The sequence below is a fragment of the Physeter macrocephalus genome, chromosome 15 (assembly GCF_002837175.3).
Source record: "Physeter macrocephalus isolate SW-GA chromosome 15, ASM283717v5, whole genome shotgun sequence".
Taxonomy (NCBI): Eukaryota; Metazoa; Chordata; class Mammalia; order Artiodactyla; family Physeteridae; genus Physeter; species Physeter macrocephalus.
In genome coordinates this window covers 65,846,882-65,918,970 of record NC_041228.1, presented here as the reverse complement: position 1 = coordinate 65,918,970, position 72,089 = coordinate 65,846,882, and the positions used below count along the sequence as shown (strand labels likewise).

The window sequence follows — 72,089 nt, the reverse complement described above, 5'->3', positions numbered from 1 at the left end:
GTAAGGAAGCAATGAAAACAAATGAATTTTCCAGGTCATGGGAGCTTCCATTATGAGCACTTCCCGTCATTTTAGGTAGAAATCTTCCAATATGTGTGAGCCTCATAACAATGGTTTCCAAGAGAGCCTGGGTCCTTCTTTTAGGAAATCTCATTTCATGACCAGAAAATACATGGCTACTAGTCAGCCCAGTGCTTTGTACTTTCAGGGAAAAAAGAACATGAATGCTCTATTTACTCTACATGCCAAAGATGAGAGTCTTGCAGAATCACCTCCTCGTGCATCCTTGACATGGCTGCCTCTGTTCAGTTACAGTCAGGAAAGGAGCTTCTGGAATCAACATCTCACATTATGATTTTCTAGCTTGGAAGGTTTGTCCTTTTTTCTGCTGTGACTCCTAACAGATGCTATCCACCTTCGCAGCATGTGTCTGTCTGTCCAAGCATCCCCAGGGTGAGGCAGCAATCTTGGTTGGCCAGTTATAATTTCACCCTTTTTCCTCGCACTCAAGAAAGTATATTGGGGGACTTCCCTGGTGATCCAGTGGTTAAGACTTTGCGTTCCCAGTTCAGGGGGCCCAGGTTCGATCCCTGGTCAGGGAACTAGATCCCGCAGGCTGCAACTGAAGATCCCGCAGGCTGCAACTGAAGGTCCCACGTGCTGCAACTAAGACCTGGTGCAGCCAAATAAATATATAAATAAATATTAAAAAAAGAAAGAAAGCATACTGGAAAGCAAGTAAGAGAGATATTATTGTATGGATAATCTCAGATCTGCTCTGATTTTCTTTTTAAGCGAACCAACTTGGGTATGCTTGCAAACTTGGATGTGTTACTGAGAAAACAAATATTTGTGAATTACAACTTAACTAAGACACGGCAGTGTGTGTCCTCAGACTCCTCTTGCCTTGATGGATCTGCAGTGAGGCCACCTTTCCCTTTCTTCCCAGAATAGCCATCCATTATTTGTTTATTCATTTGCTGTTCTTTTATTCTTTCCGCGAACACTTAATGAATGTTTATTGTGCTACATGCTGAAGAAGCAGGATGATTAAGACCAAAAATCCTCTGCTGCCAATGAGCTCATATCTAATGAACGAAGTTAGATATGTCAACAAAAGAAATGGAGATGAAAGTATGGACATGGTTATAGATATAGATACTGTATCTGATGGATGGATAGATGATTGACAGCTGAGGATAACTGCTACATACAGAAACATATGAGAGATCCGAAGGGTCTCTAACTCTCCTGCGGGAGAAAGGTGGTCAAGGGAAGCTGAATCTGGATGAATTGGACCACTTGGCCAGCCAGGTAAAGGCAGGCAGGCCTTCCAGGCAGCGCCATAGACATGCTCTGTAACCAGCATGCAGGCTTGGAGCAGCCGTGTTGGTAAATTAACTTATGCCTCAGTGTAGTCTGAAGATGTCAGAAAGTTGATAAATCTGGCAGGATAAGGGCTATAAACTGGATTTTTTTTTTTTTTTTTTTTTTAAGAGTGAAGCCAGAAGAAAATAGAGACCTGGGAGGATTATGAGGGAAAGTCGGAGGGAGATGAGAGGTCCTCCTCCTCTGAGCCCTCTCTGCCTCACCCCGTGTTCACTTATATACTTTTTCTCCCAGACCCCTCAGCTCCCAGAAGCAACCAGCTTAAATCTTATTAATTTTGATCCAAAAACATGGTGATCTTTTTTTTTTTTTAATTTTTTGGCTGGACCACTCAGCATGCGGGATCTTAGTTCCCCAAACAGGATCGAACCCGGGCCCCTGCAGTGGAAGCGCGGAGTCCTAACCACTGGACCTCCAGGGAAGTCCCAACATGATGATCATTGAATTCCCTAAGATTTCAGGGTTGCAAAAGTACTTCCTTTGCACAAAGGCTTCTATGTGAATGTTCCTACCAGCATTGTTCATAATAACCAAAAACTTAACTGGTGGTATATCCACACAATAGAATATTATCCAGCAGAAAAAGAAACAAACTACTGATACTTGCAACAACATAGATGAACCTCAAAAACGTTACATTCAGGAAAAGAAGCCAGATACATGAAATTTCTAAAAAAGGAAAATCTATAGAGAAAGAAATTGGATCACTGGTCATCTGTGTCTGAGGGTAAGAGTGGGAATTGATTGAAAATGAGTAAGTGGGAACTTTTGGGGTTATGGGAATATTCTAAAACTGAATTGTGGGATTGGTTGTACAAATGTAAATTTATTAGAAATCATTTAACTATGCACTTACCACAGGTAAATTTTATAGTATGTAAATTATACCTCATTTTTAAAATGTAATACCCACTTCCCTATTCTTTTAAGAAAATATATTGAGCATTATTGAGCCCTTGTCTTTAGGGTGTCCACATAAATATATTGTATTATCAGTATAGCGGATTGGTTAGGTGATAAGCTGTTGATCCCTAGCAAGTTACAAAATCTTCAAAGCCCTCAGTTTCCTCATATGTAAAATGAGAATAAAAAAAGTATCCACCACATGAGATTGTTAGAAGAATTAAGAGAAAACCTGTAAAGTACTTAGAACAGAGTTAATAAAAACTCAGCACAGTAGCTGATATGATGCTAATGATTGTCATTCCATGATTAAAATAGCAGATGGGAGAAAAGGGAGGAGGTGGGAAAGGAAAAGTATCCAAGGTGATAAAATCATGGCAGCTTATGTTCCCTCCAATCTTAGTTTCTTTTTTTTTTTTAATTAATTTATTTATTTTTGGCTGCATTGGGTCTTCGTTGCTGTGTGTGGGCTTTCTCTAGTTGTGGCTAGCGGGGCTACTCTTGGTTGCGGTGCGCGGGCTTCTCATTGCGGTGGCTTCTCTTGTTGTGGAGCACGGGCTCTAGGCACGCAGGCTCAGTAGTTGTGGCGCACGGGCTTAGTTGCTCCGCGGCATATGGGATCTTCCCGGACCAGGGATTGAACCCGTGTCCCCTGCATTGGCAGGCAGATTCTTAACCACTGTGCCACCAGGGAAGTCCCTCACTTATTTTTTAAACTAGTTTTTTTTTTAATTATTAAAAAATTCAAGCCATAAAAGTGGGTTTGTGTAAAGAAAAGTAACTTTCTCTCTACCACTCTTAGAATATTTCCCTGCACACCTAGGCATATGTGTGTATGCCTATTCATATATTTACATAAGGTGTACCAGATACGGTTCTGCACCTTCCTTTTCAAATGTAGCAATATTTCTTGGAAATATTTGATATAGCGTACTTTTCCCTTTCAGACAAGCCTAATATTCCTGAGATACCATAAATTATTTAACCCTACAACACATTTTATTTCCCATCTTTTTCAATTACAAGTACACTAGAAATGATTATCCTCTTATATATGCTTGTCTCCATCTGGAATTGAATTTGGGGGTGAGAATGCTAGTTACCTCAACATTATTTAATGACTAAATTGTATTCTACCTCAATGATTTGAAATGTCACCTTTTCTCCTATACTGTTCTAAATTCTCAAATGAATTTTGCTCTATTTCTGTATGCCCTGTTCTGTTCCACTGATCGATATATTCTTGATTCATATATTCACGTGTCAATACTAAATAAACTGCTACACTTACTGTAGTTTTATAAAACATTTTTTTTTTTTTTTGGTATGCGGGCCTCCCTCTGTTGTGGCCTCTCCCGTTGCGGAGCACAGGCTCCGGACGCGCAGGCTCAGCGGCCATGGCTCACGGGCCCAGCCGCTCCGCGGCATGTGGGATCCTCCCAGACCGGGGCGCGAACCCGGTTCCCCTGCATCGGCAGGCGGACGCGCAACCACTGAGCCACCAGGGAAGCCCCTATAAAACATTTTGGTATCTGTTAAGGATAGGATTCCCTTGTTCCTTTTATTTATGTATATTCAGTATTTCCAGAATGAATCTGAGGAAATTCCATTACATTGAATAGATGAATTATTTTAGAGATACATCTCATTCACACTTTAATGAGACAGTAAGTTCTAGAGGGACTCAAGGAATCAGAGATTTGGGGTGAGGGGGTTAGGAAAAAGAGGGAACATTCAGATGTTAATTAGCTCAATGAGCCCACACAGACGCTAGAGGTCCTGAAAGAGGAGAGGGTTTCAAGAGAGAAAGGGGATGACAGGAAAGAGGTTTTCACTCCTTGACCCTGAGATCTGGCTTCTGTGCTCCCCACTCCCCGCCATGCTCTTGACAAAGACACTGGATTTCTGGTTCCTAAATATGATGGGCTCTTCTCTTAGGGTCCTGGGCTAGCCCCCAACATGTAGCAGTGCTTTGCTGATACCCTCATTAAGCTGTAAGATCAGACCCAGTTTGAATGGCTGCAAACCTCAGCTCCTTTTGAGTTTAGTCCATCTCCCCAGGCCAAAAGAGTCCATCCAATCCACATGCAATGATGTCTAGATCACACTCGATAATCTCTGCCTTTGCCTTCAAGCATCCTCCTCTCAATCACATCTTCTCCCTCCTCTCAGCCTCCACCCCTCATTGTCCCTATTCCTTTCCCACTTGAGTTTCAGAATGGTACAGTGAAGTATTGGGGGGAGGGAGGTGTGTGGTGACAGACTGGGGGAGACCCAGGGGTTAGAATTCCCCCCAATCGCCAGCATTTGCCATACAGCATAATTTTCCTGAATAAATAGCTCTCAGCAGTTTGTAAGGTCCATGGTACAGTGTTGAGTACAATGTTTAGAAGCAGAGGTACTCAGTGTCTGTTGAATAATCAACTACTGACGGGTTTGTTGCTTCTAAATCAAAATTGCTGTAGCCGTTAATGACAACTGTAGGTTACCCTAAGGAATTCATTTCTGCAGAACTTGGCAAAGACAAAGTTTGTTATAAATAAGTATAGTTTCATTGACATTTGGTCTAGGGCAGGTAAATTACCCAATGAGGTGATTTATAAATTCATTCAACTTAACTCTGATAGGAAACTGAGCAATGGTGCTCTGGTCATTGGGTCTGATTTACATCAGAAAAGTGTACAAAAGAAAATGGAGGTTCTCTATCTCACTCTTGCTCTCTCCTGGTCTCCTCTTACTATATAACACACATCCTTTTCCTTTAATTACCTTCTTCATGGCTTGAGAGCTTTGATGACTTGATTAAGCCTTGCAGTGCAGTTCCAGTCCCTACCCATCTGATTAATTAGCCCAAACCTTATTAACTTCCTAATTCTGATCAATAAGGCACTGATGCTAAACTATGCAAGGGCAAACTAAGGAGGCAATTTTATTGCAAGACACAAAGTCCCTACTGGTTTTTTTAATCATCTTTTTTTTTTTTTTTGAGCTTACTTTTTAATGCCAACCAGGTTGGAATATGGTAATTCAATAATAGTCCTATGAAGACTACCCACTCTCCAATCATAACTACTTTATTTGCTGCACCAGCACTATTTGATGGCACTATTTGGGGACTTTGCTTTAAAAACACAGGGTCTCCATTATTGAGAATATTGGGTAAGTGTTGCTCACGGCCAGAGAAAGAATATGATGATGATAACAGTGATATAGTTATTCCTTCTCTGCAGGAAAATGACAAAATATGTAGCGGTAAACTCCTCTTCCCCAAACCCAAACTCAGAATGGAGTTCTCTAACAGTGAGGAAGTCTTCCAATATCCTAGACCAGCACTGTTCAATAGAAACATTTTAAATTTTCTAGTAGGCACACTGAAAAACTTAAAAATTAACTAGTGAAATTAACTTTGAGGGAGTTCCCTCACGGTCCGGTGGTTAGAACTCCGTGCTTTCACTGCCGGGGCCCGGGGTTCAATCCCTGGAAATAGGCTTCCACAAGCTGTGTGGTACAGTTTAAAAAAAAAAATTAACTTTGATAGCATATTTTTGTAACCTAATCTATCAAAAATATTATCATTGCAACATGTGACTAATATAAAATTATTAATGAGATTTTGTGCTTTCTTTCCCCCCCAGCTTTTTAAATAATTAATTAATTAAATAATTAATGGCTGCATTGGGTCTTCGTTGCTGCGCACGGGCTTTCTCTAGTTGCGGCGAGGGAGGGCTACACTTCCTTGCCGTGCGAGGGCTTCTCATGGCGGTGGCTTCTCTTGTTGCGGATCTTCCCGGACTAGGGCTTGAACCCGTGTCCCCTGCACTGGCAGGCGGATTCTTTTTTGTTTGTTTGTTTGTTTTTTGTTTTTGCGGTACACGGGCCCCTCACTGCTGTGGCCTCTCCCGCCGCGGAACACAGGCTCCGGACACACAGGCCCAGCGGCCACGGCTCACGGGCCCAGCCGCTCCGCAGCATGTGGGATGGCAGGCGGATTCTTAACCACTGTGCCACCAGGGAAGTCCTCCCCCCCAGCTTTATTGAGATATAATTGACAGATGACATTGTGTAAGTTTAAGGTGTACTGCATGATGATTTGATACATGTATATACTGTGAAATGAAAACCACAATGTGAGTTAACACCATGGTCACTTCACATAATTACCTTTGTGCGTGTGTGTGTGTGTGTGTGTGTGTGTGGTGAGAACAATATTGTGTTTTCTTTTTCCACACTAAACTTTGAAACCAAATGTGTATTTTATATTTATAGCACATCTAAACGCAGACTAGCCACATTTCAAGTGCTCAAGAGCTACTTATGTAACTAATGGCTTTGAGGACCACTGCTCTAGAACTAGGACCGGTTTCAACCCATCTCCTTCAGGTTATAGAAATCTGTGCGGAAGTGACATCACCTGTCACCAAGACAGGCTCATGACTTGGTATCAACTCTATTTCCCTCTGTCACTTTCAGAGCCTGGTCTAGTTTCAACCTTCCAATTGTCCCCCAAATCGCATGAAATTCTGAAGTTTAAAGAATAGACTAGATTTTACTTTGAACTTTGAAGTCATTTCAGCTCTTTGCATGTGCTAAGTTGAACTACTTAGCGCATTCGTGGTCTGTCTCTCCAGGGACTGTTTCCACTTCCAAGGGCAGGGCGACAAGCTACAGAAGCCTCTGAGAAAGGCTTTACTTGCCCAAGACCAGAGCTTCTGGCCTCACTCCCCTGCCCCTATCTCTCCTCTACCATCTCAGGCCACCTTTCCCTTTATTGTCAGCTTAACAAGATCCTCACAAATTAAGTACAGCTTCTTATTTTTGCCTCTCTCCAGTTCTTTTCTTTGTTAAACAAAGTCAATACATAATGCACGCACAAAGGAAACAGCTCAGACATCACAAAAAGGTGGTCAGTGAAAAAGAAAGGCCTCCTTCCCACCTGACTCCTAGCTTTCCCCAATCAGTTGCTCTCCAGGAATTTAACCCACATTAAGAATATTTGGTGTGACTTTTCAGAGATAATCTATCCCTGCTTTTGTATATATGCTTTTATACACACACATATATGTGCATTTGTATTTTTTTCGTTGAAAGACAAAAACAGGCAGCAGTCTGCAACTTCGGCCCTACTTCATCTCTATGATGTAAAACAATCAGAAATGAGTCATATTATTCCAGAACCAGTAAATACTGTACACGACTTCCACAAAGTTGGAACAACAGACTGATCTTTTTTTTTTTTTTTTTTTTTGCGGTACGTGGGTGGGCCTCTAACTGTTGTGGCCTCTCCCGTTGCGAAGCACAGCCTCTGGACACGCAGGCTCAGTGGCCATGGCTCACCGGCCCAGCCACTTCACCGCACGTGGGATCTTCCCAGATCGGGGCACGAACCCGTGTCCCCTGCATCGGCAGGCGGACTCTCAACCACTGCGCCACCAGGGAAGCCCCCAGACTGATCTTTTAATGTTGAAAGGTGGGAAATATAGAAAGGTGACCTGCAGCCAGGGAAAGGTAACCTGAGAATTGAGCAATGTTCAACATTTTCATTCCAGAATGCTTTTTTTTTTTTAAACTCCTCTCTAATACCACCTCCCGCTCCAGAAAACTGTCATTGAGGGTTAAGAAGGCATATAACCACTAAAATAAAATCTGATTTTAAGAATGAGAGAGATTAGTCTTTTAAAAAAGAATATAAGGTTAACAGCAAAGAAGCACTTAGCTATCTTTGAACTGCCAGCAAAGAAACAGGCACAGAATTCTGCGCCATGTTTCCTTCTTAAGACAGATGAATGGATAAAGAAGATGTGTCCCATATATACAGTGGAGTATTATTCAGCCATAAAAAGGAATGAAACTGGGTCGTTTGCAGAGACGTGGATGGACCTAGAGTCTGTCATACAGAGTGAAGTAAGTCAGAAAGAAAAATAAATATCATATATTAACGCATATATGTGGTATCTAGAAAAATGGTACAGATGGACCTATTTGCAGGGCAGGAATAGAGATGCAGACATAGAGGATGGACGTGTGGACAGGGGCGTGGGGGGGGATGAATTGGGAGATAGGGGTTGACGTATGCGTACTGCCACGTGTAAAGCAGATAGCTGGTGGGAACCTGCTGTATAGCGCAGGGAGCTCAGCTTGGTGCTCTGTGGTGACCTAGATGGGAGGAGTGGAAGGGAGGTCCAAGAGGGAGGGGATACATGTATACATACAGCTGATTCACTTCGTTGTACAGCAGAAACTAACACAGCATCGTAAAGCAACTATACCTTAATTAAAAAAAAACCAAACTGTGACTCCTTTAAGATTGTGACTTCTATAGATACCCAAGAAACCGTGTTTCCCTCTAAAGCTCAAAAGTGGGTTCTAAAGCACAGGCCCTTCCTGCATATTCTGAAGACTGCAGAAAGAATGATGTATTTCAAAACATAATCTTCCAACTTTGAAAAGGCAACAGAAAATCTCTTCATAAAAGACCAGTGATGCTGAGACGGGTCATTAGATTTTAATCAACAGCTATGTGTTTCTCTCTCCCAGGTACAAAGCACTGTCCACAACTGCTTCTGGTGAAGATGGCCACTGTTAGAATAACTCATAAATATGATGGGCCCACAAACTTGCACCCTCCCTCCAAATGTTCTCCCCACTTCCCAGCCTTACAGGCACCTCAGTGCCATGGCCACAGGGCCATAGTACAACCTAAAGCACCAATCCGGAGTCATTCTTTAAGACTCTTCGGTGACTTCCTATTCTGGCCTTCACAGATTATAAATCCCCCGCCTAATTTTTGATTTTCATGTCTTTTCCACTCCCGACCTCCCACTTTACCCTCCATCGTTGGCTCAGCTTATACTTCCTTGCCTTTATCAAGGCAATCTCAAATACTGGCTCTGCCATTAGCAACTGTGTGACCTTAGGTAAGTTCCAGAACTCCTCTGGGTCCCTTGGCTGTTAAAATGAGAGTGGCCTCTTTCTCTGTGGCCCCCAGCCAATGGAGATGACGGTTCCCCAGAGTGTGGAAAATTCTGCCTCCCATGGGCCCCTCCTACAGCCAAGTCTTCAAACTGGAGTGCACCTACCCCTGCGGTACACAAATGCTTTCCAGGGATTCTGTGACCTGGGATGGTCTTAAAGGAATTATTTTCCAGATCCTTTACTTCCACCGTTACTCAGCCTCGCAACAGCTTGACAAAAGAAAAGCCCCACTCTCACCCAATCCAAACTGTGGTCATTGCTGCAGGTCTTAAAGCCTTCCTGGGGCCCCAGAAAGAAAGCCTTTTTATAGACTACTCCAGTCACCTATCTTGCATTTCCTTATCTTCTCCTGTCTAATCATACCTCTATTAAAAGAGAAGAAGAGCCTTAGAAATGTGGTGTTTTGGTCCACTTCGGGTATTTTCATTTTAAATCTATGGTAGAGTAAATGGTGGGATAAGAACAATTTTTGTTTGACTTTGCTTCTTCCCCGATCATTTGTCAAAGAATGCTTCATTCCTAATAGACAGTCCAAGAGAGAAAGGAAAGGAAGCATCAGAAGGCATGTGGAATGTTAAAAAAGACTTTCTATCATTTAAATACAAGCAATTCTTTTTCAGTTATTCTCAGTACTCAATCCTGCACTCAACACTGTGGGAAGGGGGTGGAGGTACCTTTCTACAGGCAAAACAATATGGATTAGTAAAACGCATTCCTTTTATTTTTTTTTTTAATTAATTAATTTTTTAAATTTATTTTTGGCTGCGTTGGGTCTTCGTTGCTGTGCACGGGCTTTCTCTAGTTGCGGCGAGCGGGGGCTACTCTTCATTGCGGTGCGCGGGCTTCTCATTGTGGTGTCTTCCCTTGTTGCGGAGCACGGGTTCTAGGCACGAGGGCTTCAGTAGTTGTGGCACGTGGGCTCAGCAGTTGTGGCTCGCCGGTTCTAGAGCACAGGCTCAGTAGTTGTGGCACGTGGGCTTAGTTGCTCCATGGCATGTGGGATCTTCCTGGATCAGGGCTCATACCCGTGTCCCCTGCATTGGCAGGCGGATTCTTAACTACTGTGCCACCAGGGAAATCCCAAGGATTCCTTTTAAATGTGACTGGAATTTTTTTTTTTTTGAAACTACCAAATTATAAAAAAACATGCTGGATGAAACACTCAAATAATACTTTTATGTGATTACTTTCAGTGTTATTCTTAAAGCTAAAAATTACTTTATCAACCGAACATTGTAAATTAACTATCCTTCAATTAAAAAATTACTTTATCAAATCAGATCATAACATTTGTCAATTATAGTCAGTCCCCATCTTATTTAATCTCGTAAAATGTTTAATATCTTCTTCCTCCCATTAACTCAAAATAAAATTTTATGCTAACTGCCAGATCAACTTGTTTTAACATTTTCCAAATGTTCAGAAAGACCTTATTAGTGAATTTTTAAATTGATAATAACAGGTATTGTTATTAATGTATTGAGTTTCCACTTGATACTTTTTAAAGAATGTATAACGCATTTATTTATATTGAGATATACTTGATTTACAATAATATATTAATTTCAAGTGTACAACATAGTGATTCAAAATTTTTATATGTTATACTGTATTTAAAGTTATTATAAAATATTGTGTATATTCCCTGTGCTGTACAATACATCCCTGTAGCTTGTTTATTTTATACATAGTATTTGTATCTCTTAATCCCTGACTCCTATCTTGCCCGCCCCCCCAGTAATAATCACTAGTTTGCTCTCTATATCTGTGAGTTTCTTTCTGGTTCGTTTTGTTATATTCTTTTTTTTTTTAGATTCCACATATAAGGGATAACAGACGGTATTTGTCTTCCTCTGTCTGACTTATTTCACCATGCATAATACCCTCCAGGTCCATCCATTTTGCTGCAAATGGCAGAATTTCATTCTTTTTTATGGCCGAGTAATAGTCCCTTATATATTTCATTCTTTTTTAATATTTCATCATACACACACACACACACACACCATATCTTCTTTTTTTCCCAATTTTTTAACTGAGGTATAGTTGATGTACAATATTATATCTTTCATATGTACAACATACCATATAGTCTTTATCCATTTGTTTGTTGATGGACACTTAGGTTGCTTCCATATCTTGGTTATTTTATTTTCTTTTTAGTTCCCCAACCAGGGATCAAACCCACGCCCCCTGCATTGGAAATGCGGAGTCTTTACCACTGGACCGCCAGGGAAGTCCCAGTTATTTTATTTTTAAAAGTTAATGTTTACAACATGCCAGAAAATTCATCCTCCCTAATTATTTAAACTTACAGTGAACACATTTAGATGTCAAGTTTAAAATGTGGACAGAGTACCCTTGGTTTTCGGAGATTATTTTAGGGAGTGTTTGAGCCAAACTGCCAGAGGAGTGCCCACGTAGGGAGTGTTGGGCCCTCCTGTAGGTGGGTTGAGCTGGGCCCTCACTCCCACAGACCCCTGGAAGTCAGGTTCTGCTCTGAGGGGATTGGGAAGCTACCCAAGGCCAGCTGGGTGCCCTGATTTCTTTGTGATGAGCCCTGTGTATCCAGTGATTCAGCCAAGGCTGAGCATAGCCGGTACCTGGGAGACCTGCAGCCACTTCACCACGGCTGCAGTCACCAGAGTCACAGGGTCCCTGGCAAAGGACATGGAGGCCAGGCTAGCTTGAATAATAATTTAACGTACAAGAAATATCAGTAAATGAAAGCTGTGCCCTGCCTTTCATTTTTTATGAAAATAAGAACAATGCCTGTCACCAAAGCAGGGTATGAGGACCTTCTGAGCTCCTGCAGGGGTTGGTATCTCCTGGAACATGCTCAGTCCAGCCAGGAGTTCCAGCCTGAGGTATCTGCTCCCAGCGAAGGCACAGAGGAAGGAGACATTTGAGCTCTCACCCCACTCCTGCCTCTGGCTAGGATTCCATGGAATAGATAAACTATCAATCCAGAGAACTGATTGTCCAATCCAAAATCAGAGAATCCCGACTCCTTCAAGAAAGACCCAAAGTCTGACAGCCACTGGGCTCCGGGGACATGTCTTTTTTTTTTGCCAAAAGGCCAGAATTTGGGGAAACAAATGAAAAAGACTAAGATCCCATCAGAAGACAGGTCACCATTTCGCCCACATGTCTCCATATAGAATATATTGGGTGCCTGCTGGGTGCCAGGCAGGGCTGGGTGCCCACTCTGTAAATGCTGATGTTCCCTGTGAGCCAGCCTCAATTCTCCCTGACACCTCCTTGGCAACTTCAGGCGTTCTTCTGATTTTAGTTATCACCCATATGCTGAGAGCTCCCAAATCTACAGAGCCAGCCTCAAGGCAGACCCCGATCCCCGCAAAAGCCTGAGAGCACCCCCAACCTGTCCTAACCCCTGCATCCACTTTAAACCATTACCTCCGTACTTTCCACCTCTTCCCAAAGCCCATGCTCCTCCACCTTTTCAGATCTCCCACCACAGCTGCTACAAGCCCTTCTGCCCCCTCTGCCACCTTCCACATTCCTGGCAACAGCGGGCGTCTTGGTTTACCCTGTGTAGGTCCCGCTGAATTATGCCTTCTCCATGCCTATGTAAAGGGAACAATATTAGGGGAGAGCTAACCAGTGTGTGTGTGTGTGTGTGTGTGTGTGTGTGTGTGTGTGTGTGTGTTTAGGGGCAGGGGGAGTGTCAGGAAGCCTTCCTGGAGGAAGAGGCATTTAAACTGAAAACTAAAAATAGTTCACCTGGCAAAGCACGTGGAAGGGAGAGGGAGGAGGAGTTTGTTCAGGGCATGAATGGCACATGAAATGACCAGTGTGCTTGGATCACAAGAAAGGAGAAGAGAGCTCCATTAGAAGCTGGAAGGGCTGTCGGATCAGGCGGGGCTTTGTATGCACTTTAAAGCATTTGGACTTTTCCTGAGGGCAATGCAGCTGAAGGGGGTGTGTGTGTGATACAATTAGGTTTGTGATTTTCAAACGTCAGGCTGCTCTGCAGAGAAGGGAGCACGAACAGATGGGAGGAGGTTACAGATTCAGAAGCTATTCCCACAGCAGGTGAATGATGTTGCATTGTGTGTAGGCAGTACAGGTGGACAGAAGTGGGCAAGTTTAAAGGATATTTAGAAGATAGAACTGAAGGGACTGGACTGTGTGTCCGAGGGAGAGGAAGGTAGGAATAGAGGATGAGTCCTATATTTCTGACTTGGCCTCTGGGTATGTCGGTGCTGTGCCTCGAGGTAGGGGTGACGATTTTTGTGGGTGCTTTTAGCTCGATGTGCCTATGGAACATGCAGATGGAAAGGGCTAGTAGGTAGTCTGGACTGGAAATGGAGGTTTGGGACCCAAAGGCATAAATGTTGTTCCGAGCTAAGGGAGTGAATGAGATCTCTAGAGAGAGTGTGCAGATATATAGAAAGGAGAGTCCAACCCAGAACCATGGGGACCGTTCAACACTGAAAACCCCGGAAATCATCTTGTCAGGAAGCCAAGGGCAGAGAATGTTTCAAGGGACAGGATAGGAAAGTAACCAACCCACAGATAAGGAGTAAAAATAGCCATTGACATGATGGCCAAGGCAATTTACAACACTTTTGAATAGCACAGTGTTTGCATACACTGCATTCAGGTGATTTAACCATCACCAAGAAACTGTCAGGCTCAAAGAATTCAAGCCCCATCATTTGCAGGACTGGAAAGCTACAGCTTTGGAATGAGAATTTTTCCCGCAAGCGCTTTGAGTGACTAAGGGCAATTTTATCTTGTCCTTTGTTTGTCTCCAGCATTACCTACCTGGTTTACAATTGGCATTCGTTAAAAATGTCGGGAGGAAGATGAAAAAATTTTGGAGCAGGATAGTGGTGATGGTTACACAGCAATGTGAATGTACTTAGTGCCACTGAGTCATATACTTAAAAATGGTTAAGAACGACTACAGAGCTTTAGTTTCACTGGATTTGTGTGAATTGTCATTAGAATACCGTGGAAAATCCTTTATATATAATATATCCACAATTATTTAGGGTTGACTTTTTATATTCTCTCTCATAAAAAAGAAAGACATATAAATAATATGGCTTTAAAATATTTCTTCTAACTAAACTGAATACATAAGACTTCAGGGCAAATGTAAAAATATTAATTATCATTAAAAGCATTTTGTCTCTTTACTGGAAATAAAAGTGGTTAAAATGACCCAAAATAATTAAAAACAGGGTCTCAACAAATATTTGTAAACCTAGGTCCACGGCAGAATTATTCACAATAGCCAGAGGTGGAAGCAACACAAGAGCCCATGGATGGATGAACAGATAAGCAAAATGTGGTACCCATGTACAGTGGAATATTATTAAGCCTTAAAAGAAAGGAATTTCTGACATGTGCGATGACAGGGGTGGACCTTGAGGGCATTACACAGAGAGAAATAAGCCGGTTACAAAAAGATAAATATCGTTTGATTCCTTAGAGTACTTAAGAGTTGTCAAATTCATAGAGACAGAAAGTAGAAGAGTGCTTGCTAGGGGCTAGGGGGATGGGAGAAATGCAAAATTATTGTTTAATGTGTACAGAGATTCAGTTTTGCAAGATGAAAAAAGTTCTGGAGATGGATGGTGGTCCTGGTGGCACCACAATGTGAATGTGCTGAGTGCCACTGAATCTGTACACTGAAAAATGATTAGGATACTAGATTTTACGCACATTTTACCACAATTAAATGTGATAATAAAAATGGTTTAAAGAGTAAATTTTATGTTGTGTGTACTTTACCACAATTAAAAAAAAAAAAAAGATAGCATGCTGCTGCAGCGACTGCAAACTATGTAGTTGCTGAATTACAGCCCAAGAGGAAACACTTCTTTGATTAAAAAACAAACAAACCAAAAAAACCCCAAAAAACAAAACTTAAGCACGTGTCTAGATATTTTATTTCATAACGAAAGGAGTATAACTTTTAAACTTAAGTGTGGTTGACCAGTTTTTTAAAATGTCAGGGAAGAAAGATAACAAGCATGAGGGAAGGAAGAAAAGGTACCACTTCCGTCAACTATTAAAATCATCTTAGGATAGATACACACAGGATTTAAGCTCAAGGTATACAGTGCTCCTCCCGACTCTCTTCAAGAAGGACGTTCTCTCAGGCATGTGATCCAGGAAGGGAAGGGAAGCAGAGTTCCCATGACAGGGGGGGGTTGGCTCCATCCTCTGCCACATCTTGTGCTAAGGACGGCTTTTTTTCTGGGTGGTGCACACTGAGCTCTCTGGAACATTTTTGCTCAGAAGTTCGTTGCCCCAAATCATATAATTAATTATATCTGTTTCTAATGTCCACACTCTTAATTACTACTCTTGCTTGTCAGAAAAGAGGAAGTAGGTTCTTCAATTTGTAAAAGCAAGTAGAATTTCAAATTCAACAGCTTAAAAATCTCCAAGCCTAATTACCATGCTGGGCAGCATTGTAAGGCTAATACTCTGCTTACAAAACAATTATGACTAAGTTGGGGTGGGGAGGGATGGGAAGTAAAATAAAAGTGTGGGCTTTGCTTTTCACATAGTGAATGTTGTCTTTAAAAACAGCAGGGCAACTGTAAATAGCAAGGAAAAATTTGACGTGGAAAATAACAGAAAAACTATTAATAACTTAAAGAGAATCTCATCCAGAAAAATACCCTCAAACTTCACAGTAACTCCTAGTAGTGAATGTAAAGCAAAAATGTTGTACTGCTCCCACTTTGATAATCAGGTGCCTCAAGCGGAAAATAGAAAATTCCAACTCTTCTCTTTTAAAATTTGCAACTACAAGAACTCACAAGAATGGTATTAACAGCTTTTTCACTTACAGGATGCTTTTAGCAATAAGGCACTGTCCTCTTTTCTTCTACTACTCTGCAGGATGTACAACCTGAAATTAAAGATTTCACAATGAGAGCTTCCCAAACACTGATTCGGAGCTCTTATTTAGATTATGTTCCTCTTTATCGTTCTACGTGGCCTTGTCAAATAAGCCAAAAAAAACACATGTGACAATATCTGAAAAAAATGCAGTGATTTTTCCCTCTGAAGGACATGCAGCCTTCATCTTATCCAGTTGCTTGGGCTTTCATCTCATTTGGTCTGGCACAGAAATTAACTTCATTTTACAGCTCATCACACTCAGCATATGCTCCAACAAATGGATTCCTGTGTCCGGAGACCAGTAAAATCCCTGTCTCCCTTGGGGATTCTGCTATAGCATTTGTTCGAGGACATTAATGGATGTCCTAACCAGTCCATGTTTTCTAAAGCAATGACAACTCAAGGTCATACTCTCAAAATGAGACATGTTCAATACAATGACTGCAAAAAATTGTATGTGTGCATCAAACAGACATTCTTGGTGATGTCAATCATACATACTGCTTCTTTTTCCAATACAAAATTTAATGGGGATTCCTATTCTAAGAGGCATTTTAAAAATCAACAAATCAATCTCGAGTAAGAAGCCTTTTGCATGTGTACCCAATGTTTGCTCAGAGGCACTGCAGGAAACCTAACTAGAAATGTGTACCAGATGACTGATGACAAAAATGGTCAAGATGATAAACTCTCTCAGAACTTATGCTCCAAGACCCCAAAAAGGTTTCACTATAATCTCCACCAGATTACTTCAAATGAAAGTTCAGCAACTCTCTGTCTTTTAGGCAAAATATTTTCAATAATCTGGAGTTTCTTGTCCCATAAACTAAATTGCTCAGTAAGACAGAAGAATGTATGTATTTCAGTATAGGGGTTGCGATTTTTAAAAGAAAAAAGGAAAATGTCTAGAATGAAGGGACGTTTCCCAAAACCAATGGGAAAGAAAAATACAATTTGGAATTTGAGAGAATGCTGCTTGGCAAATCACAGAAAGTTTTTCAAGGACATATCATAAAACCAGAACACTAAACTCCTCTTGGGGAAAGGCAGGCCAGTGGATTAAGGCGATGCTGAGTATGAAAGCTACACTAACAGAAATATTGATAGATCAGTTATCAGCTCTTTTACTAATACAGTAAAAATAAATACCCATCTGACTGAATTGGAAGGATGTAGATTATTTTTCCCTATTTGTAGTCTGAGCTAATAGATATGAATATAATTTTTTTACCCAGTTTATAGACAGGTTTCTAATCAACTTAATTATCATTGTCTAGATATCATTCATTGTCCATATTGTATATTATAAAACCATAAAAGGGGCACCTGAGTGTGGGCTTTTCATGTACGATTTTCACTTGCAGCAAATCAAACCAGCATGGGATTCAAAACTAAAAATAGTAACAAACATGTAAAAGTGAGCTTATCAAAACCAGAATTGCTCAGTCCAGTTAAACTGTCCTAGAGTTCTGAGGGTCTAAGCTCTCCCCTCCTCCTGAACAACATCAGCACCAATGCACTGCCCTGCCTCTCAGACCCCTCACTGCCCCTCCCTTGGAGATGGAAGTTCCTAGTAAAATCCAGAACAGAGCTATCTTTTTTTTTTTTCCCCCGCACCCTGGGCTTGCAGGATCTTAGTGTCCTGAACAGGGATCAAACCCGGGCCCCCTGCAGTGGAAGTGCAGAGTCCTAACCACTGGACAGCCAAGGCATTCCCCTGGAACAGAGCTATCTGAACAGAAGGGGGAGGGAAGTATATATATATTATATATATATATATGTATATATATATTATATATATATACACACACACACAAACAATTTGAAAAATACAGAAATGGCAGAAATCATTATCAGACTCATGTTTTCTGTCTCTCATTAAAAGTGTAATAAAAGACAAAAGCAAAGTAATAAAAGACAAAAAAAGAAAGGAAGAATGGAAAAAAATAGATCTATCAGGTAGATGCTAATAAAAAGAAAGTAGACATAGTAATAATACTATCAGACAAATTTGGAATCAAGGCTAAAAGTATTAAAAGGGACAAGAGGAATATTTTATAGTCATAAAAGGTATGATCCACCAAGAATATGTAACAGGAAACTTTATGTACCAAATAACACAGATTCAAAATATATAAAGTAAAACCTGATAACAAGACAAACAAGTTATTGACAAACCCACAATACAGTGGGAGATTTTAACCTATCACTCAAAAATCAACAGATCAAATATATACAAAAAATATAGATGCAGATGATTAAATAACACAATTTAATTAACAAACTTGAATTCATAGACATAGATTTTCTTACCCAGCAAAAAAATACACATCCTTTTCAGACACTCATGGAATTTTTGCAAACATTAGCCATATATTAATTAGGCCAGTAAAAAAGTTCAATGAATTCCTCAAATTAGAAGTTTACACAGGCCACATTCATTGGCTATAATGTACTGAAATTAGAAGTTAACCGAAAGGAGCACCCGTTCCAAAAATCTCTTCTACAATGTCTCTGGAGGTCTGAGATTTTTTTCAGTTTTCTCCTGCTCCACACATTGTCTCTGTTTCCTCCCAGTTCTTTTTTTTCCTATTTTCTTATTTTGATCTCTGTTTGGCACATTGAAGGCTTTTTCCATGTCAATGATCCTTGTTCAGAATGTAGATGTTCAGTGTGGCATTTTCTGTCCACCTGAGGGTGGGCCTGGATGCATAGGCTGGGGGGTGAGATCTGAGGATCTGTTTCTTATAAACCTGTAACAAATTCTCCTAACTTCATCCCCATCCCGTACTCCCATTTGCAGAAGAACTTGATGTCTCTCTGAGCCATCCTGGGGCCTGTGGTGGGAATCATCTTGATTCTTGACAGATTCTTCTCTGCCTCTAGGGAGTCAGCTCTCTCAGGTCGGCTAAAACAGTTAATACCTGACCATCTGCTTTCCAGCTTCTAAAATTCTGTCACAATATCTTGTGCACCATGATTTCTTTTCCCTTTGTCCTTATAGTTTTCTGCCTTTTTCCCCTTTTAGTATCATCTTTAAACCAAGCAATTAAAATAGACACTTCTTTCTCAATGTACATTTTTGAGCTAGCATATAGAGTACTTATCATTTTTTTTTTTTTTTTACTTCCAGATATTTGACAATAAAAGCAAAAGAAGCTTTTAGATTTTGCACACTGCTTGGCTTTTTGTTTTGTTTTGTTTTTTCTTTTATGGTTTCCTTCAGAGTGAGTCAGTCTTTCTAGAATGATGGCCTAATGAGACTTCTTCTCTTTTCTTAAATATAGTCTTTCTGGGGCTTCCCTGGTGGCGCAGTGGTTGAGAGTCTGCCTGCCAATGCAGGGGATACGGGTTCGTGCCCCGGTCTGGGAGGATCCCGCATGCTGTGGAGCGGTTGGGCCCGTGAGCCATGGCCGCTGCGCCTGCGCGTCCGGAGCCTGTGCTCCGCAACGGGAGACTTTCCTGGTGGTGCAGTGGTTGAGAGTCCGCCTGCCGATGCAGGGGACACAGGTTCGTGCCCTGGTCTGGGAAGATCCCACATACCGCGGAGCGGTTGGGCCCGTGAGCCATGGCCGCCGCGCCTGCGCGTCCGGAGCCTGTGCTCCGCAACGGGAGAGGCCACAACAGTGAGAGGCCTGGGTACCACAAAAGAAAAAAAAAAAAAAAAATATATATATATATATATATATATAGCCTTTCCACTTCTCCAAAATTCTGTTCACGATATTTGCTTTCCACAAAGCTTTCCTTCATTCGACTGCATCTTATTTCAATGCTTCTGGTCACTCTAGCTCACTAGCTGTATATTGGATGCATATTTCATGTTCATGCCACTCAAGTATATATCAGTTCACCTGATACATACTTCCCCTGCCTCCCACTCCTTCACTTCCGGTGGACTGCAGACCATCAGAGAGAGATTATCCATTTTAATTAATCCATTCAACTGTAGGTTTCCTGAGGATTTATGTTTTCTAATTTTGCAGGGAAAGGTGGGAACCAGTTTCCCAGAGGAGTTGAAAACTAGGCTGAAACTTAAAAGATGTGGAATTTAGCTAGGTGATACACAGTGATCCAGGTAGAGGAAATTATCTGCCCATACGTCTCCTCACCCTTCACAGCACTCAGAGGACACTGTCATTAATGATGGCCCAAACAGCAGAGAGCATGAGGCAGCTTATTGCCATGTACACAATTGTTGCTGTTTTATTCCTGGTTCTCTCTTGTCCAAACAGTAGTACACACCTAGGCAGTTTCTATATATATATTCAGTATATAACTGTATATATATATATAGTCAGTATATAAAAATATATATTATATGCATATTCATCTATTAAGGAACCAATATAGGAAGTATAAGAGGTAGTCCCTTGCATTCAAGAAGTTTAACAGTAGTGAAGGACATGTACAGGGCAATCAGATTTAGGGAGAGTGAGTAACCAAGAAACTTCATAAAGTGCCAGGATGCATCAGTCTTGGACTTGAGGCTTCGCCTCTACACTCCCTAACCAGCTTGCAAAACGGCCCGACAAAGATTGCGGAGGGGGCTGCGAGGGAAGGTTGCCTGCTCGCTCTGATGTCTTCCTTCAGCCCTGCCCCACCAAGAACCTCTCTCTGAGGTCTGGACCCATTCCGGCAAAAAGAAAAACATCACCGATAGAAACCAGGATCATTCGCCCTTTTCCTAGCCCGGCTACATGTTCTGGCCTTTTCCGAAGGTTGAAGCAGTGGAACCCCACGCATCGACCTTGGCCCGAGACTCACACGCCACCAGGCCTGAACCGAGAGCAAACCTCGGCCTGGGCGCTGGATAACTTCCCTGCGTTGGGCGGCCACTCTCGCCCGTTCTGCAGGGACGGAACTACAGTGCAGGCAGGATGCTGCGTCTTGCTAGCAGCGGGCCCAGAGACGGTTCCCGAGTTGAGAAGGGTCAGAAACGCTGTGGAGACCCACGTGTCCAGGAGCCAATGGCTGAAACCGAGACGGAGCGACAGTCACCCCAAGAAGAGGCGGATGCTACAGACCGCACAGCCCGGAGATGCCAGCCCCCGCGGAGGTGGACAGAGGCACGGCCACATAGCCGCCGGGAGTCCAGGCCAGCCCCGGAGGCTGCTGAAAACTCAGGCTTAAAACAGGGTGGAACCCGGGAAGGAACCCCAGCCTAACGGCCGGCCGACAGCGCCCCTTCGACGATGCCCCGGCCTGGAGCCCGAGACACCCCAGTGGTCCCCTCATTCAGCCTGGGCGGACTTCTCCCCGGGCCGGCCCTGCACCGGGAGGAGCCTGGGGTCACTGTGGTACAGACAGTCCTTCCTGTTCTTTCCTTTCCCGAGCTACGTCATGCGATCCATCATAGCTTAAGGAACTTTTCTTTTAGATCTGCTTGGACTTGTCCTGCTTCTTATCTTATTCGAATCGTACACTATGATTAAAAAGAAAAAAGAAAACCAGCGCCCCATCTCAGTGTGCAGGTAGAGAGAGTCCCGAGTTAGACCTTTCGTCAGAGGGCGGGTCTCTAGCTGCCTCCTAGGTGGCTCCCCAAAGTTAGGTGAGAGCCGGCCCGGCCTCCAGGGTTAGGGCGGTGAGCCGGGAGGGCCGGGGTGCAGCCTGGAGCGGGTCTAGGAGCTCCGGGAGGCCCGGGGCCGCGTGGGGAGCATGGAGCGAATCGTGCCTCAGTTCCCCTCTGCAGGGAGGACGCGCGCCGACCGCGGCCACGCTCGCTCGCCCGCCCCCTCTCTGGCCCCAGACGGCGGCTCGGCTTCCCACTCACCCGGGCGTGTAGGCTCCGGCAGCCTCGGGTGGAGGGGAGGGGGAGGAGGCCCGGTGTGGGGTTAGGGAGGGAGAGGAGAAAGGAAGGGGAGACTGCGACTCCCCATGGCCAGCGGCCCGGAAGAGGGCCACCTGTCGTCAGGGCCATTGTCACACCCACGCAGGGGATGGGGCGGGGCCGGGCCCTGGAGGTCCCCTGCGAGGGACATCCATCCTCTTCCCTTCCCATCCCACACTGGATGCCTGGTCTCTTGGCCGGGTCAGTCCTCCCTACAGGGGAAATCGCTGGCAGTCAAGGTGAAATCAGTGCCCCGCTTTAGTCAGGAAAGCTCTGAATCATGTCGATAATTATTGGAGGGGGAAGGGGGGCAGCTAAAGGAAAAATCAAGAAAGTAATAACAATACCTGCTGTTGAAGTCTCCACCACTGCAGCACACCTGGGCCCACCTAAACCTTACCATTCCTTACCTATGTTTGGTCGCATTAGTTCGCGTCTAGAAATTGATTCGAATGGAAAACGATCCGGGATGAATCCGGGATGCAGGCAAATATTTATCTACGCGGATGTTTAGCACAGCTCTTTTTAACATTTGGAAGCTATTTAAATGATCAACATTGATTCTAAATCATGGCACATCCTTTTTTTTTTTTTTACCTTCTTTTTAAAATTTTATTATTTTTGGCTGTGTTGGGTCTTCATTGCTGCACGCGGGCTTTCTCTAGTTGTGGGGGCTGCTCTTCCGTGCGGTGCGCGGGTTGCGGAGCACGGGCTCTAGGTGCCCAGGCTTCGGTAGTTGTGGCGCACGGGCTTGGTTCCTCTGCGGCATGTGGGATCTTCCCCGACGAGGGCTCGAACCCGTGTCCCCTGCATTGGCAGGCGGACTCTTAACCACTGCACCACCAGGGAAACCCCTATGGAGCATCCTTTTACTGGGATTTAATGTACACGTTTAAAGTCATTTTTACGGAAGGATACTTTTGATTAACAGAAAACGTTCATTGCATAGTAAGTGGGGGAGGGGCGGTTTACAAAACAGTTTCTGTTTAATGAAGGAGAGGTATAGACATAATCTGGATGCACAGAGACTGGAAAATGGTTGCATCCAGGTGGCTGGATGCAAAGCATGAATTTTCCCCAAGGATAAGAGAAAAAAAAGTTATTTCAAAAAGCAATTTGAGGACTTCCCTGGTGGCGCAGTGGTTAAGAATCTGCCTACTAATGCAGGGGACACGGGTTCGAGCCCTGGTCCGGGAAGATCGCACATGCCACGGAGCAACTAAGCCCGTGCGCCACAACTACTGAGCCTGTGCTCTAGGGCCCGCGAGCCACAGCTACTGAAGCCCGCGCGCCTAGAGCCCGTGCTCCGCAACAAGAGGAGCCCCGGCAACGAGAAGGCCCAGCTCGCGGTAACTAGAGAAAGCCCCTTGTAGAGCAAGGAAGACCCAATGCAGCCAAAAATAAATAAATAAATTTATTTTTTTAAAAAAGCAATTTGATTCCGCCCTTCAAACCCTCTCTCCCTTCCCCCTCTCTCGAGGTCGTCAAGTTCGGAGCAGCGGAGGGGTCTGTGGCGACCGCCAGAAGCGAACCTGTTCCGCGCCCCCTCTTGGCGGACGCACTCCAGCGCCGCCGCAGGCATCGAACGCAGGCATACAAGGTCCGCCTCTGGCGGGACCCGGAAGGGTGTGGGCGGCTGGCCAGGGGTCCTGGCATCTCCACTCCCCTCTCGCCGCTGGCGCCTTTCTTCAAAGTGTGTTGATTTCGGGAATTGACCGGAAATTACAAGGCCAATAAAACGTCCTCCACTTTAGAGCTCTGGTTAAGCCCGAGAGCAGATTGCCCCCCCAGTCCGTCAGAAATCTCCACCGCGGTAATCTTTGGCGTTCCCCCGACCCAGAAATCTCCCAGAGGTGATCAGTGCCGGCGGGAGGGGAGCTGTGTCACGGCCTCTGCCGGCCGGGAAGGAGGGTCTCAGTGACTCAGCAGAGACCAGATCGACTCCCACTCAAGACCAGAAAACCAGGGGGAGGTGGAACCCTGGGCGGCCACTGGCTCCCTGGAGACCCAGCCAGGAGACGGCGTCCTGGCCATCTGTTCTCAGGTCCCCGGGAGCAGGGATCTATTCCTCAGAATCTGCTGTGTGCCCCCACCAAACATTGGGCACTTCTGTCTTTCCACCTCCATTGCCCCATCGGAGGCTACTAGCTGTTTCTAGAGATTTCCAATTCAAATGCTTACTAGCTTTGCACCCCAATTCGGCGTCTCCATACAGGGCCAAAAAAGGAAGGCCTGACCATAGCAAATGTTAGGGGAGAATGTGCCTTCCTTGCATGTTTGTTCATGGAAGCCTTATAGAGGATAAATTAGTTCAACCTCTTCATTTTACAGATAAGGAAGCTGAAGTCCACTGGAGTAACAAGCCAGTCCTGGAGGGCATGATAGCTTCAGGACAGAAAGACGGCCCTGAAAGAATTTACATAAGGCCAGCTAGGAGGGTTTCCTATTTAATTTCCCGCTGCCTAGTTACTAATGCCTGGAAAATTGTAGTTTCTACCCATCATGAGGAACTACACCTAAGCTCTGTACAGATACATACCTGCTATACACAGAGTTAGGATTCTTTCTGGCTTCACATTACAGTGTGAGCTTTTCCCAATGTCGCACAGTAGGTTTATAGAAAGAATGTCAAACATCCTTCGAAAAACTTCAATTTTAATTAGCCACCCAACACTCCATTGTATCCATGGGCCACCAGTCCTGTTGCTGGACATTTATGTTATCATGTTTTTCATTGTCAAAAACAGTGCTAAGGGACTTCCCTGGCGGTCCAGTGGTTAAGGCTCTGTGCTTCCACTGCAGGGCGCACAGGTTCTATCCCTGTTCCGCGTGCCGAGCTGTGTGGCAAAAAACAAAACAAAAAACAAGCAACCACAACAAAAAACACAGTGCTGCTTAGAGCACGCTGGGTTCATAAATCTTTGTATTTCTTACTCTATAGAATGGATTCCTAGAACTAGAATTAATTAAGTTAAAGACTACAGACCTTTTAGAAAAGGCTTTTGGTGCCCAGTGCCTAATTGCCTTCTAAAAAAGTCATGCTGGTCTATACAGTGTAGGTAGCAGAATGGGTGCGCCCATTGGCTTTGATTACCAAGCCAAGGTTGAGAGGTTGGCAAGGTTGAGAATTTGTTGTGAGTGCATGAAAGTGACAAGGTGTAGCAGCCTGATGGTGGCCATATGGGATCTTGCAGAAGCATCCCGGGGTAGTGCACCTTCTTTAAGCGTACCTTGAATGCACTGTGCCTGGCCTCTCTAGTACCCGGGACTATGCGTGTTGTTGACCAAATGAATGCGTTCCACATTCCCGCCACGCTTCCCATTCCTCACCCCAAGCCCCATAGGTCCCAGCTGGCCGATCTGGGCTGTCATCTTTCTGCCTGCCAGCACAAGGTGTAAGCTTATCATGACACTGCCTTTTCCCTCCTTGTCTTCACACAAAGTGCTGTGCTTTCCCACTTGCTCTCTTTTTTAATTTAAAAAAAAATTAATTATTTATTTTTGGCTGTGTTGGGTCTTCGTTGATGTGCACAGGCTTTCTCTAGCTGCAGTGAGCGGGGGGGCTACTCTTCCTTGCGGCGCATGGGCTTCTCATTGCGGTGGCTTCTCTTGTTGCTGAGCACGGGCTCTAGGCGCACAGGCTTCAGTAGTTGTGGCATGCGGGCTCAGTAGTTGTGGCGCACGGGCTTAGTTGCTCCGTGGCATGTGGGATCTTCCCGAACCAGAGCTCGAACCCGTGTCCCCTGCACTGGCAGGCAGATTCTTAACCCCTGTGCCACCAGGGAAGTCCCCCCACTTGCTCTTTAGTTTTGTGTCTTTATTCTCCCCTCTCCAGGCTGTCACATACCCTGGGTGGCTGCTGTCACTCTTACACTTTGGTTCCACAGTAATGACAATAAAGAGAGGCCAGAGCTCACCTTTTCATAAGCTCATTCATTCATTTATTCATTCAATAAATATTTATTGAGCCACTTGCTATAAATACAGGGTTGATTGGAAACAGAGAAGGAAACAATATTGATATTAATATCTAACATTTATTGAACACATACTAAATGCCATACACTACATTAAGGATAAGGTTAGGTACATGATTTTACTTAATCTTTATATAGCCCAATCAGGTAAGTACTATTATTTCCCGCATTTTACAGATAAAGGAACAGATGTCAACAGAAGCTAAAGGTCACACAACTGGTTAAATGGTGGAGTTTAGATCCAAATCTAGGTGGCCAGCCCTCAAAGCTAGATGCAGAAGAGTGCGGAGGGCTCCAGGCTGAAGACATATAATCAGTGAAGGCCCTGAGGCAGAAAGTAATTTGACTTGTTAAAGAGACTTTCAGAAAGCTAGGGTGGCCGGAGCAGAGTTCTAAGGGGAGTGTGTTTCAGGAAGAGGCTGGAGACCTTGTAGGTAGGTAAAGGTTAAAGATTTGGGACTATAAATGCAAAGCTATTAAAAGGCCTCGAGCAAAGGAGTGATTTGTGTTTTGAAAAGATGCCTCTGGCTAGGAAGGAAAGGATCTGGAGGGGCAGGAATAGATGCGTGTCATGGGGTGGAGATGGTGGGCCTGAGGCTTCCGGGATGAAGTGTATGAACTGGAGGTGAGGTGTGACCACCAGGTTCCTAGGACGGGAGATGGTGGCACCATTCCTAAGATAGGGATCTGGTGGGTGGTCAGGCTTGTAGGAAAGATCTTTCGTTTTAAACAGGGCAAAATCAGTTCCTCCAAGACACACATAGAGATTTCCTGTAGGAATTCAGGTCAAAATGTAGGAATTGGCAAGGTGGAGGTGGCAGTTGAAGCCAGCTCTGGAAGTGCAGGACACTGTGGCGACAGGGTGTGTAGTGGGGAGAGAATGCAGGACATTCTGTCCAGCATGGACAGATGACATATAGGAAGGGGACCTGTAAAGGTTCCAGAGGAAATAGGAGTGTCGGAGATCAGGAGAGGGGTCCGAGCTTCAGATGCAGACTCACACCCAGTGGAGGCTAGAATATCCACGGGGGTCAGGCTTGTAAGTTGGGACCGGAAGTAACTTCACCTCTCTCAGCTCCCCAGAACGTGTGGGCTGACCAGCTGTCCACCTCCTGCTCCTATTTAGTTTCAGCAGAACATAATTCTGAAGTGACTTTTAGGGCTTTCTTTGTAATTTCTATCAGATATTTACATTTATGTCTCACCTAACCCAAAAGAAGGGGGGGGTATAATTAAAGGAAAGAACACTTACATGTCACTGTGTCCACTTTCATTATTCATGTTTCTGTCTGTGCACAGATTAGCCGTTAATAAGTGAATGCAACTGAACATTTAAAAACATCCCTAGGGACTTCCCCAGCGGTCCAGAGGGACTTCCCCAGCGGTCCAGTGGTTAAGACTCTGCGCGTTCACTGATGAGGGCAGGTGTTCGATCCCTGGTCGGGGAACTAAGATCCCACACGCTGGGCAGCGTGGCCCTAAAAAACCAAAAAAAAAAAAAAAAAAACCCAAGCGAACAAAAATCTCTAGAACTGCACTAACAGAAACAGTCAATCAAGTTCTCTGAGTCCTGATCTTCCCAAAACAGCAACGTGCAAATCCCAATTCTTTTCCTAGATGCCTCAAAGTCCAGTCTCATTTGGGCAGTACTTTTTCCCCAACAAAACTGTCACCAACCATTGAGTCCCTGCTGGGCAAGACACACAGGTGCCGAGACATCCAGATTAGGTGCTCAGTAATTATTTCATGAAAGAAGGACGGGAGAGAGGAAGGGAAGAGAGGAAAAGAAGGGGAAAGATGATTCTTGCCATAAAAGAGCTCACAGTTTGGTGGTGAAGATCTTTAAATGACTGAAGGTTATTTGGGTAAATGATGGCCATATGCTTATTTCCTAAGAACATGGTTGAAAATGAATCAATCTTTAGAGCACTAGATCACATAGGCGTGTGAATATGAAATACTTTATGTGAGATGAATACCTTTAAATAGAGTATAAAAGCAATGGGTTTGTGTTTGAAATGAAAAAAAACACTTCAATTGCCCTGCACCCTAGCAAGACGCTGTGTGCACTGCATGGTAGCACACGATCCGATTTCAGCATTATCTGCTTTTTAGCGGGTTTATCAACCAATCATTGAGTGAGTTAGCTCTACACCCAGGGAATGCTGATGGCAGCATTAGCCATAAAATAAATAAGCTAATATGTACAATAGCTAAATGAATAGACTTCTCCTTGGTTGTTTTTTTTTTTTTTTTTTTTTTTTTTGTGGTACGCGGGCCTCACACCGCCGCGGCCTCTCCCGTTGCGGAGCACAGGCTCCGGACGCGCAGGCCCAGCGGCCACGGCTCACGGGCCCAGCCGCTCCGCGGCATGCGGGATCCTCCCGGACCGGGGCACGAAGCCGTATCCCCTGCATCGGCATGCAGATTCTCAACCACTGCGCCACCAGGGAAGCCCATCCTTGGTTGTTTTATGGCCTGAAAAGAATGCAGCTTTTCATTAAAGGAATCATTTGAAAGTGTGGAAACTGACCCTGCCGCAGCTCAGCGCTCTCTGCCCATTGGTAATGGCCTCTGGATCAGTAGTGAGAGCGGGAGACTGATGTCCATTTACTTTTGCAAAGATTGTTATTGAATGAAACCTTTAATGGGGGAGTTTACGATCCCACTAAGAGCTCAGGGCTGCCTTAGAATAGTCTTTCCCTCCACCTTGAGGGCTCTTAGAGAATCAATACAGGTAATATGTCAGTTGGTGGTCAGCCGGCCTGTAAATAGAAAGGTAGAGCTGGAATGGAAACTGACAGGTGGCCACTTAGAGAGAGGGTCTGGGGTGAACACTCTGAAAGTGAAGCTCCTCTTGGGCGTGTGCAGCCCTCCCATTACAGTCAGTGCTGGGATCAGACAGGAGGAGATTAGGAACACAGGCTAGCTGGCAGGGGAAAAGCCACTCAGAGTTTAGGAAAGACCTTCCATCATGGTGGTATTTTAGAGCCCCAGAATTCATGTGGTTTGTCCATTTGTAGTAGCTATCATCCGTCTCATTTAAAAGTGGTAAAAGACACAGAACAAAATTTACCACCTTAACCATTTTTTTTGTTGTTTGTTTTTTTGGCTGTATAACTTGCAGGATCTTAGTTCCCTGACCAGGAAATGAACCCGTGCACCCTGCAGTGAAAGCACGGAATTCTAACCACTGGACCGCCAGTGAAGTCCCCCATCTTCACCATTTTTAAGTGTACAGTTCAGTGGCATTAAGTTCATTCACATTGCTGTGCAGCCATTACCACCACCCAGCTCTCAAACTCATCTTGCAAAACTGAAACTCTGTACCCGTGAAACACTAATTCCCCATTCCTCCCTCCCCTGCCCCAGGCTACCATGACTCTACTTTCTATGAATTTGACTATTTTATGTGCTTCGTATAAATGGAACCATACAATATGTGTCCTTTTGTGATTGGCTTGTTTCACTCATCATCACGTCCTCACCATGTCGTAGCAGGTTGGAATTTCTTCCTTTTTAAGGTGGAATCTTATTCCATTGCAGGTACAGACCACATTTTGTTTATCCATCCATCCGTTCATGGACACGGGTTGCTTCCACCTTTTGGCTATTATTGTGTGGTCTCATTTTTGACCCTAAATTCACATACTTATCTTCTTTCCTAGACAGCAGTTTTAAAAGCCTCCAAAACCCAGAAAACCTTCCTGGGATCCTTAGAAAAACAATACTTAGTTTGGAGCACCCCAAGCCTCCTCTCCTCTCCTCCCCACCCACCCTGAGGGTTCATAGACAATTTCAGGTGATGCTTATTTCTAGGCAAGTTTGAGAAACTTGGGCTTCAGCTTTATAGGGACCCCTTTACTACAGATCAGCCCCTTTTATTTGGCAGTTAAAACATCACAAGCTGGATAAATGCATGGCTGATTGTATTTCTTTCAAAATATGGATTCTCAGTCTTGCAGTTTGTCATCTATTATTAGAAAGTTAAGGGCCAGGCACTATCTCAGAGGTTGAATAAGTAAACAGCTGTAACCACAAACCTACTCTTCTCATTTTCCATCTGAAATCGGTTTTCAAATCCGGAGTGATAGACCAATTGATGACTGAACTATGGGTTGTGGGATTATTATTATAATAATAATTATGATTATTATTATGGGTTGTGGGAAATTTCTCAGAGAGAATTTCTCATTCTGCGTATAAGTATTTCTGTAATTAAGATAATTCACATATAAGGAATTCCCCGGTGGTCCAGTGGTTAGGACTCTGCATTTTCACTGACAAGGGCCTGGGTTCAATCCCTGGTCAGGGAAGTAAGATACTGCAAGCCGCACGGTGCGGCAAAAAAAAGAAAAAATGGTAATTCACATATAGATTTCCATTTTTTAGTGTCTCTTGACATTTTGCATTTATTATTTAAGTAATATAGATTAACATCCAGCTGTTCCTTTGTATTTCCTCTCCCTCAAATCCTGCCACTCCTTGAGAAAAAACAATGGCAAACACATCCCCGGGTAATTTAGTGGAGGCCTTTGAGATTTGTAAGCTGACCATTGGCAAAGTTCCCGGCTGGCCCTGCTCAAGGCCCTTCTCCCTGAAAACGCCCCTGGGCACCTGTGAGTCTTTAGACTCAGGACCCCCAGGCACCCAGAGCTGTGGATAGCCTAAAGGGGCCTGTATTCCAGCACTAGCCTTTCCAGGCCCTTCAGTCCTCCCCTTTGGCCAATGGAAAAGACTGGATTGTAAGTCATGTCTGATCTTCAAACTACCCAGCCCTCGGCTCCGATTTCAGGCCCTCCAGGTATAGGAACAGACCTGCCCTGGGCTTGCCCCGGGGGGCTTTGGGGCTGAAGGGATTTAATGTTTAGGGGAAACAGAGATAGCAGCTGCCCTCTAAGGAAGAACCTGGAAGAACAACCTTGGAAGACACCCTGTCCATTTTTAGTGGAAGGCAGTTTCAAAATCAAATTTAAGAGAATTTGGCACCTTTAAATCAGATAACCCTGGAGAGTGAAATTCACCAAGACAATGACTCAGCTTCCTTCCCTGGTTCAGGCCTTCACAGTCCTGTGGCAATCAGAGGTTGAGAAAATGTTTCCAAATGAAAAGAGAAGAAAAATCCTTCTGTCCTGGAAAACAAGCTGTCTTTCCTCTCAGTCTTCTTGCTGCATCTAATTGGTTAAGAATGGGGGGAAAAAATCACATATTTGGCCCTAAAATCTTACCTAGTACTTTTACTAGCATTTAATAAATAATTGATAGATGTCAAATAAAACACACCATGGAAGCAAATGGAAAAACACTTAGCGTTTGTTTTTTTTTTTTGGTTTTTTTTTTCGGTTTTTTTCGGTATGCTCTCACTGTTGTGGCCTCTCCCGTTGCGGAGCACAGGCTCCGGACGCGCAGGTTCAGCGGCCATGGCTCACGGGACCAGCCGCTCCGCGGCATGTGGCATCTTCCCGGACCGGGGCACGAACCCGTGTCCCCTGCATCGGCAGGCGGACTCTCAACCACTGCGCCACCAGGGAAGCCCACACTTAGCGTTTTAAAACAGTTTGTAAAATCAAGAATCGAATTCTAATCCCTTTGCCATATTTTGATAGCAAACAGCTTTCAGCAAAGTACTATGCTACGAATAAATCCAAAACAAATCAAATTTATAGATAGAACTTACATAATGCTAAAACAATTTATCCCACTTTTTAATATATGAGGTCCCAAAAATCATGAGATAATGTAAGATGAAAAGGAATGACAGTGAAAGAATATTTTATCCTGAGATAATCTTCTCCCTAAACATTCTTTACCCTAGTTGTAATTAGGGCTAAATATCATTTCAAAATATTATAATTCATTTTTGTTAAAGTTACTTTAAGCTCACAAAGCAATGAAGTTCAAGTTCTTTGCAGCAATAAAAGGAAGCATCATGTACTTTATATTTCCTGGATATACAACTTCTTAAAATAATGGAGAAAACTATTGTTTTCTATGAGATTCCCATACTTTATGTAGAGACTGTCAATGAGAGAGTTTATTTCTCTTTTATAGTATTTTTAACTTTTTCTTTCAAAATAATTTTGGTTATTCTACTTTGATATATGTCAACCAACAAAAAAGTGCTGTGATATATTTGAGTTAAATGTTTCTATGGAAATAATTCAATATAAGAATCTGTTCTCCTGAATTTTGGATAGGGTCCTTATAACAGCTCAGTGCAATTACTGTCCCTAAGAAGTCATAAAGCATTCTGAAAATGCATAAAACTACCATGAATGAAATACTGTATAGGGCTTCCCTCGTGGTGCAGTGGTTAACAATCTGCCTGCCAACGCAGAGGACACGGGTTCGAGCCCTGGTCCGGGAAGATCCCACATGCCACGGAGAGAAAGCCCGCATGCACAGCAATGAAGACCCACTGCAGCCAAAAATTAAATAAATAAATAAATTAAAAAAAAAGAAATACTGTATAAACTGCCACGTCAATAGATGGCATAGGACAGTATTTGTGATTTTATCTCTATCATATTGTGAATGGCAATTTCTCGAAACCCCAGTCTGCCTTGTACTCTGTGGGTGCAAACCACGCTATGACTTAACTGCCATAACCCTGCGAGTCTACCTACTGCAGGCCCCACAGAGGTCCCAAACATCTGTCTACTTTGATAGCTTTGTTTGTTGTAACCACCAACTTCCCGAGTCCTAGAAGGACACCCCAAGGGCCCATTAAGACCTCCATCAATATCACAGATGCCACTTTACTTTGAGCCACGTTATTTTTCCAGGGTTCAGATGTCCCTTTTTGTACATTTTTTTTCTATAATAAATGAACTATTTATCATCAAATATAGACTCAGGTAGGGAAAAGGAATATAAGCAGAGAGATTACCTCTTGAGAAGGTCTCTAAATTCCATCGACCAGGCTCATAGCTGTAGAAAGAGTTCCATGTTTCCAACAGTAAAACGACAACTGTGCTCTGTGGGTATCCATTATTTTCAGGAAAAGCACAATTCTGCCTGCCATCTGCATTCTAATGGTGCCTCCTAATGAACCATTTTGTGATTTTGCCAAGTCACCGAGCAGTTTCACCCATTGCTGTGCTGCAGGTACTGTGAGGATAAATCACGTAAAGCAATGGTTCTCCAGCCTTCATACAATTGCCTGGTCCCACCCCCAGAATTTCAGATTTAGCAGATATTCGGTAGGGCTAGAGAGTTTGTCTTTCTAACAAATTCCCAGGTGATGCTAATGCTGTTAGTCCATAAACCACTGAAAGAAAGCATATAGATCAATAATAAAATTTGAATAATTCTGTCTCCTCTTTGCCTTCATTGACAGGTTAAAAGAAATAGATTTATGAAGTATCATCCGGAAGGCAAGTTGTCTCATTTTACTTAATTCTCACAACACCCTACAGCATAATTATTACATTATTATATGGATGAGCATGGTAAACCTTAGAAATTAAAACAACTTGCCCAACATTATACAATGAGGACATGGTGCACAGATGTCAGTTTGTCCAACTCCAAAATCTACAGTCTGTTTTCCAACCATGTTCGGCTAACACAATTATATTAGCTGAAAGTTTTAATTCTTTTTATGTGGTGGTCTGTCTTTAACTGTCTTATTTCTTTTTTTTAATTCTTATTGTTCTAAGCTGATCTAAATCATCTTTAGAAATCGGTGAGATGCACATTTTAAATAAACACAAGAAAGCTAAAGGTAATTACTGAAGGAAGATGTTATGAATTGACTGTATTTTCCCAAACAAAAAGTGATATATGTAACCCGGTCAATATGACCAAAACTTTGTAGAAACAGCTCAGATTAAATAAAAATGTCCAAAGTGTTCCAGCTAGTGTGGGCATGCGTGACCCATATACTAAGGTATTATTTGGCGTGCAAGCATTTTGGAATTAGTGCTAGAAAAGAGGAAAAGAAATTTTTTTTAACCTTCCTCTATTACCATTCTGGTTCAAAGAACAAAGGAGTTAATTTGAATTATTCAACTAGTGAAAAAAATGGCATCACACCAGTTCCTGAGGTCTCGCTTTACTATTTGGTTTAAAAATAACGTTCAAATCCATACATAGTAAGAAATATACTTTGAACTAGCAGGCAAATAAAGGCTGCCTATCTACAGGCTGAGCCCTGATCTTTTCAAAAGACCATTGTTCTGACTTAATTAACACGAACTAAAACAGTCCTGAAACAACAGGGCACACTCCCATTAGGATAAATTACTCAGACCTAGTCACCGCAGTCAAGCATTCCCCAGAGAAAAATCTGTCACTGCTTTTTCCACCTGCACCACATCTCTTTCTCAAAGGACTCTGCCACAGCTAGGAGCCTCCCTCTGAAGGGGCATCTGTTCCATATTGAAATCTCTCCATTTGGAGAGACATGGACCACAAATAAAGGGTGAAGAAAAATCCTAGGCAGTCAATAGAACCGCGGCTAGGGATGTGACCTAGTAGCTACATAGCTACGCTTGCCTACGATGCAGTTTTATTCTGGTCCCCGATTTTCCATGTGAATATTTAAAAGTTTGTTGCTGCTTGCCCCAAAGTAGGGAAGAATGGCATAGTCAATAGAATAATGCTCTTTCCTTAGCAGGATTCGTAAATTGAGCATAACTGGTTCATTAAGAGGCTGGGCTTTGGAGTCAGGACGACCTGGCTTTGACCCTTAGAGGCAAATGCTGGACCACTTCTTTCTTTCCTTCAGTAAAGTGGTAACTCAGTGGCACTATCTCATAGGGTTCATGCTCTATATAGATGTTGGCTATTTTGACCCACATGAGATGAGTCTGCTGTCTCCCTGCACGTTAGAAAAGATTATTCTCCACAAGCTTGCATCATCAGCCTTGTGACAATGTACGTGGCACATTTTTCTTTTCACTCTATATATTAGTATGGACCAACTAATTAGAAGACCTACAAAAAAATTCCACTTGTCTCTTCGTCAGGAATGAAATCAGCTTTAAAATTAGAGCACTATAAATACATTTATTTCTTAGCCTATTGCAATTTTTAGCCTTTCTTCACTTGGTAATACTTTTTCTTCCCCAATTGTTAAAGGTCACAGATGGTAGGGTGAATAAGTAACTTCCGTGTCCTCCAAGAAATTCTGTTTGGTGCTAAACAAACTGTTAACATAAGGTGTTTGTCATGTGATGGGGGAGGGGTAGAAACTAAGGGTTTTAAAATGAATCCAAATAAAATGGGAGCTTAATTCACGTCTGAACACTTAGTTATAATACTAATGAAGCTCTGGCTTGAATGGATTTTTAAAGAATTTATTCTGTTAAGAATCATAATGGGATGGCCACAGACATATTACAATTGCGGCCCCGAGGCAAACAGTAGAGAAAAAGCCTCCTTTTGTTTTTTTTTTTTTAAGCTTACTGTGACTTCAGAAGCTTTTTTTTAAAATAAATTTATTTATTTATTTTGGGCTGTGTTGGGTCTTCGTTTCTGTGCGAGGGCTTTCTCCAGTTGCGGCGAGAGGGGGGCCACTCTTCATCGCGGTGCGCGGGTCTCTCACTGTCGTGGAGCACAGGCTCCAGACGCGCAGGCTCAGTAGTTGTGGCTCACGGGCTTAGTTGCTCCGCGGCATGTGGGATCTTCCCAGACCAGGGCTCGAACCCATGTCCCCTGCATTGGCAGGCAGATTCCCAACCACGGCGCCACCAGGGAAGCCCCCCTCCTTTTTTTAAATCGCGAAATCAAAGACTCTGCCCCTAGTCCCTGAAATGAAATATAGTCCCTTTCAGGGTTGATGTTGAGTTTCCAGACCTTTATGCACTATTAACAGCCAGCTTTCATTATTTCTAGGTGAATTCAACAAAACTCCATTCCTGTTAGAAATTGTGAAAGACATTTCTGTGAAAGCTGTTAAAACCACAGTCAATAAATCTGGTAAATTCTGCTACTTGGTCAGTTCCATCATTCTGTTCCTCATCTCAATCTAACTATCATTTGTTTGTAAGATACACCCATAAACAAGAAATATCAAGACAGAAATACAGAGGCACTGTCCTCATACTGTCTGAAGGCTAGCAGTCTTCATGAACCTTCATGTGGGAGTAGAAGGCTTCTTGACCTGGGAAGGTTTTTCCACATTTGTTACAGGAACAGCCGTCATCCTCCTTGTGTGAGCGTCGGACATGGCTGTCGTGGGCAGCGTGGGATGCAAAAGATTTACCACAGTACTTGCATTTGAAGGGCTTCTCCCCAGAGTGCTGCCTGATATGCGTGCGGAGTATACTAGAGGCAGTGAACTTCTGCAGAGGACAGAAAGCAGGAGAAAAAGTAAACTTCCATCAGCTGGACAACCAGTGAAAGAAAGGGGTTAATTTCACTGTTACCGATCCTTATGTCACCGCTTAGTTCTCCAATCAGCGAACCTTGGGCTTTAATGCTATAGGGCACGCTTGGTCAACAGGTGTAGCCTTAATGAAAAAGGACACGATGGACATGTCACTGGTTAGAACAGTGGCTTTTCAATGGCTAAGATCACCTGGGGGCCTAGTCAAAAATGCAGACTGACCCGATGAGTACACCCGTTGGGGTAATAAGGAAACTGCATTTAAGCAGGTGGTCCTGGGATCACACTCCAAGATGAACTGAATTACAGAAGGAGTAGCTAATACTGGCCAATGTCTTTGCATAAATGGGTACCTTATTGGTTTCTTTCTTCTTCTTTTTTTTTTAACTTAAACTTTTTGAGGTAATCGTGATTCACATGCATTTATAAGAAACAACAGCGACTCTGTGTACCCTTTACCCGGTTGTCCCCAATGGCTGCATCTTGCAAATCTATAGGACAGTATCACAGCCAGGATACTGACGTTGATAGGGTCAAGATACAGAACATTTCCATCACAAGGACCCTCATGTTGCCCTATGACAGCCACACAGTTCCCTCCCACTCCTACTTTTAAGCCATGGCAACCACGAATCTGTTCTCCATTTCTAAAATTTTGCTATTTCAAGAATGTCACTTACATGGAAGCATACAGTATGTAACCTTTTGGGATTGGCTGTTCTCACTCAGCATTAATTCTCTGCAGATTCATGGAGGTGGTTTTGTGCACAACAGCTCATCCTTTTGGATTGCTGAGGAGTATTTCATGGTGTGGATGAACCACAGTCTGTTTAATCACCTACCCATTGAAAGGCATCTGGGTTATTTCCGGTCTGGGGCGTCTATGAATAAAGCTGCTATTAATATTTGTATGCAGGTTTTCGTATAAACATATAAACCTTCACTGCTCCCGGATAAGTGCCCAGGAGAGCAACTGCTGGGTTGTATGGTGGTTACAAGTTTAGTTCTTAAAGAAACGGTCAAATAGCTTTCCAGAAACGGCCAAATAGTACCATTTTAGATTCCCAAGTACTTTGCTGTTTTTACCTGTCTTTTCTTTCCCCTGTTTATAACCTTTCCCCTAATTCATTTCAATACTCTGCTCTGACCTTTGTCACTTTCAAGTATTTATTAGCGATGTAATGACTCCATTTACTGGGGGTCCACTGACAGAGATACAAAACACCGGGTTCAACCGGTGACCTTGGATTTGGGGGCCTGGGCACGCATGGGGTTGGCCCACTGCTCAGTAAGGAGCACAAGGTGTAGGTGTCTAGGACACCCAGACAAGGACAGTCTCCATCAGCTTAGGTGACGGTAAGTCAGAACGCCAAACAGCTCATTTATGCCCCAAGTGCCTTGACTTCCCTCTCCGGGCACCTCTCCTTCCCAGGTTCGCCAGAGCCCAGGGTGAGGATCGGAATTAGAATGCCAGAAAGAGGAGGGACGGCGGGATATTTTGAGCCTGCTCTGGAAACCCTGCGGGAGAGCATTCGTACCTCAGGATAGAGTCCTCATCCACGCAAATCCAGGGCCGCCTGCCTTCCTGAGGTCTGTGCTGGCTCCATGTGGTCTACTTATGTCTTAGCCCTGTTTGGCTCCACTGTACACAGTGGACAGCCCAAATGTATCTCACCAAAATCGAACATGAGGTGTTTTAGTATAATATTTTTAAGGCATGGTCAGACTTTTGTTTCCAGCCCAGCCATGCCTAACCACGTCTTTATCTCTTCATTTTTATAACTTATTATTCTGTATAATGAAGATTAGATGCCACTTCAGCAAAATTGCTCTAGAAATTTAGATCAGCAGCATGTAAGAGTCTGTACTCGGAAAGACTGCATAATCATGTCTGCTATCATTAGGCTCCTGTAAATTTAGGGTCTATTTCATGACAAATGCCCTAGATGCCAATTTGGCAGTAGTAGGTTGCATCTGATCACTGTTAAGCAAACAGGAGTGTAATCTGGGGCTGGAAATTGGGGATGGGCTGACAGTGAACTTATTTACCAGGAACTCTTATAAGCTAGGGTGTATGCTGCAAGTTCTTATCCATGGACACCCAATCAGGGCTCAAGGCAGATCCCTTAAAAGAAGGTTCCATTTACCTTTGTACAATACACACAGTGGTAGGGTCTGTCTCCAGAGTGGACTCTCATGTGTTTGTTTAGGCTGGAAGATTGAGAGAAACATTTCCCACACGTAGAACACTAAAACAAAAAAGAAAAATACAGTTGAAACCACGTCTTCCCCTTAACAAGTTTATTTCACCATTATGTTTATCTGGGGGGGAAGAACTATTGTATTTATTCTGTGCACATCTGTAGGCAGAGGATCAAGCAGACCCAGGCTGAGGGTCTACTTGAGACAGGAGAAAGGCATCCCGGGACTACAGGGAAGACTCTGGCAGCACGGGTTCTGGTCCAGAGCCTGCTAATGCTGTGACTAAGGCAACTCATCTGAAGTCTTTGGGTTCAGTTAGCTGCTTCAGATGTGAAATGGCAGTGTCTACAGAGGCCTGAATTTGTCTTGCTCTGTCAACAAGTAGCTGTGTGACCAGAACAAATCAGTTAAACTCGGAATCTTTGGTTTCCCAATTTTCCTCATGGGCAAAAAATACCTGTCTTGCCTTCCTCACAAGGCTGTGAGTAAACTGCAAGCCCTCAGCCATTAATTCAACAAGTATTTATGGAGAAACTCTCAACACTCTGCTAGAGACAAGGAGGAACAATCTAGTGGGGGTAGGGACAAATATGTAGACCAAAGTGGCACTACAGGGGACAGATGACTCAAGACATGTGCCTACAAAAAAAGGGTAATATTTTGGGGGGCCAGTGAGAGCATGTGGTACAGCCACTTGCTGTGAACAGTTCCTGTCATTTCTCTGTGTTCTTGACCCTGATGACTTCTGTCCAATCTTCTCAGGAATTCTGAACCAAGTAAAGGAAACTATTGTGTTTCTGGACCCTGTTCCCCAGATGTCCTTATGGGCACAAACGAGAGCCTGGGTATTTTTAGACGGTGGGATACTGGGGTGGATTTTAAAAGTCTTCTGTCATTTTTCTTTACTACTTGACATTTTAATAATGAGCATGTATTGTCGTTACTAAAGCAAAAACAGTCAGATGTTGAAGTTCATATTGCAAAAAGAACAGATCAATTATAAAAGGGGAGCAATTAGAACATGAAACTGTTCTTGGAAATTAAAAATAAACAACAGAAAAGTATAGAATAGAAATGCTGTATGTAATAGACATCAGCTGACTGCTAAAGACTGAACACATGACATAAAAATTAAGGCTGGGGAACTCTCAAGAGAATGCAGATGAAGAAAAATTAAAAGTCAAATACAGGGAGGTAGATTCAACCTAACATTTGGCTAAAAGGAATCCCAAGAGAGAACAAAAATCGAAAGACAGATAATAGCCGAGGAAAGAACAAGAGGATTCTTTTGAGCTTATGACTTGTGCCTTCAGGTGGAAAGAATACTCTGTCTTCTACTGATTACAAAGCAGGAAGAAAAAAAAAAAAAAGGAAAGAAAGAAAAAAGCATATAATTTAACACATTCTGTTAAAATTTCAGAACTCAAAAGTTAAAGAACAATTTTCACAAAGCAGAAAACTGGTTATTTACAAAGAAACAAGAACCAGATTGGCATCAAATGGTAGAAGAAATGATTCTTTAAAAGTTCTACAGGAAAATTATTCCTATCTAAAATTCCATATCCAGCCAAACCATCAAAGATGTATGTGAGTAAAATATCCTCAAAGAAGGACTCAGAAAATTTTTCACTGTGCACTGTTAAAAACGATTACTTGAAGACATGCCCCAGTAATACAAAAAGAGAAATCAAGAAAGAGAAAGAGTGGCATAGAAGAATCAGTGGAACTAAGGAAGGTAATGAAAGATATCCAAATATGACAGTTTACAGGCCTAAGGAGCAACTGGTTCAAATCAGAACAAATTCAAATCAGAATCTGATTTAAAAAAGAAATGAGTATAATTTCAAGAATGTAAATATCATTATACAAGTCACATAATTAAGAAACTAAACTTATCACTTGCAATTAGAAATCCTAGCAAAAACAAAAGCTTGCAAGGAAGTCAAAGACAAAATACAAAGAAAGTTATAGTCTGGCATCAATTTGAACAAGTCATGAAGAAAAGAAACAATGCCTTCTGAAAAAAACAAAAGCCCTCTCTCCATTGGCCAGGTGTTTCAAAAAGTTGGAGAGAACTGACATTCTGAATCTATGTATGAGCTCTTTGTAGGCATTGTGATGGACTACAAGGGTTTCCTCTGATATTTTTATTTTGTGTTATTCATTAATTTTGCCTGACAAATCATCTGAAAAGGAGGTTGTTTAGGCTTTAAATGCTGGAAGGAGGGTAATACAAGGTTTTTCACTGTTGCTTATACACCCAACATCTTCTGATATTTTAAATCAGTAATTTTTTTCTCTTTCAGCAGCTGATCTTGTTAGAAAATCATTTATCTGAAGTTCTGCCTGTCTGTTTCACTTGAGCTTTTTTTTTCTTTTGTCTGTTCAAATTAAATCAAATGTTTTCTTTGGGGCTCCTGCAGAAATTAAATATACTTTATCATCTTGAAAGTTAAGTACTCAAATTAAAGTATATGAAATAAAACTAAAAGAGAATAAAAAATGCTTAGTAGTAAAGACAAGAAAAGAAGAAAACCTCAGTCTTCTGAACATAACGAACGAAGAGGAAGTGCCAGGGGAAATTCAGGTTGAGATGTGGGAAGAGCAGCTAGAGATACACCTCAGGCTCAGGACAGAATTCTGGCTAGAGATTTGAAACCATTTAAATGGTACTTACAATCATGATAAAGGATCACACCACTCAGGGAGAGTTTGCAAAGAGAAAAATTGTACTAAAGAACTCTCAGGAACACTCAGTATAAGAGGATGCACTCCCTTCTATAGCCTTTTAAAATCACTATCCTGGACTTCCCTGGCGGTCCAGTGGTTAAGACTCCAAGCTTCCACTGCAGGGGGCACGGGCTCGATTCCTGGTCAGGGAACTAAGATCCCATATGCCTCGTGGACAAAATAAATTAATAAATAGTTAAAAAAATAAAATAAAATTACTATCCCTCCACTCTACCGTGAAGACCTCTCCTCTTTGAAAGCCCAAGTCATTCACTTTACTACTACCAGCTTACACCTCTTCTTATCATTCCTGTCATCTCTGGACCTCCTGGTCTACGGTCCCCCGATTTCAAAGCCAGCAGTACTTCCTATGGCTCCTCTCCTCGAACGCCAATCCAAGACCCATCATTGTCCTTAGTGTTTAGGCAAATGACCCACATAACATTCTAGTGTATATTTCTTGACCTGACTCCGCTAACCTTTTCCTGCATTCTACTTTGGTCAAAAAACCAAACCAAACCAAACCAAACCAAACCAACAAAAACTAATCCTGTAGCTTCTGCTTTTTAAGCAAACATCTTTTGATCTGGAGGCAGCAATCCCAACAAATATCTTCAATGCTCCATCTCATCAACTGTAAGATCCACCACTACTTTATCATTTATTTTTGGCTGTGCTGAGTCTTTGTTGCTGCACGTGGGCTTTCTCTAGTTGCATACCGCGGAGCAGCTAAGCCCATGCACCACAGCTACTGAGCCTGCGCTCTAGAGCCCGCGAGCCACAACGACTGAGCCCACGGGCCTAGAGCCCGTGCTCCGCAACAAGAGAAGCCACCGCAGTGAGAAGCCCGCGCACCACTACGAGGAGTAGCCCCCACTCGCCGCAACTAGAGAAAAGCCCAAGTGCAGCAACAAAGACCCAACACAGCCCAAAATAAAAATAAATTAATTAATATTCTTACAAAAATGATACATGATAATTGTAAAAATACTCAGATTTTACAGGAGTATATAGTACAGTGATTGTGATTTTTCCAGAAGCTTCGCTGTGAACAGGAGGGGAGAGACAAGAGCAGTTTTATGATGACTACTGTTTTCAAATGGAGAAAACTGGGGCTTGGAGGAGTCCTGACAGGGCAGGAGTCCAACCTGAAGCTGTCTGTACTCAAGCTTCAGCCTCTTTCTCCTAATTAAGACCAGTGGTAGTCAGCACTTTCTTGCACCAAGCCTGGCAGAGCCACCAGGTATCCAGAATGGTGGAAAATGACTCCCTAATGCCACCATTGCCTTTCTTCCTTACAAAATCCTTGGCATGGCATAGAGGCCATCCATCGTTTGGACTGTGCCCATGTTTCATCCTCGCCTGTAACTATCAATATGCCTGCCTGCACACTGAACCTCGAGATCATCATACTAAGCGAAGTAAGTCAGAAAGAGAAAGACAAATACCATATGATATCACTTATATGTGGAATCTAAAATACGACACAAATGAACCTATCTACGAAGTAGAAACAGACTCACAGACGCAGAGAACAGACTTGTGGTTGCCAAGGGGGAGGAGGTGGGGGAGGAAATGATTGGGAGTTTGGGATTAGCAGATGCAAACTAGTCTATATAGGATGGATAAATAACAAGGTCCTATTCTATAGCAAGGGGAACTATATTCAATATCCTGTGATAAACCACAATGGAAATGAATAAGAAAAAGAATGTCTATATAACTGAGTCACTTTGCTGTACGGCAGAAATTAACACAACATTGCGCACATCATGGAAGAAGGTGTAGTTACCTAAAACCACAGGCCAGGGTCTTTCCCACCCGGAATGTCTCGAACGCCCCCCACCCCAGCCAATCAACCCCACCTAAGATATAAACCAGACACTCCACTGTCCTAGATTCTTCTCACGGTCACCTGTCTACGAGGCCTTTCAAAACCCACACGTCCAGGTAGAAGGACACCCCCTTCCTCTGCCCTTGTCTACCATGCACCTCCATCCTCACACTCGGGTGTCACGGCATTAGTTCATGTCTGCTCTTCCACAGCACTGTCACCTCCTTCAGACACCCCGTCTCATCCTGCCACCTGGTGCTGTGTCCCAGCAACGTGCACGCGGGAGGCCCTCGGTGTTCAGCCGGGGGTTTGGGGAAGCAGCATGAAAGCAGAGTGCTGCAGTGAAGGGCAGGGTCACTCGCTACCCTGACTCTTACCTTGTGAGGCCGATGCTTCTCGTGAACGTGAAGGATATGGATCCGGAGCCGGTCTCTCTTCTCAAAGGACCGTTTGCATAAAGAACAGGGGAATTTCCTGTCACCCTTGTCCACACAGGGGGTGTACTTGAGATGCTTGTCTCTGTAATATTTGTAGGTAAATACTTTTCCACATCTTTCACACCTGTACCCTTCTGCAGACTCTGTCAAACACAGGGGGGGATAAAGTCGCTTGGTCAGCTACCTCCCCTCATTCTTATTTTCTTCAAGATGATTTTTTACAACGTTTTATTACAAAAAAGTTAAAACATATACCAAAGTCAAAATAATGGAATAAACCCTCATGTGCCCAAACATCAAGCTTTGACAATGACCAAATCACTTATGTGACTCCCCTCCATAAGAGATTATTATTTTTTTCATAATGGATTCTTTTTAACACTAATTTCTCACTTGGTTCATAAACATCTCAAACCATAATCCTTAATAGATAATGACTTTTTAAAAAGCATAACCATAATGCCATTGTCATACCTAGACAGCCAGCCCTTATTCCTTAATAGAAACACATATATTTATGTACATACACACATGCATACATGTTTCATTATTTTACTCAGTTGATTCAATGTAGGATTCAAAGCCTATGTGTTGTCCACAGAGGCTATGTCTCTTCAATCTCTTAATCTATAGGTTCTCCTTACCTTTTGTTCCCGAAATATATTTGTTGAAGAAGCCCTTCCTCTGGCCGTGTTTACGAGCCGGTCAGTCCTACAGTTCCTGACTGGCCTTCTTTACAAGGTTCACATACCAAATACCTACCGTATTTGTCCCTTTCAGATCAGCCTGAGAGGTACAAGTTCAAAGCCGTGCACCCAGGACCTTGGTGGACACCCATAGCTTCTCCCCAAGCTTCACGAGTTCTGTTCCATTTGACCCCATTTACGAAGCCTCAGGTGCCCTTTTAGCTTATAGTCTACTTCTCTGAACTTTTAAGGAAGATTCTAGAACTAATACATAGGATTACTGTGATGATTAATTTAACCTTAACACTTACTGACTTCTTATCAACAAGAGATACTATCACTGAGTGACAGACAGACTGAGAAAGGTAAATCCATTTTTATAAGAGAGGTGGGGGAGAGGTTAGAGAGGGTTCAGCCGACTCTAGCAAAGGAGGTGCCAGGCTCAGGGGTGTCTATGTATTGGGGGAAGGGGAGAGGACCAGGGCCACCTACAAAAGCATCCCTGCCGAGGACACTCTGGATTCCAGAGCATCAAGTGGTTTTGACTGTGAATGCATCCCTGAAACCTCATTGTCTGGCCCCAGGGAGGCAGAGAACAGCCAGGAGTGAGTACAGGCAAGAGTGTGAAGGTGGAAATCGTTTTTATTAGCATCGGGACAGCAGGGAAGCTATCCATCGGGGGTTCTGTTAGTTGACAACTGCGTCCCAGGCATGTTTAACAGGTGGCTAAGGAAATAAATCATTTTATTAAGTAAATAACCAGGAAGGCAACCACCAGCATCAGGGTGATCCGTTGCCCAGTCTTGTCTATCGCTTCCATTGAGGTGCTAATACTCTCAGAATCTCCCTGCTGGGATGGTTTTTGCTCGGAGCTAGAATTTTCATTGGTTAGAAATACCTGGCCTTCCTGCTTCCTGGGGTAGGAAGAAGGGGTCTACAAGACAGGGTCAGCGATCTTTACAAATCAAAGCATGAAGGCACACCAGAATTCAGAATAAGGGTTCAGGAGTAAATTTGCATAAGAACAACCACTTAGGCAGAAATGACAGAGCACCCTTACTAATTAGGCTTCGGCTGCCTACGTTTTCTGCTCAGGTCCTTGGAAATTTATCTTAACCTAATTTTGTCCCATTTCCTTTCCTTCTTCCTCCCTCCCATCTCAGTCTTTTCAGCCAAGGGGTTTCTCGATACCAAAAATTATGCGTTCTGCCCCGCTACAGACACACCGTTCAGACAGGGTTTGGTAACGACCAAGAGCTGTCTACACATTCCACACCCCCAGCCCCCAAAACACACACTTGGCAGGTTTGCAAACTCAAATAACCCGCCCACATAGGGCCCAGGCCCTTCCCTCCCACTCAAGACCTTCAAGGGGAAGGTTCCCACCAAGCCTCACCAAAAGCCTTTGAAAAAAAGACCTTTCTTTTGAGAGGACAGAGGAATTTTGATTTTTCTTTCCTTTGCATCCTATCCCCAAACATTCCTATTAACAGAAAACAGATCAATTTATCCATGAGTCTTCCCAACCGAGTTGTTTACAAGTTCTCTGCCACCAAGTTACCCTAAATATTTACGCGTCATCGCAGCAGTGCCAATAAGCCTCGGATATAACTGGGTTCAGAAGGGGAGCACAGATAAGTGCAGGCCCTGTTGCTTATGTGATTGGGATCTCTGATGACTGTATATTATTCCATGTTAATATATCATCATTTCCTTAATTATTCTAATATTGGGCATTTAGGTTGTTCATGACTTTTCACAAACAGGGGTGACGCTGTATTAAAAATCCTTGTGGACAAAGCTTTTCCTTTTGGACTATTTCCTGAAGATAAATTTTCCAGAAGAGTATTACTGATACATTACTGATATATCCAAGGATATGAACATTTTAACAGCTCTGATGCATAGTGCTGACTAATTTTTCAAAAGGATAATGATTCTATCCTGTGTTATCAAGCACGTTATCGTTCTCAAATCCACTTTTCACTTTTATTTCAAAAAAGCACTCGGTACATTTTTGGAAGTGACCAAAAAGTCTCGGCTTGGCGCCAAGTATGAGGCAACTGTGAGGTCCAGACTCAAGAGAATCCTGCCATCTTACCCTCAGGTGCACCCCACGCCATCCATTTATTGGGGTAGTGAGAAGACAGTTCACCGAAACAGTTCAACAGCCCCTCATTATTTGGCTTCTAGAAAGAGACTGCTCATTCGTTAGTCACCTCCGACTCCCTGGTGAACACATCCTTGCCCTTGGCTTCACTATTCCCCAAGCCTGAATTGCCTTGCCTTTCCCTGCCTAACTCATCCTTTATTTCACCACATCCCTAAGCAGCTTTCCCCAGTTTAGTCCAGTCTTCCTCCTTCCTTCAATGCACGTGGGGATCCAGAGCAGGTGCTATTAAAGTGTTTAGGATTGTCTCCTGCCCTGAAGGGTCTCAGTCTAGCAGGGAGACATGCACGCTGACCATCACTGCACTGTGATGAATGCAATTCACATTCTCTTTTACCTGCTACTTACGACATTTGTTCTAACATAATAAGATGGTCTTCTATTTGATTACACGTATTACAGTAATTTGCATTTGTCTGGTCCCACCTATGAGATCAGTGGTTCCCAGGCCTTTGCAGATATAAAAATCAATCACTCAGAGCTTTTTTAAAATGCAAATTCCAGAGGCTCGTTCCCAGAGAGTGGGTTGGTAGTCCTCTAGCTGCCTGCTACTAAAATGTGATAGAAATGCAGAATCTCAGGTCCCAGCCCTGAAGGAAAATCTGCATCTCTCCAAGGTCTCCAGGTACTCACACCCGCATTAAAATTGGAGAGCGAGAGTCTAGCGCCATGCTTCCCAAAGTTGACTGAGACCCACAGTAAGAAAACACATTTTATACTTGAGACCCAGTTCACACACATCCATTTGAAACAAAAACCTCACCAAACAACGCTTAACTTAAATGAGATTCACATCAATATTTTCTATTCTATTTTATTCTTAATCTCTCTCTCTTTTTTCTTCTTTAATACTGGTCTCTACCACCAAATGCCCCACCCCACTAAGATACTGCAACCCACTACTTGAAAAACAGTGCTCTAAAGCTTAGACTTCCTGAGCTGTGTGAGCCTCAGCAGAGATGAATCAGAAGCTGGCTCATCTAAGGCAGAGGTTGCATCCATTTATTTCACTTTTACTTTACTCTCTGGGAGCGGGTGAAGGGGTAGAAGAAAAGGTATACTGGTGAACAGGAGTACCTTCAGCAGCTTTGGAAAGATGAGGGCATCTTCCTCCAGCTGGGTAATGCCCAGCTGGTTAGAGACACCCTCAGTTTTGTGTTCTGAGTGTTGGGTTGGGAGGGAGAAGTTCCACAAGCAAGTGGAAAAGCTGCAGGAAGGTGTTGAGTCAGAGAGAGAGCCCAGTCCTTCCACTAAGACGGCCTCACTGGGTGAGGCGAAAGTGTGCACTCACCTTCCAAGGGCCCAGACGTCTGCTTCCCCTGCTTTATGACCTGCAGGCTCACGGGAATGTCCAAAAACTTCTCATAGCAATCTCCATACCACACAAGGAGCTCTTGGTTCTGGTAGATCTCCTTGCAGCTTTCATAAAAGATCTGCCCTTGACATTGGACGGCAACCAGGTTCTGCTCCATGGGGAAACGAGCACAGTTGACATAGGACATCCAGTTCCCTGCACCTCCTTTTCCATCAATAAAGTGGCTCAAATGACCATCTTCAAATATCTAAATGAAATCAAACAAAGTTTGGAAATGCACATTTTTTTGGGTCTGACCTAGAAAATAAATTTACTTATTAAAAATTTGCAACTCAAAACTCACACTTGACCTACTGAATATATTTATTATCAATATGATTGAGCCTAAATGGATTTATTAGCTTAAAGATACCGCTATAGGTAGTGTGACATTTTAAAGATTCTTACTTTTATCACTTCCTCGATTTCCAGATTTCTAGAGTGATCATATATTAGTTTCATAAACAGAGGTAAGGGAAACAGGAGGTTATATTTAATTCCACCACTTCAAGACAACCAATTAGTTTAGTATTTTATCTCAATTTAGTTTTCATGTGTATTGATGGAGCCATAATTTAATTCTTTCTCTGCTGTGGGCAATTCTACCATCTTCAATGTTTTGTTATTACAAACAGCCCTGTGAAGTCTGGATTTCAGATTATTTTCCTCAACTATATTCCTCGATGTAGAAATCCACAGCGAGGGGTGATAATCTGATACATTCTGACAAATTGCAGTCCTACCATCCTGCCTCAAACAGAGTTAAGAGTATCAGTTTTCTAAAAATCCTCTTTAGGTGAATGACATCAAAAATGTTAAATCTGGTCTTAGTCCTTTTTGGCATATTCTTAGCATCATTCTGTAACATTTAAAGTGTTTGGTTTTGTCTATAAATATAACCCAATGTATTAACTCTTTAAATGTATATTCCATGGCTAATCTTCAGAGGAAAATGCCTTAAGCCACCAAAAATTACACAGAATCCAAGCAGAGGTGTTATCCTCAGGGACTGAACAGCTTGCCTTTCAGTCTCTTTATGTTGCAAAACAGGCAGCACAAGTCAGCAGATTACTGCCCGGAGGGGGCCCCCTCTCCCAGGCCAGGGGTCTCCCAGAGGGGCAGAGGCCAAGGTTTCCTCCACCCACCTCCCTTCGCCAACCCGCCAGAAACAAATTTACCTCCCACATCAGGGAATTGTCCCCGTATGTCCTGACTTCGCTGGTGTTGACCACTTTACCCTGAAAGGGCCCAAACCTGACTCCTTTGGCGACAGGGCTACTGCAGAACACACCAAAATGTGCCACTTCACCGAATTTCGTCCGCCCAAGGCAGAGACCTAGGAGAGACCCAGGGCAGGAAAGAGAGCCAGTGAGGAAAGAAACTGACTGCATTTGTGCTGGAAAAGAAATCCAAGCCAGGAAGCCCCGCCTACCTTCTGGTAGCTGAAGGGAGTTGTTATCCAGAGTCTGAGGAAGAGAATCAGACCCTAGAAAAAGACAGGGTTAAATTTTTATTTTTTCGATAAAATGTATTATGAAATGCTTTCATACAGCGCCATCCTCCCCACTCCCTAGAGCTCACCAGTATCCTGAGTTGGATGTTTACTTGTCCTTTCTAGGTTTCCTGCTCCTTTTACATAGGCCATTTCTCACATGAGACTCAAAACGACTCTAGTGGGCTATGTTGTAATTAACCCCGTTTGCAAACTTAAGGAACTTGAGGACCAGACATAATGCTGATTTTGAGACTCCCAGATACCTTGCACATCCCGGTAGAATCTGAGCCGGCCTGATCAGCCCGCTCGGCTCGAACCGTTTCTCTTCTCACTAAAACAATCTTGGGTGTCATGCGGTTAAGCAAATCGGGTCTCGGAGGTGAGCCTGCCATCCCCAGCTCCGTCTTCTGATGGAAGCGCACATGCTCCGCTGCAGGACTCGCACAGCCTCGGACCCACCTGGAAGCGCCCCTGCCCCCTCCCGTCCCCACCTCTCCTCACGCCTCCCACCCGCACCCCGAAGTCCCGGATCACGGGGACTGCCTTTACCAGAGCTGTGTGTGGGGACCGGGAGGCCCGAAATCGCGTGGTACAGGCGGGCTGAGTGCTGAGGGCTGGGGATGACCCCGTAGAGAACTAAGTGCAGGTCTTCCTGGGTGAAGTGGTAACGGTGAGACGCCTTCCCCTCTTGGTTCGCGAGTTTGGGGCCATCCTCAGAGCGCTCTCTGGGGGCGCACGGTAACAGCTCCGAGGGCTTCGGCCTCTCAGGGAACAGCGAAGCATCCACAGGGGGCGGCGGCACGAAAATTTCAGGTCCCCAGCATTGGCCACCGTCGCTACGGCCGCCCGCGGGGCCCGCGTCTTCACTGGAGGCGCCTGTAAACTCGCGACTGCCGTTCGGGAAGTGCGGCACCTCCCCGGGGCGGTGGGGAATTGGGTAGCACGACGGCAGCTTGCTGTACCAGGGCAGGTCGTAGAGCGGTTCCCTCTGCAGGGCCAGGCCGGGGCTCAGCACGGGAGGCGCCATCCGGAAGGCGAAGGGGGACAGCGCCGGGGACACGGACAGGGTCTCCAGTTGCCGGAAAGGTTGGAGACCCTCCTCCGCGGCGGTTACGGTGTTCCCGTAGTGGCCGTAGGGCGGGAAAGGCGGGTAGTAGGCGGCCAGGCGTTGGGGGCTGCTCTGGAGCCTGTCGGGCGGGTAGAACCCCTTGTCCTGGGGTTCGGTCTCACTTGGCGGCCGCAGAGCCATCCCGGGCCACAGGGCGCGGCGGGTCTGCGGAGGAGCAAGCGCGGCCGAGTGAGGGGCGCGGGGCGCTGCGGCCCGGCTCCGGCCTGCCCAGCCTCCACCGCCCGAGGCAGCCCCGGGTCGGAGGGAATCGGATAAACTTCCCACTACCCGCAAACGAAACAAAAACGGCAACAAACAACCCCGCTCCCCCCCACCCCCCCAAAAGACAAAACAAACTAAAACGAAAATCTGTCGGGATTCTGCCCGACTCCAAATTCCAGGTACGTGTCGCCTTTGCCTTCCCTCTCCAAACACGCCTTGACCTAGCAGGGCTCGTTTCCAACACCCGCTCTCTACATCCGTCCCCAACCCCGCTCCTGCCAAATCCGTTTCAAGGTCTCTCTTCCGCCCTCTCCTCGGTCCCCGAAATCCTCTTTTCCAGGGGGGTCGGAGCCGCAGGGCCTTCCCACTCCCGGAGCCAGGAGCCGAGCGCAAGACCGAGCTTGGGGGCAGGCAGCAGCTTCAGGCGCTCCTGGGTCCCCAGCAGGGAGGGCAGAGCCCAGGGCCCGGGTTGGATCGCGTAGGAGACGCGCTCCCCCAGCCCGGGGGCAGGTCCGGGGAGGCTGCCCCGCTGCGAGGCCCGGGTCTGAGCCCGAGGACCCGGGCGGTCCGGGCTGCCAGGAGGAGGAGGCCGCCGCCTTCGGCTTCCCTCCCAGCGCCGCAGCCAGCGCGGGTTCCCCACGTGGGCCGAGTCCCGCTACCTCCCGCAAGTCCCTCGGGAAACTCGTCACCCCACCTGGGGGCTTAGGGAAGCTGGCGTCGCCTCTCGGGAGCGGGCGAGGACGAGCCCCAGGCCAGGTGGGAGAGAGCAGGCTCCCGCCCCTGCGCCGCTGCCGCCGCCCGTACCCCAAAAGGATGGCGTTTTGATGGACATAAGTTCACCAAGGCTGGGGGATGGAGCCCCTTCAGGGCCGGTGGGTCCTGCGGGCAAGATCAATGAGCCCAATAAGAAAAGTAAGCAGGGTCGTGACTCAGAAATTAAAGAACACGGGGTCAGGGAAAGAGGTCAGCCACGACGAAGGCATCTGCCCGTCTCCTCCTGAACCCCCAAAGGCGCTCCGCTCCTGGCCTCCCCTCACCCCGAGGATCTGCGACTTGGGGTTGAAAGCCGTTTAAGGAGTAAAAGCTCCAAGAGGGCAAAACGACCGCCCCAAACGAACTGCGCCAGAGACTGCAGCCGGCGCTTCCCGACCACCCCGGCGAACGACAGCCCCGGGCCGCAGCGGCGCGCCGGTCTCTGCACCCACCTTCGAGAGCGCAGCGGCGGAGCGCTCGCCGCCGGGCCGCAGACGGGCGGAGCGGGCTCGGAACCGGTAGGCTTCGGGCGGGTCCGCAGGGCTGAGCCGGGTTTAAGAGGGCGGCGGGCGGGGCCACGGGACCTAGAGAGCACGAGGGTGGGGAAGCGACGCGCGGCCCACGCAGGTCCCCAGGCGTCTCCTCCCCGCCCACCGCGCCCATTGGTCGACGCTCGATCGCTCCGCTCCCCAGGGGGTCGTGCACTGAACTCCTCACTTCTGCAAACCCTGCCCGGAACCCCGGCCGAGAGCGCGCGCCCCCGCTTTCTGGGGCCGGCACCGTTGAGGCTCCAGGCCTGCGGTGGGCCAACAGTTAAGCCCGGGCAAGGGTGGCCGGGGTCCCCAGATAGGCTCCTCCGCGGCCGTGAGGCCGGGACTCGCGTGCCGGGGTCGCGCCCCTGCCTCTCGGCTTCCAGTTCCCAAGAGCCGAGGCTGGCCGAAGGCCGCGTCCGAGCCCGAGGACCAGATGGACGTTTGTCCCTGACACCTCGTGGGAAGCCGGGCATCGCCCCTCACGTCCCAGGTGGGGAGGCCTAGATGCGGCGGTGCCGCTCCCAAGGTTTCGGGTGGGTGTTGAGACCTCTCGGGGGCTTCTACTTCTCAAGCAGCTGTCGCTGTCGGAGGACCGGCCCCTGCGCCGCCACCGAGGTCCCTTTCCCCCGGGAAGGCTCGCCACCTCGGACGCAAGGGGCTTTTCAGGCCCATACCTGGCGCTCCAAGACCGCATTTTCATTCTCTCCGGCCATTGAGGGAAAGAAAGGAGCACTTAGGCCCATTCACATTCACACAGGGAAGCATCTAGGGTGGGGGAAACCTTGGTCTTGCCGGGTGACCTTGGCCAGTTTCCTCGCTTCCTCTTTGCAAAATGGTGCGAGCACTCCCGGCGTCTGGGCGCCGCTGTGCGGGTTGAAAGGAGAGACGGAAACCCTCACGCCCGGCCTGGCCTTGGCTGGAAGGAAGGAAGGAAGGAAAGAAGGAAGGAAGGAAGGAAAGGAAGCGTGGAACGAAGGAAAGGAGGCAGCATCCATCCGGCCGAGGGACGCCGCCGAAGGTCCTAAAGTCTGCGGCGGAACGGGACCTCCTCCGTGACCCACCCCGCTTTCCAGAGCAGCCGCAGCGCGGCGGGCGCCTCCTCCCTGGGCCCCGGGGACCTGACCTTGTAGCCTTCAGCGCCCGCGCGGCCGCGGGGAGGACGAAAGGCGGACGCGGGGCCTCGGGGTTTCTTCGAAGCCGCGGGCTGGGGGCGCCCGGATGCTTCTCCCTGCCGCCGGCCGCGCCCACGTGCGGGGTCAAGTCTTCGCCCCCGCCCGACGCCGTCGGGCCGCCCGCGTCGCCCGCGCGCAGACCCGTTTCCCAGTCGCAAGGAGGATCCGAGAGGAGGGCGGCGCGTGGTTTTCCCCACCGGGATGGGGTGACAGGGAGCCCAGGGTTTCCTTCACCCCTTGTTCTAGATTCTATGCCTCTACCCGAGTTCTTAGGATCTTCGCTAATAGGTGAAAAGTATCCGTCGACTCTTGTCCCGAGAGCCTCTGGGGAGGATCAGGTACTTGGAAAAGCAGAATAAATTCTGCTGCCGTCTTCCTTCCGGAGGCATACCCACCCCAGGACTCCTACGACCCACCTCCATTTACTGTATCTTCCTTCCTTCCTCCCAGACCTCACCCGTAGGATTTAAAGACTGATGCGCCGGCGCTTGGGTGGTCCGTGGATGTCAGGTCCTCAGGAGGCCATTTTTTAGTGAAGTCGCTCACTGGTTGTAGATTTAATTTTGAACAGGCAACGTGAGCTTTACCGTCAAGCCTTGTTCTGCAAAGATTCAGAGTTTAAAATATTTTTAAAAATATATTTTAAATTATAGGCTTGCTTGTTTAAACTTTAGAGAAATCGATAAAGAGTGGAAACCCCTGCCCACCCCTCATCCCTAACCCTCCAGAGGTAAAGCTGGCTAACAGTTTGGCTTTTTCCCTAGTTCCATTACTTTTTTGAAAAATACCAAAAAAAAATTTTTTTTTTCTGGCCGCGCCGGGTCTGCGGCATGCGGGATCTTTTTACTTGTGGCATGTGGGCTCTAGTTCCCTGACGAGGGATCGAACGTGGGGTCCCTGCACTAGGAGCATGGAGTCTTAACCACTGGACCACCAGGGAAGTAAGTCCCTACCAGCCTTTTAAACTGTATTTATATATGTGTGATTTTTTAAAAAACAAAATGTGATTATACTTTAATGCAACTTTTCTCATTATCCACTAGTTATTGTTACTAACAGTACATTAGTATTGTTACTAACAGTATTAGTATTAACTTCATTACTTATAATGGCTGCATGGTGCAGAAATTCATTTTCTGAGTGTACCATAGTTTTTCAGCCTCCTCGTAGAAAGGTATTTAAGTTGTTGTCAGTTTTTCAACACTTCAGGCTACTTCTGGGGACATTGTTATTTGTGCTACCGTGCCTGCAGAATAAATACCGAGGTGTGAAATCTCTGGATCAACGGTATCAACCTTGAACATTTTGATAGGTACTTCAAACTGCTCCTGGTTTGTACCTCCATCAACAATGAGTGTGAGTGCCCTGTGTCTCCACACCCTCACCTCATACGGAATATTGCCAATCCTTTAAAGCTGCCATCTCTCACTTGAAAAGTGGTTATGTTTTTCTAATTTCCTTTTTATTTACCCAACAAAATTCCTGAACACCTTGCTCTTGATGTGCTGGTCACTGGGAATACAGTTGTGAGCGAAGCAGCTCTGTCCAGCCCCGGTCCCCAAAGCAGTCTTGTGAGGAAGATAAATATTTGTGTAAATATTTGACGAAAGTGTAACTATGTGATGGGAGCAAAGAAGAAACCTTAAAGAAGCAATGAAAGGGAAGAGGAGCATGCCCTGACTTAGGCTGAGAGGACAGAAGATGTGAAAGATCTCTAGAAATTAACTAGGTGATGAAAGCAAGTGGTATTCCAGGTTAGAGGAACCCTTGGTGCCAAGGCTCTGAGGTCTGGAAGGAGTGTGTCTGATTCACAGAACTGAAGGATGCTTCCTGTGGAAAAGACAGCTAGGGAAGCTGGAGAATCAGCAGAGGCCAGGTCTTGCAAAAACACTTGTGAAGATGAAAGTTTCCTTACATCATTACTTGCAAGACTTTATTGAAGGAATACTAGGAAGTCTTTGAAGGGAATAGGAAGCTACTGCGGCCATCAGTATACTTCATCCCTAAATTATTTCAACATGCATATCACTAACTAAAGTGCAATATTTGTTTATGGTTCTTTTTTTTTAAGGTAAAATTTATATATGATGACATGCACACATCTTAAGTGTACCATGAGTTTTGACAGTTGCATAAATCAGTGTATCTCCACCTCCTATCAAAACATAGTGTCATTCCAGAAAGTCCTCCAATCCCCTTCCCAGGTGAGCCCTGTATCCACCAACCCCAGAGACAACTGTTCTGTGTTTTCTTTCCCCATAGATGAGTTTTGCCTGTTCTATACCGTCATAATCATACAGGATGTACATTTTTTTTTTTTTCCCACACTGCATGGCATGCGGGGATCTTAGTTCCCCAACCAGGGGTGGAATCCACACCCCCTGCAGTGGAAGCACGGAGTCCTAACCACTGGACCACCAGGGAAGCCCCCAGAATGTACTGTTTAGTGTACTGTTAGCGCCTTAGCTCTTTGACAGTGAAAAGGTTTTTTGTGTGTTTTTTGTTTGTTTGTTTGTTTTTGGACAAGTTAATTTATTTGAACCTCAGCTGAAGAGTTTGTATGTTTGTGGGTTTTTATTTTTAACATTTTTTAAATTTAATTTTTATTTTATATTGGAGTATAGTTGATTTACAATGTTGTGTTAGTTTCAGCTGTACAGCAAAGTGATTCAGTTATACATATATCTATTCTTTTTCAGATTCTTTTTCCATATATGTTATTACAGAGTATTGAGTAGAGTTCCCTGTGCTATACAGTAGGTCCGTGTTGATTATTTTCTATATAGTAGTGTGTATGTTAATCACAACCTCCTAATTTATCCACCCCCCTCCCACCTTTCCCCTTTGGTAACCATAAGTTTGTTTTCTAAGTCTATCTGTTTCTGATTTGTAAATAAGGTCATTTATATCATTTTTTTATATTCCACATATAAGTGACAGCATATGATACTTGTTTTTCTCTGTCTGATTTACTTCACTTAGTATGATAATCTCTAGATCCGTTCATGTTGCTGCAAATGGCATTATTTCATTCTTTTTTATGGCTGAGTAATATTCCATTGTACATGTTGTAACACATCTTCTTTATCCATTCATCTGTCAATGGACATTTAGGTTGCTTCCATGTCTTGGCTGTTATAAATAGTGCTGCTATGAGTATTGGGGTGACAGTGAAAAGCTTTGATGCACCCTGAAAAAAAACATCTGGCCAGCAGTCATACCCCACTGTGAGGGGGTAGTGGGTCGGGGGTAATTATCTGAAGCCTATTTGGGAGACTTCAAATGGACCTTGAGGTTTTGGCTCCTGTCCACACCCCACCTTTAATGGTTTGCTTTTGCCAGGAGTACGTCGACGGCAGGTAAGACACCTTCGGCAATGGCATCAAAATGGCAGCAGTGTATCCTTGCAGTGGTGGGGTTCTCACCTGGTACCTCAGCAACATTCTCTCTATGAAAGGCTCTGGTGCTTCCAGAACTTCAGGGAGTATCTTTACGTAATTTATATCTAGATCTCTCTCAGTACTTCTTTGATATTGGAGTGTACTTTTAGCATTCTATAATGGTTTCTTTGAACCCCTCCATGGTCATGGGGTTTTGGGTTATCTTGATTGGCCAGCACTCTTCTACGGGGCCCCTGCTTGGGGTAAATGATCGGATAGAGCATTTCTCTTGGCCACTGGATCACCCTGGACATTACTTATTTCTTTTGTAACATTAGGGTATTTCAGAGTTCCTTGACCTTGATAGGGATCCCCATTGAAATTAGTCTCACTGCTTCTAAAGCACCCAGACATCATAGATGACCTCAAGGCATATTTACTGCCTGTGTATACTAACTCTCTTTTTTCTCTCTGGTTAGCAGGCTCTAGTAAGGGAAATCAATTCTGCCACCTGGGCTGTAAGGAATCATTCTAAGAGGGATTTGAGATCTGCTATGACAAGGCAGCCTGATCATTTCCTGTTTCCGTCTGTAGATCTGATCCATCAGGAATCACGGTCAAGGGTGGACTGTCCAAAGGCATTTCTGGTAAGTCTTCATGGGGCGTGGATGATTCTTGCACGAATGCCAGGGAAAATACATTTTGCCTTCTTTGGGGACGGGAGGAGCATAGCAGGGTTCAAAGAATTACAGTGGAGAGAAATATGTGTAGGAGAAAGTAATGATAGTTCATGGGATGTAAGCTGGCTTAGCCAGGAATGTTGTGCATTTCTTTCTTTCTTTCTTTTTTAAAAAAATTTATTTATTTTTGGCTGTGTTGGGTCTTCATTGCTGCACGTGGGCTTTCTCTAGTTGTGGCGAGGGGGGGCTACTCTTCGTTGTGGTGCGCGGGCTTCTCATTGCGGTGGCTTCTCTTGTTGCGGAGCACGGGCTCTAGGCACACGGGCTTCAGTAGTTGTGGCACGTGGGCTCAGTAGTTGTGGCTCGCGGGCTCTAGAGCACAGGTCAGAAGTTGTGGCGCACGGGCTTAGGTGCCCTGCGGCATGTGGGATCTTCCCGGACCAGGGCTCAAACCCCCGTTCCCTGCATTGGCAGGCGGATTCTTAACCACTGCACCACCAGGGAAGCCCCTGTGCGTTTCATTAAATAAACAAAGGTTGTACAGCTTGGGGGACCGTTAGGTTCAAAGAAGATTCTAAAACTTTTAGTCAGTTCGACTGACCAAGGATAGAGGGTTTTTGAAGAGCTAGCTGGTCTGCAAAATTCGTGTTCATGACGTGTGTTCCCAGGAAAGGGGCCTTGTCACCTAAAGGTCCTAAAGATGAAGTAATTTCAGAGAAGTTGAGAACACTCTGTTTATAATACCTTTTTCCGTCGTGGGTCTGGGGAAGTTCTGGATGGCCTATAGTCAGCCCACCAGAGGGAAGAGCTTGCCTGAGGTAAATCATGCTCTAGGATAACGAGCCTTTTGTTGAAAACTGTAATATTTTGGGACAGTATCTTTTTGTGCTTAAAGTCAGAAGGTAGGTAGAATTCATTTTAGTGCTTTTCTAATCTTTAGGTTAGCAGAAGCTCATTATACAGGGAAACTTTGAGGTCCTGATTAAGATCTTGTGAAAAGTAAGAAACCACAGCGAATCTCTGAGGCATGATGAGGCATGTATACTGTGGGTTCTCCCAAGGACAGGTGAATAGGTATTGATTATTTGAATTTAAGAGAACAGGCTCTACAGAAGGCAGAATGTAGATGCACAACTGTAAAACAGATGGCCTTGGGTGGAACGGGGGGAAAGAATAGTATTGGGAATTGACACCACTGAAATGTGGGGTATAATTATCTTAATGATAGCTCTGAGATGGTCAGTAAAGCTGTACACTCATTTATCGGTTAATTAATAGTCAGGATACGAGTATTCTAAGTACTAGTGCAAAGTGAAATGAGTCTTCTGTCTATTAGTCCTCTTACTATGGGTTTTAATTCTTCCTTTCCTTCTGGCTTCAAGGGTACCATACAAGCCTGGGTAAAAGTTGGGATGGGGCAGTGAACCTTGATGTGCTCAGCCCCAGTAATCCTGAAAATGGTGGTAAATTTTTGGTCCAGTAGAACTCCGGTACCTCATAGAGATCTTCAAGTGGTGTCTAATTTATGTGTTTGTATCTGAATTAGCGATGGTATGGTTATGAATACGGACGTCTTCAGAATTTCAAGAAAGAGAACCTTTTTAGGAAATCTTCATCTGGCAATTCCATTTCCATAAATCCGTCTCCTCTTTAAGTTTAGGCTGGGCAAGAGCATGTTTTTAGTGAAAAGACCAAGAATAGCAGCAGCTGGGACATAGAGGCTGCTTGAGGGCTGTTAGAGACATCCACCTCCTGGGTTTAAGTGACTTCAAGGGGGAGGGATGGGATTACTAGCAGGCTTATTGTTGAAAGTGTAACATCCGTAACTCTAAGAAAACAGTGAGTTTTGCTCACAATAGTTCATGGTAATCCTTCTTGTGTTTTTGTTTTTAATTTTTTATTGAAGTATAGTTGCTTTACAATGTTCTGTTAATTTCTGCTGTACAGCAAAGTGACTCAGTTATGCATATATATTCTTTTCCATTATCACTTATCCCAGGACACTGAATATAGTTCCCTGTGCTATACAGTAGGACCTTGTTGTTTATCCCTTCTTGTGAGTTTTAAGGGAAGAATTGCAAGTTGGGTGCTCCCTTCTCCTTTGGAACCCCTCTCATTATCTGTCAGATTTTTCCTTGCCCAAAGAGGGACAGTTGGTTTTCCGGCATCCCTTTTGTTCATGGTAGCAGCAAGTATCCTTTCTGGGGGGAGCTTTTTGAGGGGGAGGCATAAGGAGTATCTGCGGTCATCCAGGTGTTTAATTTGAAAAAGCATTAACTTGATTAGAGTCTAACTCTGTTTTCGTTCTCTAACCTTCTCCAAATATTTGGACGAATGCCATACATCTATCACATTCTAGCCATGAAGTACCAATTCCCTAATTTCTGGCTTAAGGCTGTTAACTAATAAACGAGGATAGGGACTTCCTTGGTGGCCCAGTAGTTAAGAATCCGCCTGCCAATGCAGGGGACACGGGTTCGAGCCCTGGTCTGGGAAGATCCCACATGCCGCGGAGCAACTAAGCCCAAGCGCCACAACTACTGAAGCCTGCGTGCCTAGAGCCCATGCTCCGCAACAAGAGAAGCCACCGCAATGAGAAGCCTGCCCATCACAGCAAAGAGTAGCCCCCGCTCTCCGCAACTAGAGAAAGCCCGTGCACAGCAACAAAGACCCAACGCAGCCAAAAATTAAATAAATAAATTTATTTTTTAAAAATGAGGATAATGTGATAAAAGCATCTGTCTACTGATCTACCCCAGTTTGTTGTCTGAAGACAATTTCCAAAATTCTCAATGAATTTGCTTTAAAAAAATGCCCAGTCAGTCTTGACTCAAAATAAAATAGGTATTGTTTTCAGTAAGGATTATATAGGTACTGCGTTTTGTGGTTTTGTTAGTCACTGTTCTGTTTGACGGAGCTCAGGAATACACAGATTGTTTCCAAGGTCCTTTCAATCAACTCTTTCAAGCCAGGGTTGAGCATCTGAAGGACCTATAAATATCAATACATGTGCTAGTTAATGTAGGTCAGGGAGGCTGGGATTATGGCTTCCCTGTATACCAGCTTAAATTCTCAGGTTCTTCATATTACTCATAAAAGGCTGACCATTGAATATTAAATTAAATAATTAAATTTGCTCCCTCCTCCCACTTTGTCCCTTTGTTTTAAGGTGCCCCTATGATGGACAATTTTGGTGATATTGAAAACTTCTCAAAGTGGTCACTTGGTAAATTGTATCATTTTATAAGATATGCACAAGAATTTGAATTGTAAGGAGAATATACAGAAGAAACAGGTGTTTAGCCTGCTGGAGGCGTGGGCTTGGACCGAGACAACCCCAGGAGAATTGATAATGATCTGTCAGATGTTTCCTTTGTGCATCTCTGACCTCAGCTCCCATCCAGAGGTAGGCTGTCTCTGACCACAGACCTAACCACTGCAGCCCCTGATGATCAAAGTTTGGGAGATTTTTTTTTCTCCGAAACCAATTCTTAGAGAATAAAGATAGGTTGGAAGAATAACAGACTTCATCAGGCTTTTAGAATGATTATCCGTGGCAGATTTCATCTACTGAGGGACACCAGCTGGGCAAGACCATAAGCTGGCCAGTCCTCTGGACCTGGTGGGTTTCTGCTCATTGACTATTCTTTGCTCTTTCCCCTCTTTGGTCAGTGTCACACTGTAAGACAGGAAAAGCTAAGATAAGTTTAGATGAAGAATATAGTTGCACCAAGAAATTCTAGAAATATAGGTCTAGGGACTCCCCTGGTGGTCCAGTGGTTAAGACTGTGCTTCCAATGCAGGGGCCTCGGGTTTGATCCCTGGTCATGGAACTAAGATCCCACATGCTGCGTGGCACCGCCAGAAAAGAAAAAGAAAGGAAAGAAAGAAAGGAAGGGAGGGAGGGAGGGAGGAAGGAAGGGAGAAAGAAGAAAGAAAGATAGGTAGATCTAATCAGAAAACAGAGATTTCAGTGGGTGACATCTAATTTTCCTGAGAAAAATAAGAACATCAATGAAACTGGAGCTCAGACCTAGTGTGTGACTTATCTCTCTCTTTTGGGCCAGGAACCTCAAGTGGAGAGATGCAAGATGACTCATGAGGTGACTCATGACTCATGCCCATATTAAGCGTCCTGGTGCATGGCAGGGGGTCACAGCTGAGTTTTCATGGGCCTTCCAAATTGTGGAAAGCTTCCTCCTCAAATAAAGCATCTTGTGAGAAAACCCCACATACAATCCTGAAATAGCTTCTCATTAGGGGAAATAAGTATACAATTTTTATTTCTTGTATTTTGGGTTTGGAAGTTCCTAGGATGGGATATTAGAAGTGGAATGACTCTTTGATTGATTGATTTCTCAAGGCCACGGTTGATATAAGTGAGGTGAGGTTCTGACTGAAGAAGGAAGTGATACTCAAAGCACAAAACTTTGCACCGTTGTAATCGAGTAACTGATAGGATTGTTGTCCTGGTTCTTACGCACCTGATGAGAGCTGGGTCTCACAATGACGGCAGGCAAAGCCATAAGTCAAAAAAATCATAGTCATACATACTTTTAATGTTTACATAGGATAGAAAATAAACAAAATAAGAATTCTCGATAAGAATCTTGAAAAAGAACAACTACATATGCTTAACGAAGTCACGAGGAAAGAATTCATAAAAAATAAAAACCAAACTCGATAGATTGAAAAACTAAAAATAATGCAATTGATATATAAAACCCAAAGCTGCTTCTTTGGAAAGATCATTAGCATAGACAAACCTCTGGCAAGAATGAACAAGTGGGGAGAGGAGAAAAATATACAGCAATGGGAATGAGAAGGAAAACATAACCATAGATAAAGATAAGATTAAAATAATTATTAGAGAAGTCGATGTAGATTTTTATGTCCAGGAAAGACAGATAAAGATAGAGAACTTTCAAGCCTGCTCTCATTTACATTAGTAGGGGCAAAAAATTGCAAATAAATTACACACAGGAGTCTAGCAATTTATTAAAAATCTATCATACAGGGCTGTCCTTTTGCCCTTGAAGGAGTAACTGCCATAAGAATTGCCTTTCTACTGTAAACAATAGAAAATAGGACAAAGTATTTAAATCAACTGTTTTGAGATGTTGGGCAACAGGCAGCACAGGACTGTGATTCCGAAGAGAAGGGAAATTAAGGAGCTGAGTGTTCCGATGCCTGAGTTAACTACCTTCCTGAGGGAGCTTCCATGATGCAGATCGGGAAGGGGAACCCCACATCAGGATGGGGAACCCCAAACCACGCCCAACAGTCTTGCTGAGCTGAAGATACAGAGATCGGCAAGATGGTTAGAATTTGTGAGGCTGGATACCAACGAAGAGGGGACTGCACAGGAGGAAAGTTCTGGAGACCTGCACAGAGATCTCCTTGCCTTTGTGATTGAGTAGTGGCCTGTGCAGGTATGAGAGGAAACTATGAGGCCAGGGAAAGAACCCTAGAAAATGGTAGAACAGATGATTCCAGGATTACACAGAGCTGAGAATACATCACATTCCAACCAGCCAGAGTGTAGAGACCATACACAGGGCATTAGCTGAGTACACAGGGCATTAGTTGAGTCCTCAGAAGACTGTCACCTGAATAGTAGGGAAAAATTAACCCTAAATTAAAGGCTGCTCTGGACCTACCCTAACAAAGCATAAAAGCAAGCCTCAAAAGCAAGTATCAGATTTATCCTACATGATCTAACTGCTTTCCAGAACAAAGTTCAACAATCTTTCATAGAAATACAATAAAATCTAGCACTCGGGAACACAAAATTTACAATGTTGGCACGCAGTAAAAGGTTAATAGGTACATCATAATTAAACTGTTTAATTAAACTAGTGCTAAAAAATGCAAATCTACCATAGGAAAAAAGGGGTTACTTTCAGGTGAACAAAGATAAGAATGACAGCAGTCTTTCCATCAGAATCTATGCAAACTTGAAAAACAGCATAGGGATGTCTCTAAAATACTGAAAGAAAAAACTGTCAACATGAATGCCCCCAGCAGAAATATCTTTCAAAAATAAACGTGAAATACCTTTTCAGACCAACAGAAGCAGAAATAGTTTATAATCGAAAAGACCTGCACTCCAAGAAATGTTAAAGGAAGCTTTTGAGGCAAAAGGAAAATGATGGTAGATTTAAATCCAAGTATATCAATAATTACATCAAATGTACATAGTTAAGACTCCAATTAAGAAGCAGAGGTTGTCAGGTTGGATTAAAAGTAACAACAACAAAATAAGATCCAACCGTAAGTTTTCTATAAGAAACCCACTGTTAAGTTCTGTGAAAGGTCTGAGAATTCACCTCACTTGCAGGTTACCAAGGCAGCCTGCCACAGTTTCTTGGTTGCTGGTTGAAGACACCAGAATCCTGGGTCAGTTTATTGATGAGGGCAGTTTATTACTCAGAACAATAGAAACAGCCAGACTGTCAGCAATTTTGCACCAGTTCCCCAAGTCCCAGTTCCACAGGGCAAAGCAAAGGGGATCAGATGACTCCAGTGCACACAGTGGGCTGCATTACAGACATATAGTGGATGGCACTCTTTTATTTTTTATTTTATTTATTTATTTATTTTAAAATAAATTTATTTATTTATTTTATTTTTGGCTGTGTTGGGTCTTGTTGCTGCGCGTGGGCTTCCTCTCGTTGCGGCGAGCGGGGGCTACTCTTCATCGCAGTGTGCAGGCTTCTCGTTGAGGTGGCTTCTCTTGTTGTGGAACGTGGGCTCTAGGCACGTGGGTTTCAGTAGTTGTGGCACGTGGGCTCAGTTGTTGTGGCTTGCGGGCTCTAGAGCACGGGCTCAGTAGTTGTGGCGCATGGGCTTAGTTGCCCCGCGGCATGTGGGATCTTCCCGGACCAGGGCTCGAACCTGTGTCCCCTGCAGTGGCAGGCGGATTCTTAACCACTGCGCCACCAGGGAAGCCCCTGAAGGGCACTCTTTTAAAATGGGCAGTGATCATCCCTGCCCATTGCTCTATCTTCCAAGGTGGTAAGCAAGCCTGTTCTTTGTTCAGTAGAGATATTATCTTTGTCTTCCAAGATTGTTTGCCATCCAAACATACTTGAAAACATAAGCTAGAGAAGAGGGCAATCTGTTTGGCTCATAAGATGTTCACAGAGAACAATGACACCCACTTTTCAGGAGTCTGCAGCTTCATGTGTGCATGTGAGGTATGTCCTGGTTTCCAGAGAGGGAATAAACTGATTGAAAGAAAGAGGAAGTCCAAATACTTAGGTACCTTCTTCCCAGAATTTTCTTTGCTGATTAAAGAAGTCATTAAAAAAATTTGCAGCCTTTTCTATAAAATAAAGTAAATGTGTGTTTTCATAATTTATGAATTTCATCAATTTTCTTCTTATTTCCTATTAATTTCCTGTTCTCTTTCCTCAGTTCTTGCATCTTCTTTTTTTTTTTAAATATCTTTTTGTTTTTAATGAGACCGTGTACACAATGTCTGCCACTCTGAATATGGTTAGTTCCCTTCTGCCTTCTTTTAGTCTCTCTCTAACACTGCATTTCTGGATATACTCTACTACTGGATAGTCTCTTAATTTGCCGTTAGTTTCTCCTTTGTTTGGAGAACTCAAGATATGTTAATTTGGGGATTTCCCTGGCGGTCCAGTGGTTACGACTCCATGTTTCCATTGCAGGGGGGCACGGGTTTGATCCCTGGTCAGGGAACTGAAATCCCAAAGCCTCATGGTGTGGCCAAGAAAAAAAAAAAAAAAAAAAAAAAAAAAAATATATATATATATGTGTTAATTTTTCTTAGAGAAAGTATAAAAGAAACTAGAAATTGTAAACCATTTCTCTAGTTTTCATTAGTTTTTGGATTTTGTTTTGTCATAATATGTAACAATTCATTACATATGCAATAGATTTCTCTTATGTACAAAATGTTTACCTTCAAAGAGCAGGACTTCACCTGCTCCATTACAGCCACAGTAGGAAGCCAGCTTTGTTTAAAACTCTGTATCAGTCTGGGACCAATCAGGAGAGAAAAACTGTACAGTAATTTGAACAGGGAAAGCTTAATATAAGGAATCGTTATCTACAGGGGAGTGGAGTGACTACGGATTTGCTAGTAAGAAGTAAAGAGAACTCTAAAGAATGTAGGAATAGCAGATATATAATAGCAGATATAGTATTACATGATAGTATATCTAATAGGCACCCCTCACCCCATGAACTGAGAAGCAGACCTTGTTGGAAAAGGCTTAGCCATAGCTACTGAATCACAGACAGGTTGCTGTGGTGCCACCTGAGGAACTTGCTGGACACCCGCCCTCTGGAGCTTATTGGAAATCAGCCCTCTAGCATGCTGGGGAAACTAGTTCACAGGAGGTGTCTTACTGCAGGCACTCTGCTACAAAACCACCTGAGGGAGCTGCTGGGAGCAGCTGCTGGCCACTGAGTGTTGTCGGCTGCTGTGCAGGGCAGCAGGACGGCACTGGGGAAGCCAGGCATCTGGCAGGACCCAGGAGAGGTGGCCTCAGAACCGGAAGAGACTTTCCTCCTGCGGTGCCTCTCCGGCGCCCTCTGCTGGCAAAGCTTCAGAGCCCGCTGGCAACTTATTTAAAGGGCTCAGATTCATTTTCATTAAAGCACTCAAATAGGGTGAATTTGGGGCTGAGAGAAAATAAGTCAATGACCGGCATAAAGTCCAACAGGTAAATAAATCCAGGCCTTTTATTCTTGCAAATCTAACCTTAGTTTCCTCCTTTTTAAACTGGTTGTGGTTGTGTTATTGTAAATTTGAAATTCCTTTTTTTCTTTAATAAATTTATTTATTTAATTTATATTTAATTTAATTAATTTTATTTATTTATTTTTGGCTGTGTTAGGGTCTTCATTGCTGCGCACAGGCTTTCTCTAGTTGCACGAACAGGGGTTACTCTTTGTTGGGGTGCGCAGGCTCTAGGTGCTCGGGCTTCCGTAGTTGTGGCTCCCAGGCTCACTAGTTGTGGCATGTGGGCTCTAGAGCGCAGACTCAGTAGTTGTGGTGCATGGGCTTAGTTGCTCCGTGGCATGTGGGATCTTCCCGGACCAGGGCTCGAACCCGTGTCCCTTGCATTGGCAGGCGGATTCTTAACCACTGCGCCACCAGGGAAGCCCCTGTGTTTTGTTTTTAAATTCCTCTTGGGTTGTTCAGACCAAACAGAAACCAAACAGAGCTTCCCTCTACCACCGGAGAAACCAGTGGCACGAGGGTGTCAGCCCATGGGTGGTGGCAGGCGTGTCTCTTTGGAAAAAGCAAGTAGATAGTTGAAACCAGAAGAGGAAAAAATGGCCAGCTTCTGGGAACAAAAATAAGGGATTGAGGGGAATTCCCTGGCGGTCCAGTGGTTAGGACTCCGCGCTTTCACCGCTGAGGGGCGATTGAATACTGAAGAGCAAACGTTCACAAAGACCTGTGATCTATGATCTGGAAAGATGCTCCTGGCAGGCTATAAACAACTGCAGTAGTTCCTCTTCTGGTTGGCCGAGTCAGACAGTTGGCTTAGGGTTTGGGGCCCCCCAGTGGGAGAAGCTTTATACTTTTTCTGCACAAGGCTTGTTTGTGTGCATTTCTGATTATAAAAGTAGTTCATCACCATTATAAGGTATTACAAAGGATAGAAAAGAGTTGAAGAAAAAAAAAGTTACTTGTAATCTTATCTGCTCCTTTTAATTGTCTATCACATTAGAAAAAATTAAGAAAAATAATACTGATAAAATTGTCCTTATTCTGTTCATAGTAGAACAAATTATAGTATATGCGTTCCAAAAAGAAATTTGGCAACATGTATCAGGAGCCTTTTTATTCCATTTGGAGAACATTTATTAAGGCAAATAATCTCAAATACAGCAATCTGTAAGCACGAAATTATTTTAGTGCTACTTTTGCTACTGAAAATTTGCAAATGACTAAAGTCAATGGGATATTAAGTAGGATATTAACATTAGTAAACTCATTTTTCACTAATAGGAGGACATGCTTAATTAAAATAAGAAAAGCAGAATTCAGAGGTTTAATGAACTATAGGTTCCCACGGTGAGCCACAGCCAACGCCCAGCTCTGCAGGAGACCCTCCAGCACTAGCAGAATCATAATACCATGTCACACCTGAAAAAAGTTAAAAAGATCCAGTGGTATGAGCAGCCTTTTGGGGAAAATAGGAGCCAAGAAGCAGAAGGTGAGCACCCTAGAGAAGTCCAAGCTGGACTGGGAGAGCTTCAAGGAGGAAGGGGGCATTGGCGAAGAACTAGCCATCCACAATCGAGGGAAGGAGGGGTACGTTGAAGGGAAAGCTTTGCTAGACCGAGTGGATCACAGGCAGTTTGAAATCGAGCGAGATCTCAGCCTGAGCAAAATGAAACCCTGATGTGATGAGGAGCCTACAGCAGCTTAATCCTGTTTACAACGTGAGCTTTTTGTGCGTCTGTGAAATGTTTCCCATTGACTGTTTCCCAGCAAGGTCTTTTTTTCTACATTGAATTTCTGTCTTTGTAAAAAAAAAAAAAAAGTTTAATGAACTATAAACTCAGTTTTGTTTTTAAATTGCCTACGAGGACTAGAGGAAAATATATCCAAAAAAGTAGTGACTCAAAAGTCTATTAGAAGTAACACCCACCACTTTTCATTTCTCTTCTTTTATGAACACAGTTTTCTGTAGACATGTGGAGAGAACAGTATACCTATAAGGAAGAAAAAAAAAATCATTCCTTATCTCTCTCCATGGAGAAACTACTGTTCATATTGTGGGCTATTTCCAGAATTTATGTCCAATATTTATGTATTTACAGTAAAGTTCATTGGTTTCTAGCAATTTGAAAGCTTTTTTTTTCTTTTCTTTTCTTTTTGCATCTGTTTCTTCTTGTGGAGAAAATTTAGACAATTTTAGCAAATTAAAAAATCCCGTTGAAATATGAGTTGAAACTAAGCCTGTAAATTAGCTGTGAAAATCCAACATCCTCAGGTTCATCTACTTAAATCTTTTTTGTTCCTCTCTTAAACATTTTTAATAAGATTATCCTTAGGAACTTTATAATTTAACAAAACTGGTATTGTGAATGGGAATGTTGTATCCAATATATTCATCTCACTTATTAGAGGTATTGATGATTGTGATGATCATTCTGAGCTGTCTTATGAATTCTCATCTGTTTCTGTTGATTCTTTGGGATTTTCTAGGTAAACAATTAAATGAACTGTGTGATGGTAACATTGTCCTCTCCTTTTCACTAGTTATGCAGCTCCCACGGTCCTCACCCGTGATCTCTCACTTTGTAAAACTGCATCAGAGATTTTGGGGTGACTCCTCATGCCCTGATGATTCTAGCAACACCGCCAAGTTTGTGCTAAGTGGCCCTGTTCCTTAACCATAGCTCTTTAGAGACCTGATCTAAGGTAGTTCAATTGTATTTTTCTCACCGGGACAAGGAATTCAAAACCTGGGACGCAGCAGCTGAAGCACTGTAATTGCAGCTCTAGAGAGAAAGTCACTGGCCTCTTGCTCAGGTAGCCCCAGTGGCACTGGTTTCTTCTCCTCAACTTCTTTTTGTTTTGTTTTGTTGGTAGAAAGGAAAGTTGCTTTTTTTTTAAAAAAAATTTTTCATTGGAGTAGTGTTGATTTACAATGTTGTGTTAGTTTCTGCTGTACAGCAGTGTGAATCAGTTATACATATACATAGATCCACTCTCTTTTAGATTCTTTTCCCATATAGGTCATTACAGAGTATTGAGTAGAGTTCCCTGTGCTATACAGCAGGTCCTTATTAGTTATCTGTTTTCTCCTCAACTTCTGTATCCTTCTACGAAAGCTGTTTGCTCTTTCCTTTCTCTCTTTGTGTGTCTGTGTGTTAAGCCGGAATCAGTTCCAACTGGTTGCCACCGAAAGGAGCTCTAATGCTTACGTCACCTGAAACGTGGTGGGTTTTCATGCAACATAACATGTCTCAGTTGAAATGTTCCTTTTCCTCTGAGCCAAGCAGCCCGAGGCGCTGTTCCAGCTCCACCACCCAAACCTTGCACAGTCACAGGCTCCGCATCCTGTTCTCTTCTCAGTGTAGACCCGACCCTACATTCAATCCAAGCCCCACCCACCCAGATGGTTCTGCCTTCCCCAAGCTCCCGTCTGTCCCAGGGCCCCAGGCCAGGGCAGTGTAGATTTCCTCCAGTGGCCCTTGACCTTTTAAATGTCCATTTGACTCAGGCAAGGGATCTACAAGCTTTATCCACAGGTGACACATGTAGGGCTGCCACCACTCACCATACCCACACTTCTGTGAATTCTGTTGCCCTTCCCGCTATGCTCCTTTTTTTTTTTTTTAATTTTTATTGAACTATAGCTGATTTACAGTGTTGTGTAGTTCCAAGTGTACAGCAAAGTGCTTCATATTCACATCTTTTTCAGATTCTTTTCCATTATAGGTTATTACAAGATACAGCTCCCTGCCCTTGTTGGCTCACGTTCTGCTCCTTGAAAGCATGTTTCTGTGAACTCCAGACTCAACAAGGGTCTGAGTTTCTTTTCAAAGTTCTCTCTGTTCTCTCCATCCTGCCGCATCCCCACCCTCCTCTAAATTCTAGCACATCCCTGTACACCTGTGCACAACTGTCATTAATGGTCGAACTCTTAGTTTACATGAAGAGTTCAGGGCGAAGTTCCACTTCCATGTAACGTAAAGAAAACTGGAAAGAGTATTGCTCTCAGCCTAACAACAAGAAAAGGCTGGGTTAACTACAAACTCATAACTTGCCTTGAACCCCTCAGAGAGTTGAGTTTGCAGGGTAACCGAGTAGCCTGAAATCTAAGGAATACAGGTCCCCTTCTGGAGGAGCCCAGGAGGAAGAAATACGAAGACTTGAGCTAAACTTTTGAACGAATCGCCATAGGCTGGAGTAGGCTAGCATAAAAGAATAAGGCCCGGGCTTCCCTGGTGGCGCAGTGGTTGAGAGTCCGCCTGCCGATGCAGGGGACACGGGTTCGTGCCCCGGTCCGGGAAGATCCCACGTGCCGCGGAGCGGCTGGGCCCGTGAGCCATGGCCGCTGAACCTGCGCGTCCGGAGCCTGTGCTCCGCAGCGGGAGAGGCCACAATAGTGAGAGGCCCTCATACCGCCGAAAAAAAACAGAGAATAAGGCCCTTGGGAACCACGGCAAGAGGCGGGGGTTCAGGTTCACCCCCACCTGCAGGCTCTTCTCCGTGGATCTCCACTGGGCTCCCTGAGAAAGCCTTTCTCAGGGTGCAGACCTGGAGGAGGGAAGCAGCTGGTGCTGTAGAAAAGATGTGACACCTGGCCCGCATCTTCTCCCAGGCGGACAGACGCAGAAAGGGAGAGGCCAGCAAACACTTTAGCCCCCATGGCACAGGCGAAGACCCACTGGGGCTGGTGGAAGGGTCAAAGAAAACCACTTTGCCCTGTGAGAGAGTCAGGAAACAGTCCCAGACCCGGGCCATTAGAAGTTTCCAGCTGCTGGGGAAAGGGCAGGCAGGAATCTTTCCCCCAGGAGACGGGCCAAAGAAATAAGGCAAAGTTCAACTGCGATGGGGAGGCAGGGGAGGATCACTGAGAAAGGCCCATCTCCAAGACCCAGGGACACAGGTCTTAGCCTAAGACAGCCTGGACCAAGGCGACAACCCCCATCCTCCTTTCCAGCAAGCTAGCAAGCGCCACGTATCAAGAACAATCCATCTACCACTGCAAGAGGGTAAGAGCATGGGCAACGGGGTCTGTTGCAGCCTGAGGGTGCAAGCCCTACTCTAAGCGCTGGCTCACCACAGGAGTAATTGGAAGTCTGTGGTCCACTGCAAGTAACCATAGACACAGCACCACCCAGACCCAACTACACTCCTCGCTAGACGGATTCAAACCCCTACACGAATGGCCTCACAGAAGAAGAGTTATAGCCACTTCTGGTATCAATACAGGTTTCCCCACTTTTTGCTTTACGCCACCTTGCTTTTACAAAAATCAGCTCCATTAGTACCTGTTTTTGCTAACTGAAAGAAATCTGAAGAGTATGCTCGCTTTTATGAAAAAACGTGAAGAGGGAAAATAGCGTCCAGCATTTGTTTTGCTGTTATAGAGGCAGCACACACCCCGAGCAATGGGAGTGGCACGACCACGCTCCTTCCCCGGGAGCTGCACCCGGCATCCGGCCGCCATAGCTCTGAACTGTGTCTGTAAGCATCTGTGCTTTTCTGGATTTATTGGTGCATCCCTTAGCAAGATGTGTCCTGTATGGTCAGGCCACTCAAGATGGCTGTTCTCCTGCTCTCTGTCAGTCCCCTGCCCGACCAGGGCCTGCTTCACCTACTACACCTGCTCACAGGGCTGACCTTCCTACTACCTGCCCCAGGCCCAGCTGGTGATTGTTCTTATCAAAGGGGCGGTGAGGGGCGTGCCCCTCTACTGGTTTCCCTGGTAACTAATGACCTGACGTCAATTCCCCTATAACTGGTAATTTCCCCTTCCCTGCCAGGAGCGAAGACTGAAGAGTGCCGCCATGTCCTGCCCAGTCAGCCTCACACGGTGGGGTGTCTCCCAGGGACCTTGCTTCAGACATGTAAGCTCCCCCACCCATTAAACCACTGATGTCTCTGTCGCCGACTCCGGGCTCTTTCTTTGGTCTTGAAGCTGGGCAAGCGCAGGCCTTGTAGGCCTGCGGGGTGCAGCCCAACAATTGGCCAGGAGACCAAGGAAACTCCCGTTGAGTCCTGAGATGCCGGGAAATACAGGACGGGAATGGAAACTTGCGGGGGCTGTCCACTAACACAGTAGGGCCCCAAAGTTGCAGGGGTAATCCCGAAAGTTCAGGGGAAATCCCAGGGTGGCTCTCCTTGCTGAATGGCAGCTTCCCAGAGACCTGGAGAACAATGGCCTCTATTGGCTGTACTGTTGTATCAAAGTGAGCCTTTTGTCATTGGTTAAGCTAGCTCTCTAGAAGGAATTGGTATTTCTCTTGTGCGTTTGAGATGTAAATGATCTATCTGACCTCTCTGGAACTTTAATCTTATGTGATCT

At 44.4% G+C, this 72,089-nt stretch overlaps 1 protein-coding gene across 1 annotated transcript; it reads right to left on the bottom strand.

Annotated features, from left to right (window-relative positions):
* Positions 1-36,023: 36,023 nt before the first annotated feature.
* PRDM14 (PR/SET domain 14) lies at positions 36,024-50,452 on the bottom strand. Its single transcript, XM_007128950.2, has 7 exons — positions 49,753-50,452; positions 49,141-49,194; positions 48,887-49,044; positions 47,646-47,916; positions 43,439-43,641; positions 38,443-38,544; positions 36,024-36,251 (listed from the first exon to the last, which is right to left on the bottom strand). Exons 1-7 carry the CDS (start codon positions 50,450-50,452, stop codon positions 36,024-36,026), a joined length of 1,716 nt encoding a protein of 571 aa, XP_007129012.1.
* Positions 50,453-72,089: the final 21,637 nt, after the last annotated feature.

Coding starts and splice junctions, on each gene's coding strand:
- PRDM14 (XM_007128950.2), bottom strand. CDS start 50,452: ATGGCTCTGCGGCCGCCAAGTGAGACCGAACCCCAGGACAAGGGGTTC. Junction 49,195..49,752: donor GGTCCCCACACACAGCTCTG/GTAAAGGCAGTC, acceptor GTCTTTTTCTAG/GGTCTGATTCTCTTCCTCAG. Junction 36,252..38,442: donor ACTGTGTGTATTGTACAAAG/GTAAATGGAACC, acceptor TGTCCTCTGCAG/AAGTTCACTGCCTCTAGTAT.